This window comes from Opisthocomus hoazin, chromosome 5 (assembly GCF_030867145.1).
Source record: "Opisthocomus hoazin isolate bOpiHoa1 chromosome 5, bOpiHoa1.hap1, whole genome shotgun sequence".
NCBI lineage: Eukaryota > Metazoa > Chordata > Aves > Opisthocomiformes > Opisthocomidae > Opisthocomus > Opisthocomus hoazin.
In genome coordinates this window covers 28,761,826-28,833,914 of record NC_134418.1, presented here as the reverse complement: position 1 = coordinate 28,833,914, position 72,089 = coordinate 28,761,826, and the positions used below count along the sequence as shown (strand labels likewise).

Here is a 72,089-nt window from a genome sequence, read left to right as displayed (position 1 = left end):
TAGATTCACAGCTTTTGTATCTGTTTCCTGCCAAGTACCCGACAGAAAACATTTATTAGCAAAGTCTGGAATTCCTACACTAGTCCTTACACTACTCTACCTCTTGTGCTGTTGTTGGCCATGCTATATGAAGCCTTTTCCTTTAAAGTTATTTTTTCTGTATAAGACAGTTTTGGTTGGTCACATGGGTTTAAAACCGTGGCATCAGCAAGATGATGATACTTTATTGCAGTAGCCATATCAGTTGTAAATGCACAGTACCTAGGTTCACAGTAGCAAAGAACCAAAAGTACTTCTAGTTTCATTAAGTGTTACCACTGGGAAAATAATATCAGATGTTGCTTATTTAAGTATTCTACTGGCAATATCTGGAGTACTAGCAACTCCCAGGAGTGGATGTGCACTCTCTGCTAGTGGGACCCTGATTCACTTTCTGGGAGTTTCTATACGTTCAGCATTTTTATTAAGCTATATATCACTTTGGCTTGGCAACATGCAGAGTTAGTGAGTGCTGCGAATTATGGAGGGTGTGAATTATAAGTTCCTTCACGCCACCTCCTTATTTGCTCATCACAAAGGTTAACTTTGCTCTTGGGAGGATAGTCTGCTACCACTTCTAGTAAGAAATGAGAGAGTGAGGAGCAGAGGCATCTCTTCTATACTTATGTCAGTCTCCCACTCTGAATCAACATCTAAATAAACTTACCTTTTTTCTGCTGGTTGTAGCAGGAGTCTGAGCCCCATGAGTATACCCCTCAGAACACGCACAATTAATTCCATACTAAATGTGGAAGAATTTTTCTCACAGGCAGTGGTAAGAGACAGAGTAGGTGAGAGGGAAAGGTATCACATCACTCGAAGTGGAAGCTAGTCTCCCTAGACTCCCTTTATAGTCACCGAGGGGGGAGAGAGAGAGAGAGATATTTCTCTGGAGTGGAGATCACAGCACATGTCTAACTTACATGTTCTGAATCTCCCTTTGCAGGAGACTCTCCATCGGCAGAGCAGGAGCCTGGGGACAACTGCAGCTAGGGCAGATGGATAGTTATGCTGAGAATGCGCTCACCTGCAGCCAGTGCAGAGTAAATCACACACTGTAAATTCACACTATAGTTCATTGTTGTATTGGTTTTGCGTGGCAAGGTTTGATAGCGGGAGGCGCTACAAGGGTGCTTTCTGTGAGAAGGTGTCAGAAGCTTCACCCATGTCCGACAGAGCCAGCGCCAGGTGGCTCCACGATGAACCTGCCACAGGCCAAGGCCGAGCCCATCAGCAACAGCGGTAGCACCTCTGGGATAACATAGTTAAGAAGGTGAAAAAAAAAGCACTATACAACAGCAACAGCAGCCAGAAAGAGGATTGAAAATATGTGAGAAAAAGAGCTCTGCAGGCACCAAGGTCAGTAAAGAAGGAGGGGGAGGAGGTGCTCCAGGCACTGGAGCAGAGATTCCCCTGCAGCCCATGGAGGAGACTGTGGTGAGGCAGGCTGTGCCCCTGCAGCCCATGGAGGTCCACAGTGGAGCAGATATCCACCTGCAGCCCGTGAAGGATCCCACACCAGAACAGGTGGGTGCCCTGTGGATCCATAAAAAGAGAGGAGCCCACACTGGAGCAGATTTGCTGACAGCACTTGTCACCCTGTGGGGGACCCACACTAGAGCAGCCTATTCCTGAAGGACTGCACCCCGTGGAAGGGACGTACACTGGGGCAGTTCATGAAGAGCTGCTGCCCATGGGAAGGACTCACCCTGGAGAAGTTTGTGGAGAACTGTCTCCCATGAGAGGGACCTCACACTGAAGCTGGGGAAGAGTGTGAGCAGTCCTCCCCCTGAGGAGGAAGGAGTGGCAGACACAACATGTGATGAACTGACCGCAACCCCTGTTCCCCATCCCCCAACTTTCATACAACACTTTTCCTCCATTAATTTCAAGAAACTTACAAAACCAGATGAGCAGAGTACTGTTTTAGAGTGAGACCACAAGTGATACAAGTGCTAGTTATTCAGAAGTTTTGTCAGAGACCCAGGACAAAACCCAAATCTCTGGGTTTACAGTCAGATTTATTGTCATTGTTCAGTTGACTCATTGTAATAAGGAAAATTAACCAACATTTTTAGTGTTCACTCCTTTACAGGAAATTGCATTCCGAGTATAACTAGTGATGGAGGTATGCTGTATGTAACTCGTATCAGCCATCTGGAAACCCAGAGGAGATTCTAATGTATGCTGAATTCCTTTGCCTACATTTTTATACTACATTCCTAGTATCTGAGAGCAGTAATCCCCAGTAAAGGTTCAGGATCGGCAAGATCTTACAGACTTGTGGAAGAAAATCTTGAAAGACTAATAATAGATGACAGTTTGCACAAAAGAATCTTTTAAAGTCAACTAAATTCAAATTAGATCATGAAGTCAAAACAACATGAAGTCAAAACCGGAACATCAATTTTATATGTGCATGTGCAAAATCATGGCTTAGTTTGCTGTTGTAGTAGGCAATTTACAGCAAAGTAATATTGTCATTTCAGCATCAGGCATGCAGATAACAGAATAATGTCTTACTTTATACCCACTAAAATTTTGTTCAAGAATTCAGTAGTGTATGTAGTCACTAAAATACAGAAGCTGAAGACCTAAATGGGCAAGGAGAGAACAGTATAGCAATAAAACCTTTCTTTCCATCAGCTACTTGTCAGCGTTGTGCTGCTGTAACAATGACCAATGATGGCTTTGAAACTTTCACACACTGTTCTCATAATGTGTTACCCTAAATCACACTGTAAGAACTGAAGAACTGCAGAGAAGTTACAACCTGCAGCACCGCATATAAACTCCTGAAATAGCACATAACTCTCCACTTCTCAGCGCACTGAAATAAAGTTGTCAGGAGTGTGAACAGGGTGAATCCTTGTCCCCCATGAGACAGAGCACAGCCATTGGCTGCCACCAGGATCTATACATTTTGCTATTAGAAAGTTAATGTCACAAACAGAAAATGCTGAAGTTTTGTGCAGACTGGAAAGTTTCCTGTATCATTCTTCTTCCTTGCCTCCCTTCCCTGCCTTCATGTATGGATATGCAAATTGAATCCCAAGTCACTCAGGTTATCTACCCAGGGCAGGACAAAGGCGAAAATTGGCTGACAGCTCTGAGCATTTTCTTTTATCTGTTGTTAGCCTCCAGCACTGTACTGAAGCAGGGTTTTGTGAGAAGCTGCCACCTTCTGCCCTTGTTAGCATTCTGAGTAATAACCATGGAACTTGAGAACTGAACCCAGTGTGATTGCATGGTAAGGACAGGTCTGCTGGTGTACCTTCAAGGTCTCTTTGTCTTCCTCACGCAATGCTCCTCAATATTCCTCATGGCCTTCTGTGTAGGAAGCAGCGGCAGGTGCAGCCACATAGCTCTACATACTTCAGAATGGGCCCTGGGTATTATGTCCAAGAACCAGTCCTTTTCTCCCAGACTTTTGACCTAGATACTTCTAGCATTTTCCTACTTTAAAATCTCAGTAAATGTCAATGGCTATACAAGGCCCTTGTCACAGAAGGGTCTTGTCAATTGAAGTACATTCTTCAGGTCATAACAGGCTTTAATAAATTGGCTGCAGCTCCACGGAGGCATCGCCTTGCTTACTGTAGTCCAGTATGACCAACATGTTCCGTAAGACCTAAACAATTGGCCCCACATTAACAGCACTTTATGAGCACAATGCATTATGTGTGAGAGTAATAGTGCAAATAGCAAGATAACATCAAAACTTTGGAGACAACTGCAATCTTTAATATGCTGCTCAGGGTTTTTTACCATGTTGTGGTACATCACCAGTATCCGAATTAGACAGCTGAACTCCTCTTATCCACCAGTGCTTGGTAAAGGATAGTTAATTCCCACTTACGTTTGCTACTTTTCCACTAAGCCAAAAGAAAATCCTCACTGCTGACCCTGACATATCCCTAACCACAGTCCTGCATACTTCTGTGCTCATCTTTTTCCAAGGTAGGTACAGCTGTCAGAGTTTGGAAGCACACTAGCTCCATCTGCTGAAACTGCTTCTGCAGAGCTTTACCCAAATGTTAGATAAGACATTTATTTGCATTAGTGGGTTGATATCAAGAGATGAGTATTGAAAGCAGATAAGATTGCAATGAAAGTCCCTTTGTCAAAGCTGACTCAATAACAACATATATATTAATAATGTTGTCTCAAAACCTACTTTGTAAAAATGTATTGTCCTTTACGGTAAGATTAAAGAGATTCATTACAAAAATTAATCACTAGTCTTTATAATTATTTCCTGATTTTTCTGACCTCTATTTATTTCAACACCCCTATCATTAGTGTGCATTTTTTTAACAGATGTAGAAGATTTTCATCCCCAAAAGAACCTTTATTTTCAGAAATCTCTAAAGTTAAGAGGGTCATGTAGGGGCAGTTACGAAATGCTGAATTACGTTTTTAATTCAGAAGACTGTGTCTTTTCTATGTAAAATATATTTTATGTCAAAATGAATATTTCCTTGTTACTCATGAATCTTGCAAATCTATCGTTAAGGAAAAGTAACTGACAATGTTTTACCTCTAACCCCCACCAAAGAAAACGACCTGAAGTACCATGAAGATAGGAATTTTGCACAGAAATCACTGAAACCTGTTATTTACAGCTTCTAGCAAGAAAATTTGAAAAAAAAAGTATTAGGAAGGAAGTAAAGTGCAAGGGTCCGGACAATATGCAGTTAAATGTCTCAAACATTCGTCTAAGGTGTTAATGTGAAAGACAAAGCCTGTAAGTGTTGGATACAGGAATGTTGTGCCGATAAGCACTGAGCCTGAGCAAAGGGCCTGCTCATCCTGGCGGTCTGGTGCTAAATCAGCCAAGTGACATCTGGACCGAGGGAGAGACCCTCACAGCCTCACAGATGCTACTCTGGTAAAGCTAAGCAGACCACTTTTAATTGCCTCCATACCCAACTCACTTTTTTACAGCTAACAAGCCAATAGTCCTGCACCGGGAAGAGGTCAAACAGAGGTAACTGTGGTAGGGGGAGATCGCAGCCACCGACTCAATTCAAGACCGAAAAGACTTGCCCCCCACACCTGTAAGGAGCATGCGTGCTAGTTTACATGGAAAGCCAGGGTAACTTAGCCTATAACAGAAAATGCTGTTATCCATTGGCTGGATCAATGCTGGACCCAGGACCAGTGTATCTTTTTATTTCTTCTTCTTCCTCTTTTCCTTTCTAACTTTTCTCTTCTGTCCCCCTATGTTCTTTTCCTTCTCCTTTGAAACTATAAAAGCAAGGCTTATCATTATCACACCATAGTAGCTTGTCTATCGTAATTGTACTAACATAGTTTGCTTGTAGTAATTTTATTAATGTAGTTTGCTTGTTGTAATTGTACCATTGAAGTTTGCTTACTGTAATTGTGAGCATAATTGTGCCTCAGTAGTTTGCCTGTCATAATTGTGCCACAGTAGGTTGATTTATCATAATCGTGAATAAACATTATAAAGTGATATAGGATCTCTGGTGTCATTTCACCTTAATCCATTGGAGCGGATCAGTGAATCTGAGTCACTCTTGTTAACGGAGTGGGGTATTTAATCACTCTCATTATTGGGGTGTGATGTAAAGAAAAATACAAAGTAATCACAACAGACAAGAGAGAATTTCTTCTCAAAATACCTCAGGTTAGTACATAGCCACTAACTCATCTGACACCAACGCCAATTCAAGAGGTAGAGTACCTGAGATGGGGCAAGTATTTTTCTGACTGATAAGTCCTGACAGTTTGCAGAGATGTTAAACAATGATTGTTTCTCCACCATCAAACTTCAAAAGGCCAGACTGAAAAAGGGAATATATTAAATCCTGAAGTAAGACTTCTAAGCGCCTCTAAATCATAGCATGAATCAAATGGAAGATACCTCGCTCAGGTAGAATAAAATAGCGCTAATAACAGATTTACTTTTAAATTGTTGACAAAACAAACTTCATGCTAGTCTTTCTGTGGGATTTAAATTTAACAGAATGCCCCAAGATCTATTTCAGGTGTGGGAGAGCAGGCAGTTGTCCAGACCAGAAGGTTACTGGATGGCACAAACCAGTTCTAGTCCTTGCTATGAGTGTTCTCTACCCAAGTGTGGCTGGCTGCTGCCCCCAAGGGCAGCAAGAAAGATCAAAAGGGGTTTAGGCCTATAATAAAATAAAAAAAAACACAGGACAACCGCAAAGGCAAAGAAAACAGCACATACACAAAAACTGAATATGAAAATTTTGTACTACTTCCGAATACACTCTTAGCAACAGGCTTGTTTGATGCAGGTTCCCAAAGGTTTATCCTTGTTAAGGGTATGTGAGGTGCTTTGTTCCAGCATCATCCACTGGTGAATCTGCAGACTCACAGAGGCTATTAATATTAAACACACCTCATGTGTAACAGGTTGGCTTCTTAGCTCCGCTGTACTTGCTCAGGCTTCTAATTATCAACATCCCTGCTCAGCGTCTTTTCTGTTAGCTGTGAGGGGTTTGTCCCACAAGGGGTGATGAGGAACTGCTTCCTCTGCTTGAACTTCTCAACAAAGTGTTAAGTCTGTTTGTAGGACAAGAAAAAAACCTCTTTTTTCTTTTTTTGAAGTGTATTCTAGTGAAAGGTTTGCTATTCTGTGAAGACAAATTCTAGGAGAAACTTTTTAGAGATACTGACTTCACCATCTTTGGGAATACATGTATACTTGCCTCACGCTTGCTGTTAATCTGGTGGAAAATCTACAGCATTCAATTACACAGTTACTTAGCATATTTTACTTAGCCATTGTGCGAATTCTAATACCAGAGAAGGTGTATTTGAGCTTGTGGTGAAGCTTCTCAGTAACCTTTGGGTGTTTCCTTTCATGAGTATCTCCTATTGAAGATAGACTATGGTTCCACACAACAGGAGAGACAACTTCTGAAAACTCAATACAGGTCCTTCAGGCTGCAGTGGAGGGAAGGGTACAAAGGAACCGAAAAGGATAAAAAGAGAAGTGTCAATCAGACACCAAAAAAGAACACAGTATAGTAAGCGCTTGAAATGCTACTCCTACTAGAGATTTCTAAGGTTCACAGAAGAGCTGCAAATTCCATCCCGCCTTTCATGACTGCAAAGGTGACAACAATTCCACAACACTACTAAAAGAACCAGTTTCACCCCAGAAACGCGTTCTGAGCTTCAAGGTGTTGCAAAGGCACAATGAACTCACTTTGCCATAACCACACAGCACCACATACCAGCACCAGATGAAGCTGTGGGGTGAGAAAGCAGTTTTATTCCTGCACCACTTGTGTCCAGCAGGTCAAGGAAGGTGATTCTGCCCTCTACACTGCTCTGGAGATCTCATCTGCAGTCCTGCATCCAGCTCTGGAGCCCTCAGCACAGCAAAGACATGGACCTGTTGGAGCGGGTCCAGAGGAGGCCACAAAAATGGTCAGAGGGCTGGAACACCTCTCCTATGAGTAAAGGCTGAGAGAGTTGGGGCTGTTCAGCCTGGAGAAGAGAAGGCTCCAGGGTGACCTTATAGCAGTCTTCCAGTACCTGAAGTGGGCTTATAAGAAAGATGGGGACAAACTATTTAGCAGGGCCTGTTGTGAAAGTCAAGGGGTAGTGGTTTCAAACTAAAAGAAGGTTGACCCAGACTGGATATAAGGAAGAAATTTTTTACAGGGAGGGTGGTGAAACACTGGCACAGGTTTTCCAGCAAGGTGATAGATGTCCCATCTCTGGAAACATTCAAGCTCAGGTTGGACAGGACTTTGAGCAACCTGATCTAGTGGTAGATGTCCCTGTTCATTGCAGGGCATTGGACTAGATGACCTTTAAAGGTCCCTTCCAACCCAAACTATTCTATAATTTTATGAGAAGACACTCATGGGTTTAATAGCTCTCAGCAGCACAGCCCTTCCCCCCGGGGAATGACCTTTCTTTGCCAGACTGTGAGTGGTTACCTAATGAGTTAAATCAGCATTTAGGCTCTGTATTATCCCAGCTGAGAACTAACTGGTAGCAGCTGAATATGTGTAAACTCAAAACCTTTTCAAATAAAACCCTGGGACACAAATTTGAAACAAAGAAACAAACACCTAGAAAAACTGAAAGAAAAAAAAAAAGAGGGTGCAAGGGGATAAGAGTATTAGGTAGGCTCTGTTAAGGCAGAGGAGTAATTTATTTTGCTTTTGCTTCTGCTTGTTTTCAATAGTGTTCAACCTATATGTAGGTTACCAGGCTGTAACTGGTTTGTTTTGACTGCTTATTTAAGTAGAACAAGATTTTAGTCAGATAAAAATAAGCCTGTCCAAGCAGTGTGGTCTGGTTGTTAATTTTGTGTTTTATTTTGAGCTTTCTTGTATGTTTCTCTGTTGTGCACATTTATATCCTAGGCCTTGCCAGGCATTTGTGTAGCCTCTATGTTCTTGAAATTTTTTGCACAATCAGTAGAATTTCTGCAGTAGTAGTATCTAAAGACACAGCTTTTTAAACAAGGACAGGCAAGCTCTGGTCAGTCTGCCACTGTGTCCCCAAACTGATGAAAATTATGACAAAAAAAAAAAAAAAGTAGGAATTCTGCAGGAAAAAATATGATGACCCTTTTCCTAGAATGTTGTTAAAAACCCATAAAAAGTGTGTCTGTTTTAAGTATTACATTTCCAAGATGGAGTGAAATCCTATTTAGAAGGCTACTTGGACCAACACTGAAGTCAAGGCAGCAGTTTGGATGGGGTGGGAAAACAGTTATCTGGCAATTGAGTCTGGAAGGTGAAATAAACATGGAATCAATATAGTTTATGAGCAATCAATTTGCTGTGAATGAATAACCTAAGCCAAAGATCTGGACGAAAACAAAATTATCTCTTTCCCAAAGAGAACAAGGGTTTGTAAAAATGAGTTTAAAATTATACGAAGAACAAAAAAGTGATATGCTGGAAACATAAGCAAAAGACAGCACAGCCAGTCAGGATGTGGGAAGTGCAAACATTTGCAGAAGAAATCTGGTTTTGTTTCTTTAATGCTTTTATTCTTTGCTGTGATAGTATTTTATGCTTCTACTCCAAGCATGACAGAGTGCTTGTGTTCATTAACAATCAGACAAAGTGTTAAAAATATTTGTCCATAGTGAATACAACAGATAAGTAAAAGTATGGGAAGCGCAGCGACAAGGGCAAAAGAGCTAAATGGATTAGCAGGATGAGTGAACTACATCAGCATTTGAGTGACCATTAAAATAAAACATTTATGCAAGGTTTTAAGTCTGGAAACCAAGTGTAGGTTTCAAAGCAATACAGGACTCAGTAGCATATTCCTGATGAAAAACCAACTCCATATAAGCTCCCATATGATGCAGCGGTAAAAACAGCTGGCTGTCACATGATACTTAAATTAGCAATGTGTGTGTGAGAAAAGACACTGATTTATTTTTGGCTATGCCAAGACTGACACTAATGTTATAAGACTATACAGTTTAAGTGACTGCATGGTAAAAAGGTAGCTAGGAAAAATGTAGATGAATCACAGAATCACAGAATCACAGAATGGTCGGGGTTGGAAGGGACCTCTGTGGGTCATCTAGTCCAACCCCCCTGCCGAAGCAGGGTCACCTACAGCAAGCTGCACAGGACCTTGTCCAGGCGGGTCTTGAATATCTCCAGAGAAGGAGACTCCACAACCTCCCTGGGCAGCCTGTTCCAGTGCTCTGTCACCCTCAGAGTGAAGAAGTTCTTCCTCATCTTCAGACGGAACTTCCTGTGCTTCAGTTTGTGCCCATTGCCCCTTGTCCTGTCACTGGGCACCACTGAAAAGAGCTTGGCCCCATCCTCCTGACACCCACCCTTCAGATATTTGTAAGCATTTATTAGGTCCCCTCTCAGCCTTCTCTTCTTCAGGCTGAACAAGCCCAGTTCCCTCAACCTCTCCTCGTAGGGGAGATGTTCCAGTCCCCTCATCATCCTCGTAGCCCTCCGCTGGACTCTCTCCAGTAGCTCTTCATCTTTCTTGAACTGGGGAGCCCAGAACTGGGGAGCCCAGAACTGGACACAGCACTCTAGATGAGGCCTCTCTAGGGCAGTGTAGAGGGGAAGGAGAACCTCCCTCGTCCTGCTGGCCACACTCTTCTTGATGCACCCCAGGATCCCATTGGCTTTCTTGGCAATCAGGGCACACTGCTGGCTCATGGTTAACCTGTCGTCCACCAGGACACCCAGGTCCCTCTCCGCAGAGCTGCTCTCCAGCAGGTCCACCCCAAGCCTGTACTGGTGCATGAGGTTGTTCCTCCCCAGGTGCAGGACCCTGCATTTGCCTTTGTTCAACCTCATCAGGTTCCTCTCTGCCCAGCTTTCCAGCCTATCCAGGTCACGCTGAATGGCAGCACAGCCTTCTGGTGTATCTACCACACCTCCCAGTTTGGTGTCGTCAGTAAACTTGCTGAGGGTACATGAAAGCCACATAAGTGACATAAAGGCTGGAGAAATTGCCTTGCAGTGAGATTTTGAGAATCAAATCTGTTCAGCCTAAAAACAGGGGCTTGAAACATGGCTTGATTACTTCTTGCGAGTGCCTTCAAAGCAATAAATTATGTATTAAGTGGATATTTAATACAGTAGAGTCAGAATAAGAACGTATGGACAGAAAGTAATGCCAGACATTTCTGGCATGGCATTTTTCCAACAATGAAGATGATTAATTATTATAGGGAAATCCTAAGGGAAATCATGAATTTGTAATTGTTTCATGTCTTTGTATCAAGATTAAATGTCTTTCGTGGAGATCTCGATTTGTTAAACGCAACCTGTCTGGTGTTAACTAGGGGAAAGAAAATGATGCAAGATCCTTCAATGTCTACAAATCCTGCAGATTTATACCAGGACAAACCTGTGCAATGTCTTTAAGGCAGAGAGAACTGTTCTTTCTGCATTGTAAAAATGTTTTCTCCCCTGAAGCTATCAACCTACACGGAAGGACGCATATGGCTATATTCCTGTTTCTTTGGGGATGTTCAAGAGCACTCAGCAATGCTAAAAATTCACACATCTAGACAGTACCAATGTCAGATCTCATGTTAGAGTGAAGTACCCATTCCCATTTGTAAGCCACCAACCCTCGCTGCTTATCATAATAGACCACTTTTTGTAAGTTAGTATGTAGCAAACTTTCAGTCTGGAGTTTTAGTAAGCCTTGAACCTCCAGAGAGTATCATCAAAAATAAAATGTCTTCTTTGCTGGTTATGTGAATTTTATGGGGAGTTGGGCACTATCCCTTATAATATTCGTTTTTACTTGTATGCACTTTTTGTGGGTGCGTTTCTTCTGTTTCACAGTGGAGCCTTGCTCTAGGATTGCTGCAAAGACCAAGAACCATTCTGCTCCCTCGATATCTCTGAACTCTGCAGATGAAGAAGTTGGTGCTATTCGTATGCATTTTCAAGTCAGCCAGAGCTGCAGTGGAAACTCTTGATGTTGACTGTGTGTTGATAATCAGTCTTCAAATGCAGATCTTCACATGTTGTTACCATAGAATAAGGGTTATTAAATTCATTTCCAGTATGGATCCTGTGTTAATGGACAGCACTCTCTAAAACACTCCAGTCACTTGGAGAAGTATCTTTGCAGTACATTTGGCAATGCACAAGGCTTACGCAGAAAAGAAATGTTGATGGCTGGACTAAATATGATGTAGCTGACGATACAACTGAGAACAACCACCTTTCTTCAGACCACCATTGGCAATAAATTCAACTGCACAGCTTGTCTTAGAGAAAGGTAAGAGAAAACTAGGAGACTGTTTCTTTGACAATAACATGAAGAATCTAAATCTCCTACTGTCAGACTTGTTCTTGAATAGATGCAGTGTTCAACACATTTTTATCCATGTGGAAAAGGTAGAGTATACACACTGGCTTGCATAGGGCAGAACACCTCTGATGCCTGCCCTGAACTCTTCAAAGTATTGAAAGGATGCTGCCTATGTGGAGTTGGCTGTAGTACAGCTGATTTTGGTAGTTCTAAGGGGAATAGGGCAATCCAGCAAGGAAAGTAAGGGGAATCCAGGGAAGAATACTGCGCAGAATTGCCTAGATGACAGGTCTAAGGTCCTGAAAAGAGTGATCATGGAGCTGTACAGCTAAAGAAATTATGTGTTTTGGAAATGGCTTCATGGTAGTTGGCTCAGATATAAAGCTATGCGCTGGCCAGCAAAAGGGATGAAAAATCCGGAGTGTGTAATTTTGAAAGGGAAGCACTAAAGTACACCGGAGATGTAAGACATTGTGAAAATACAGAATACCCTCTCTTTAAAGCCTAGTTAGTATGAAGTGTTGGTGCTTTGGTTCAGTTAACTGGAAAACACAACTTTTTCTTTTTCCTTGCATGCAGAAAACAAGAAAGTCGTTGCCGCAGGGAAACCAGTGTATCCCCAGTTCTGCTTGCTGCAGGCAAAGCTTAGTTGGTTAATTGGGCTTCCAAGGATGCGAAACACACCAGTGGGAAATTACACTATGACAATCACATTGCAGGAACGCAGCCAGCCCTGCAACATCTGTCTTTTCCCAAATTTTGCCGAAGCCAATTAAATTCCCTCATAAGCAGCTGGTCCCTGTGTGACCACATACTGACTCAGTCAATACAAGCTGAGCTTTCCGTACTGGGGCAATGCAGCTTTCAGGTCCACCTCTCTTGTACAATTTGTGGGCAGCAGCCTCAGTCTTGCTCCCATAGGCTTCCTTCACCAAAATGCCATTGCCTTCAGGGTAAGGCAAACGCCACAATCAAAATATCCTCAGTCTTCCTTTGTGTTTTACTAAGTGATCCAGATATCCTAAAGTCCACAGCCAAAAATACCAGGTTCTTCCTGCGTTGCAGTTGTGGTTGTCATATTGATGCCAACATCCTCCAGTAAATGCTAGGCTGTAAGTGCCTGCGAAGCCTGATTTTTCAAAGCAGTCCCTGGCATATGAGCCCTCTTACTCCTGAGAGAAAGGGCTGCACTTGCTGCCCACCCCCAGCCCAAAATTACATTTCAGGTGCCTTTCTAAGATATCTTTGTAGATTTCTGCTGATTAAGGTCACTTGCCCTTTGGCTTACTGTCTTTTAAAAGGCATGTGAAAATCACTTGCAGAGGTGCTGCCTGTGATTTTTTGTGCTAACAGACATACTTACTGAGAGCAGAGGGCAAAATAATATGGTATTGTGGTTCTGTTGTCTTTCTCCTCTTGTGTATCAATCAATTTAGATCACACAGTAAAGAAAGTTTTATAGCACAGTAATTTTCACTAAAATCGTAGTCGTACATTGATGAGGCTGTTGACAGAAATGTAAGTGAATTATAGCCTGGCAAGGGATGAAGCTATTAAAAGTAAAATGTCCTCCAAGTCATCCCTAAGGATGGTTTTTATACCCAACAGCTTTTCTTTACTTAATGGTGTTTCAGTGGGAATTACAGGAAACCAGTACGCCTCACAGTAGGCCTTTTATCTCACATCTGATGTGCTGTGCCTAGTCAGTGCAGGGTTAGGGAATGGAGGAAGGAATGAAAAGGAACATGAGAAACAACTTTGTTTTGAACTTAGAACAGAAATGGTGTTTTCCCTCTGTATAAACCAGCCTAAAATCTTTATATACCCCAAGCTGAGTAATTACTATTAAAACATTTATCTGATATGAATTTATCGTAACTGCCAAATAAAGAATGTAGTAGCAGGATTTGTTGTTACAGGAGAAAAATATAAATTACTGTAAATTTTATTTTACTCCATATAAACACATTTTATTTTACCTTTTCATCTGCAGTTCATAATATCATCAGTGATCAACATATTTTCACGCTTTGTCTATATGACCAAAATCACTTTTCATATGGAGACAGCTCTGCCTTGGTAACTTCCTATCTGAACTCTTCAACATCTTGATAATCTGCCAACTTTTGCCAGAATGCATAAATGCCCTGTAAAGATAATGTTTCACTTTTTGGTTCTGTTTCAGAGCCAAGTCTGGAGGGAACATAATCTTTGCCTTGCTAAATCATGATCAATCTTGTTTATTGAACCCTGAGAGGTGTTGGAAGACCTCAGAAAAATGATAAGCTCATATAAAAATGATGCTATTTGTAAACATTCTTGTTATTTATTGCATTTTTCCAAATAAATATATTTCACAGAAAGCATAAGGAATGATTCAGTGTCCTAAAAAGCAGACACTCTAAATAAAAGCATGATGAATAGTTGATGATGCATATCAAAGCATAGAAGTGAAGGCTTAAACAAGCCCAAGTGATTGTTCACGGTTCAAACATTACTGTTTATACATGTGTGTGTACATATAGATGTTATACCGGCTGTATATAAATGAACTATATATATGCACATATGTGTGTATAATTAACATGCCCATGACCTACTTAAGATATTCTGATGCATGATTTCATTTCAGAATAGATTATCTGCATTTATTTACAGTTTTCCAACCAGTATGGATCCACTCCTGTGTTTCCATACCTGTTTATATCATCAAATCATCATGAGCATTTTAAAAATGCATTTTAATGTATTTTTGCTAGCTTAAATGTATTTGTGTGGGTCAGAAGAGAAAACACCACAGCAACTACCTTTTTCATTGTTCCTCTGGGCTGGAAAAGACTGGCTTCGTGAAGCAGATAGAGTCTTTGAAGAAGATGCTTTTAAGCCACAGTTTAAAGACATTAGAGCAAAATAAGTGCCTCCCTTTTGTGTTAGTTATTTGTCCCTTTGATCTCACCCTGGGGTGCCTCTCTTTCTGCAGTGTAACCGCTGGTGAATGAAGGTCCTCAGCTTCTGTTGATGCTCACCAGACATCTCCTTGTCCACCAGGCGTGTGGTTTGGATTGCCTCTGTGCAATGTATTTCCTATGAAAAAGAGCAGCCCTTTTCCACGGACAACTCATTATTCTCATGACAACATGAACGTGCTGTTCCGAAGCTGGAGGCTTTGTCCTCCACTTTTAACCTTACTCTGTCCTGAAGATGTCAGGAACTATATTGATTCTGTTTCTTATTCAGACAGAAATTGTTTCCCTCACATTACTGTGCCTTTTTCTTATGATTCAGTTTTGATCAAAGCAACACAAGCTTTCTGAGCAACAGAACAGGGAAACAGGGAATTGTGCTACCAATGGAGAAAGCAGCAGGCAAGTAAACAGATCTTTCCCTCATACACTGCAGTACACAACATTAGCTTTGAGCCCTTAAGGAGCAGGAGCAGCTCTGGGAAAAGTAGTGACACTTTCACAATCGTGATAAAAGAGAACTTCAGGCTGAGCTTGCAGAGCTGCACTGATTGGACAGAAACAACTGTGACTGCTGAAAACACTGCTGAACAGCCAGCAAGTTCAGCCAACTTCTTGGGTTTTTTTTTTGTTCCTGCGCATTACTTTATTATTAGAAAGGACGACAATATGACAGAAGTGTGTTATGACACTGTGTAATGACGTGTCCACGGTATCACCAGTCTCAGTGTGACTACAAATTTTGCGCAACACATGAATGATATGGTCATTAAGCAGCTTTCTAACCATGTTGAATCACTCCTGGTATCTTGTAAAACTGCTGACAGTAAAATACTTTCAGGACAAAAGTTCACTGATGATATATAGCATATTCCACATGGACTTCTATCTGCTACGTCAGGTTCTCATTTACAGTGGCATCAGGAAGAACATTTTCTGCTGCTGCACTCCAGGTGCTCTTTCCATCATTTGTATCAAAGTTCTGATATCATTGTTTTCTAGTATCTTGTTGGTGACGTTCCTTCTAATCCCTGCAGCTCACTGCCGACGCTACAAACAGCTTATTTCATACTTCCAGAAATTGTTGTCATCCTGATGTGAAAGTTCAGAGCACAAACCATACATAGCAGATTCTGGTTGTAATTCCACCCACACATGACTGTGTGCTTTCTCAGTGAGGAGCACCAAGCATGCAGCACTCATAAGGAATGGAGTACTCTGTCCAGTTCTGGGTTCCCCACTTCAAGAAAGATGAAGAGCTACTGGACAGAGTCCAGCGAAGGGCTACGAGGATGGTGAGGGGACTGGAGCATCTCTCCTACGAGGAGAGGCTGAGGGAGCTGGGCTTGTTCAGCCTGAAGAAGAGAAGGCTGAGAGGGGACCTAATAAATGCTTACAAATATCTGAAGGGTGGGTGTCAGGAGGATGGGGCCAAGCTCTTTTCAGTGGTGCCCAGTGACAGGACAAGGGGCAATGGGCACAAACTGAAGCACAGGAAGTTCCGTCTGAAGATGAGGAAGAACTTCTTCCCTCTGAGGGTGACGGAGCACTGGAACAGGCTGCCCAGGAAGGTTGTGGAGTCTCCTTCTCTGGAGATATTCAAGACCCGCCTGGACAAGGTCCTGTGCAGCTTGCTGTAGGTGACCCTGCTTCGGCAGGGGGGTTGGACTAGATGACGCACAGAGGTCCCTTCCAACCCCTACCATTCTGTGATTCTGTAAAGGAGGCATTAGGCTCCATCCTGCCAAAGGCAGGCTCTTTCCTGTCTTTTGCCCACTCTCACCGTGGTTCAGTATAGTGGCAGGAAAGCAAATGAAAGCACTTCAGCTCTCTTATACCCTCCCTTTGGACCAGAGTTCAAGATGGGAAGCAGCAGACATTACTTTGAAAACTTAGTTCTTTCACAATTTTTCAAGGATTTAGCAACAGACAAATTATTTATCTTCACTCCCTGATTGGTATCATCTTATGTCTGACGATGGAAAACTGACCAAATGCCCAATATATTTTAAAGCGTCCTTGACTTCCAGATCTGTAACAAATGTGTGCCAGAATTGTCAACATACCTTCCAAACTGTGACCAGCATCAGCATTTTTTTTTTTGACAGTCAGTATTTTGTTCATCTTCCACAAAGATCAGGAGTTGCTGAGATAATGGTCCCAAAGTGTGTCATGTTGCAGAGGTTACATACCTCCCTTGCCTCAAATTTCAGATTGATAGACTGGGTAACACAATAGGCCAGGGCCTCTTGTCGGTGCAGATACTGTGGCCACGTTGTGACATTAGGTGTAAGAGATATAATCAGAGAGTATTTTCTTCCAAGAAAAATATATGGATTCAGGGGCAAATGATGTTAAGAAATATTTTTGCAGCTTTGGCATCTGAGCTATACCACTGGGTCACCAGGCACCCTCACAAAGGGGATTTCTTTCACTGCATCATTAAAATTCAACTAACTCATCTAACTGATCTCTTGTGATATATGATATGCACTGAAGTCAAGAGCATAGAGCAGCTTAAATTAGAGTGATTAAACTCCTGGAGTTAGAGAGGTACATTAACAACCAGCATCTACTTTTCAGCAGGAACTTAAAATCCAAAGGAAATCAACATCTCTTTCAAAACAGGAACAGTTTCTCTGCCTGTTCAGTCCTGCTCACCATACTTCTCAGTTACAACAAGCTCCACCTTATTTACATCATTTATATAGATAGATTACTAAGCAAGATTAGAGAGAAGCAGTGACATATCTTGGCTGCTCTTTGTTCCTTAAAGTTATCTCTGCTTTCCCTAGAATTAAATAACACTCTGCCCCTCTGTTTCTAGTACCAGTTTCTTTAGGATTGCTCTAGAAGTCCTTCAACATCCTTTTATCTGTGCGACAATTTCTGTTGCGTTCAATCAGGTATACATGTCCTCTTTGCATTATTACTACAGGCAGTCTTCCATTTTCCAGCAATATTTTTCAGGATTTCATGACCTTTCCAATGAAGCAAAATAGAACCACAAATTACTACCTCCAGATGAAATAACTTTGAACATATCTAGGCAACATCTCTGTCCAGTCTCTGTCCTATCTACAGTTATTACTGTGTACAGTCTCTAATTCTTTCTGATTTTAAAGAAAACAGTGCTGCCAAAAAATCTATCCTAAAAATGCATTTATGAGTGCATTTGCTGCAGAGGCTCTCCTTCGGTAATACAAAAAGAGCTTGCAACAGAAGGTACAGTGCTAAAAATCCTAAACTTGCTAGAAGCTCCATAAAAGGCTACATGGCATAATTAAAATAACCACAGTGTTATGTATCACTATTTTGCCTGCTACAGGTCTCTCAGTCTCACTGTCTACTCAGGTTTACCTAACAGACTATTTCTGGGTTAGGGCTATTCTCCTCAGTCCTTTTGCTCCCCAGAAATAAAATTCATGCCTAAATTATGTTATATTAAGAAGAAAGGACATGGCTTTTAGTTTAGCTACTATGAATTTCTTTGTAAATGATAATGATTTCTGTCTTTATCATAAGACAGAAAAAAAAATTAAACTGAGATCATAATAATTTCACAGCAAGGACATTCACAGGTAACGGTGGAGTACAAGTCAACTCATTCTTTCTTTATTACAGGCAACCTGAGACCTCAGCGTCATCAGAGATTTATCTGACTTCTTCAGTGAAGTTACACATCAGCACTACTGAAATACCATTTTTCAGATTGATATTAGTTTCAATGTACATTTAATATGATTACTGACTGAGAATGAGAGAGTAATTTCCATTTGTTATCAGGCTGTGATAGATTTAATCAGGTTAATTTTCCTGCTGTTGAAAAAAATCAGTCCTAAAGGAAAGAAAAAAATCCCTCCTCACTTACATTAGGAGACTGTGATTCCAGTCATGCTTTGTACCAAAATTACTTTTTGCTGTTTCTAATCATTGGGACTTTAATTGCTGCATAATATAACTTTCATACAGGACACAAAAATTTTGTTTATTTAATTATCTTAGCTGGATTACTGACACAATAGGAATTGGAGACAAATCAAGGATACCTTAAAGGAACTGGCCAAGAAGCCAAGGGATAATATTTAACTTTCATCATGTACTTCAGAGGGACACTGTTCAGACTAGCAAGATGAGCACTTGCCTTACAGAATGGAAAATGTCCAGCAAACAACAAATTAGATGTGAACTCAAAAGTTCATGTAATTCCCTATCCAAGGAGTGATAAGTCTGTGTGAAGTTGTTCTCCCTCAGCTCAGACCAGAAAGGTAGCTGTTTCTTTTCGTTTTATTTCAGTAAGGGAAAACCCAGACCTCTGTGAGCAGCTCTAGGTTTTCTTGGTATAAAAGAAAGTTTCTGAAGGCTTTCCATAATCGAAAGAAAATCTGAGAAGGTAGCAGACACAGTAAAATGTAGCGAGGAGCTTTCCAGGGCTGCAGAGAGGAACGTATGAGGTTTATGTAGGATACTCTCAGGTTGTGCCTCTGAGAACACAGTGGAGGAAGAAAACAGTTTGCAAATTCGTTTTGTCCTTGAGATGAGATAAACATGGGCAGAAGAGAAGAAAAGCAATGAAGAGTCTGTCATTTGTGCAGTGCCTGAAAGGTTATAAAGCATCCAGCTAAATATACGGGAAATGTTTGAAACAGCATGATTTCAGGAAAATGGTTTATTGATTCTTTCAAACTTGCCTTGGAAGTAGCAAAAAACTAAAATCAATTGACTAATGCGAACATATGCATTTGTGGAGGGATTTTTATTTGTGGTTGTTTCAAAGGTATCAAGAGAACACACAGCTTCTGCTTGTTAAGGCAAGCACTCTTTCCTGTTCAAATTTTGCTTAGCATGGTTGTCGTGGTTTAGCCCCAGCAGGCAACAAAGAATTTCGCTAATTTAAGTGCTGAATTGCTACAATCTTTCTCTGACATAAGAATTGACACTAAGACCGTTACTAGGTGGAGTGTTATTGGAGAGCATTAGAGGTAAGTGGCTGAATATGGGATGTTGTAGGAAGGATTGTCCTACAACTTCCGTGAATGCATATGGTCCAGGATCAACCACCCTGACTGTGCTTGCTGCAAGAATACAAGTTTTCCAGTTTACCTCCTTGCTTTTTTGAAACAAAAAGAGAAGCTAATCAATTCAATTGCAGTGGAGACAGAGTTGTACCTTGATCCTGAAAAAAAATCTGTAAAACACCCTATGAAGACAAACTTGCAGTTTAAAATTCGTAACACTACTGGACACCAAAACTACCAAGTCAAAAGTAATGCTGTTTTCATGCCACATTATATTATTCCTTGTTCCTGTCTGTGTCCATAGCAGTCTATGTGCTACCTGTGTCTCTCTCACCCCTGAGAGATACCTACCTTTATCATCTCACCCTTTCCTATTCCCACTCCTTCACCTCCTTGTGCTGCTTCAACTCCTCAGAAAGCAGATACTGCTGATCTAACTGATGAATATTTAAATAAACCTGAATCAATTATTTCAATTAATTTCATATAAAGTAAATTGCTAAAACAAGTTACTTCAAAATTGTAACAATCACGGTGATCATGTTTGGGTTCAGTAACATGATGGGTAGTTAACTTTATTTTGTGAAACACAGAAGCCTTATGTAAGATCTGACGTGTTTTCCTAGTCATGGCACAGATTTTGGCCAATTCATGGAGGTACATAAGGAGTGGTAGCAGTAAGTACTACAGCATCCATACACTCACTCTGTGCCGTCCCACAAGCGGGCTGGAGAAGGCATGACTGTATGTGGGGCATAACATGATACCCTAGGTCTCCGCTGAAGTGCTGCAGTCTTTCCCCATGTCTCATGCAAGACTGAAAGTGCTAACGAAGAAAGAAAACTGGTCTTGTCTGGTAAAGTCTACAGGAAGTCACAGGTGTTGTGCTAGGAAAGGGTTCCTCCAAGTACAGCTTTCGGTTCACCTCTGAGAATTGTGCAATGAAAATACGTATGCTGCAAGGCACCATGGGGCTACCAAAGCAAATTGCTGAGGACAATGGAACAAGGTTTTGTACTATTTTCTTCAGAAACAAAAGGAAGGAAAATGGGGTTTCATTATTCCAAGTTTCGTTTTTAACTATGTGGTTTTTCACCCAATAACTGATGTCACTTGTGGAAATAGTACTTCTGTTTTTTCATAATCTCCCTTCAAATGAAATAAAACATGCTGAACAGATTGCACACATATCAAGCTCTAGAACAAAAGTGCATGAAGGTAGGAAGGTAAAATATAATTAGTTAATAATCTTAATTTGGTTGATTTCATTTAATAGAAAAACACATAAACTATTTCATCCATGAAGGTTGGTTGTTATTTTTCCTTCAGTGAGATGAAGTACCCAATGAATGCATGTGTCATCACTAAGCTCTTTCTTTTTCAATTAAGGTAATAGTGGTCCTTCATGGATAAGACATTTTCCAGTATTTGGTCAATAGAAACAGCACTTAAAAATTCTTATACCTCTGTGTGAAATGGCAGAATATTTGCAGCCAGTTTCAATTGCAGCTTACAGGAGATATAAGTGTCATGAAGAACAAATGCTCAAAACCGAAAGCGTTTTCCAAAAAACTTGTGACAATCTCTCTTAGTATGAAACATAAATATTTGCTTCTGCAGACCTGATATGATCGTTTTGAGCTATCATGTACAAAACACTCAGAATGTAATGACTGCTGAAAATACTAACAGCATTTTAATGTCGGAGAATCATATACTGGTAAAGATAAAAAAACATTTCCAAACTTGCTACCAGCATTTATTTCTAATGAACAGTGATGACATGGTGAAGCTGCTGCTCAGTGTTAGGTAGCAAATTTACAACACAAAGTTCAAATGTTCAATTTACTTCACAACATAATTGCTTTTTATACACTATCAAGTTTTAAAAGTTAGACCAGACATGTTCTAGCTATGTTTACCAATTTAATTATTTCTAGGTATTTAGTAATCTAGAGGAAGGAAAGAAGGAAAGTCAGAAATTGCTAGTTTTTCAGATATAAAGCTTTTGGGAAAACTTTGTACTTAAAAAAAGCGGGGAAGTTATTAAAAGAAATTTTTTTAGGGGGAGAAGACTTAGTGTATTTCAATTTCTACCTGGTAACATCTATATGAATCTGGGCATCTGCAAATACTGGTTTTGTCTGGAGTTTCAGATTAATTTTCTCTCCTTCAGTGCCTCTGAGACAAGCAGGGATGTTAAATCTGACTTACCATTCAGAATTGCTGTGCTGATCATTGTTGTTTATGAAATTGTTCCAGATTCACAGCCAAGAAGTCTTCTATCAGATTGTAATTATTACTGTTATTATCAATATGAAACGCCATGTTGGGAAAAAAGGGCTTTGGGGATTTAAAAAAACTCTTGAAAATAAAGCTCACTGTGAAGCTAAGCCAAGGGGGGAAAAAAAGGATATTAACTGTTTTGGCTTGATGCTGTTTCTCTGCAGGTGCACACTGGATGAAGACAGTTCATTATAGGAATTTAATAGCTCCACTCAAGGTGGCTGTCAGGAGGAATGGAGGACAAAGGCTGACACCAGCTGAGGATTTAGGGAAACAGAGTGGAATAAACTACCTCTATTAAGCAGGATGGATAAACTGAAGGAAAGAAGATGAAATGAGTGAATCTGGGATAAAATTCTACAACGAAGTTATGGTATAGTAGGTATTCTGGACCATAAGTAATAGTACAGCAAAGACAGATGGTAGGAAACCTCCAAGGTAGAATAGGATTTGTGGCTAGGCCCTGAGGCTATAAATTGTACAATAAGTAGATATAGCAAGTTGGCTGAAGGTAAGCGTAAAGTGCGGCATGACATATTTGGCATTATTGAGCATGAGATGCTCTGCAAGAAGTATAGGCTGCAATAGGAAAGACTTATTGCCATCATAGACCTGATAAAGGAGTAGAGAATAAATGCCAAAAAATATTATAGGGTTTTTGAATCATATTGCTCATGAAGTATGTCCTGGAAGATCAGATATGGTAGCTATAAAAAGAGCAGAGGGTTTATCGTTAACTTTTTCTTGATACAGGATGCAAGCATTTGGTTGAGAATTTAAGAAAAGACTGACAAATACAAGATTATTATGTCCCAGACTGGTAAAAGAGTGTGGGACACGGAAAAAGGAAGTGCAGCACCAGTCAGCTCAATGCACTCTGTGTGCTGCCAGGGGATATCATGTGAATACAACATCAAAGAGCAAGGAGCCCTGTTGTGAAACTCTGCATCCCACGGAAAGCGCATTAATAGGTCTCTCTAAAACACTGAGGAAGAGGATTACAGACTAAACTTTCTGATACCTTAGTCTGTTAATCTTGCTTTAGTTATTCTTGCTTCTTCTGAGATCCTAACTAATGGAGGCAATAATAGTGATAATAATATTCTACTTGAGTTTAAAAGTACAATTCTGTTGTTTGATGGTATTGTAGTAAATTCTGTTCTGCAATTATGATGAAAAGGAAGACTTACCAACATCAGCTATTACCATTAAGCTGTAATGAGAGGCAGCATGGTTCTCCTATAATACTAAAAGCCGTGATTGCAGTATCTCAAATATGTGAGTAATGATGATGACTTTATTTTTGTGCTCAAATTTAACAAAAAAATGACAAGTTTTTACTGAGCTCTTTAGTTTTGTAGACTGAGGTATTGATCTTCCCTCCTATTTGTCTGATTAGATCCCTGAGGCAGTATAAAGAACTCTTTGCCAGTGCAGCTCTATTGATGCATAAGGTTTAACATAAATACATCACCCACAGTTCTGGAGGTTTTTACCTGGAGTACTTTGTCTCTGCCCTACTGTGTACTATTCCCACTTGTCGTATGATGGAGAAAATTAATATGCAAATGAAGTTGGTGGGTAAGACACAGTCTGGATGGTCTTCAAAGTCTCAGGTATTGGCCCAAATCAGGACAGAGACCCATACAGAAATAGTATAAAGCTGGCACTGTGAGTTAGCTCAGAGAGTACTCAGATTTAGATGATGCTTTGTAGATTTGTCATCCTCACTCATTTGTAATTTACCTGATTTGAGATCAAGAAAGAAGTTTTCGCATATCTGACAGACAAGAATGCATACAGCAGACTTAATTCTATAAAGTAAGATAGCAATTTTTAAGCGGTAATTTGGTGAATGTTCAAATTTAAATGGTGTCTTTGATGATTTTTTTTAATTGATTATTGTCTATTTTGAACAGATCTTGATCGATAACAAAAACCACAACTTGTAGTCAACCCTTCTGACGGGTCATATAATCCTTGATTGTTTTGTGTAGTCACAAGAAGTTTTTTCTCCAGATCAAAATAGAACTCTCTGTCAGCTATCAGAGAACATTATTCTGCAGCATATGTGTTTTGTATATGTTAAAATTTCAGGTCACTATAAGATAATGATTTTTGTTGTATTTAATATCTGATTGTTGGAGTATTTTCTTTTGAATAAACCCTTGTTTTGAATAAGATGATCCATCCTTCCTTCAGTGGAAAACTATGAGGCCTCAAAGAGAGACAGGCCGTATAAGTCTTACTGTAGTGTGGCTTTTCTTGAGTGGAAAACTTACTGGATTTCATAAATCTTTTAAATCATTTGACACCAATTTTTCAAAGTAGAGCTGATATAAGCTAGAAGAAGCTCAAACTGCAAGTATTTTTCACAGCCATTTCTTTCTAATGCAGTTATTTCCTGATTCATCACCCCTAAGCACATTAATGCAAGAAGAAAGAAAAATAGGATTAAACATAAAGATTTATTCCTAATAATTTTTATTTTTCAAATTATTGGTGGATTACGATGTCCTTTACTATTATCTCTAGAATATTTAAAGTAAGATAAGAAATTCAAATTCTTCTCCATCCTAAATTATGTAGGGCATAAATTTTTCCCATTGAATGCTTTTGTGGTCAAATAATGTATCTCAGGCTAAGTGAATAGAATTAATTTCAATGTAATAATACAAAGGCGATAGCTAGGAAAAGTACCTGAAGTATTTTTCATTATGTATTTAGTCACGAAAATTGTAAAACTCAGCTCAATAAAATTCATTTCTTATTTTCATTAACAAAAAAAAAAATCTCAAGAACTTCTTGTTACTTTTTTCATGCAACGCTGAAGTCAAAAGTAGTAAGTTTTCTTCCAATACATGCTTACTTACAGCAGAATTAAATTCTCATGTTTGAAGAACTGTCAGGTTCTTTTCATTTAGAATTATGAGTTCCCAGGTGTGCCAAATTAACTAACAGAGTGAGTGAACATCTTGGACAGTTTCAAGACACACCACATTCTTATTTTAAAACAGGCACTTATACTCTACACTACATAGCATTAATTCTGTAACTGTATTTCACGGTACTTGTAAAAGGAAAACAGGCTAGATCCAATCAAACAAGTGTTTAAATCACTAGAACAAGTCTCATTGATTTGAGGACTTTGTTTGAGATCACCAAACTTTAGAATTGGATATGGAGGTCAGTAAGCTCCATGTCTGATACAGTTTTTAGATATGAATTAAAAGGCAAAACTTGTTTAAGTGGCATTGCCTGCAGAAACTCTCTTCATTCCAAATTAATATAAATTATTTCATTACAGTAGGCTGCTGACAGGTTAAGACAGTCTATCTGGTTTTATGTATCGTTAGAAATAGTACGGCAAGGAAATAACCAGAGATTGAATGGAAATCAACTCCTAGATGCACTATTTCATATTAAAAATGCCTGGATTTTTCCCACAGCAAAAGAAGACCCACTGGTGTGTTAAAAAAAGTAAGCTACTCCCCAAAAGAGTGAAACAAAAAATGTTTATTAAATAGTTTAAATAAAATTTATAATCTCTAGGATGTTAAACAGTGAGAGTAAGAATGCATTACTCTGAAACACCCCAACATTTTTTCAAAAAAAAACAAAGTAAGGAGGATGAACACTGTTTGAAGCGGTCATCCCTACTTAGAGTAACAGATTTACTTACACTCTGCTGTTATGAACAGTAAGATGCTCTACAGAGAAGACCAGTCATATGCTCAGATTCTAACCTAAGACTATGTAAAATGGAAGTACATGTAGGTTTCTCAATGTGTAATTATTTGTTGAAATTTAAAATATAATAATTTTCTTCAGAGTGACATAGCTTTTTACTCGGAAAGAAGTGCCAAATGCTTTAAGGACATTCATCCCTTTCTTAAAATTCATTAGATCAATATTAATGACAGGAAGAGAAGTGTCCTGGATTCAGCTGGGATAGAGTGAATCGTCACAAGCAGCTGGCTGGGTTGACCCAAACAGACAATCAGATGGGATATTCTATACCAGGTGATGCCATGCTCAGTATTTAAGTGGGGAGCTGGCTAAAGGAGAGGCTTTTGCTAGTCAGGAGCAAGCTGAGCATTGGGTGGTGAGAACACTGTGTGTTGTATATGCTTTTTCATCAGTATTATTGATTGTTGTTTTCTTCTCCCTTTGCCATTCTGCTAAACTGTTCTTATCCCAACCCAGGAGTTTTTGCTTTTTTTTCTTCTGATTCTCCTCCCCATCCCACCAGGGAGGGGGAAGGAGTGAGAGAGTAACTGCGTGGTTCTTTTGTTGCAAATTGAGGCAAGACCACAACAAGGAGGGTTTTAGGACAAAACTTGTAGAGGAAATCCTGCTATTGCACCCTTGAAGCCCAAACTTCAGGCAAGCACAGAGAAACAAAAGCTCAAAAGAAGGTCCTAATTGCCATCTTGTCACTGAAAATTCACATACACATCTTCTCGGAGTACTTGTTCATCTCAGATGGGTCTGAACTTGCATGAGTGAGTATGTGTAGATGTTGAACAGACATCTGATTTCTGCAGACGACTCGTACCGAGTGTGAATTCAGTCCTACTTCTGGTCTCTACTACATCAGCATTTGATTTTGTTGTAGAAAGTATTCCGCCTCACAAAGGGGAGTTGTTCCCTTTCCAAAAGTTAACCAGAAAATATTATCCATAGCAGTCCAGTATTTTCTGTCTTTGCTTAATTTTCCCCTCTGTTCTAAACACTCTTTTCATTTTAAAAAGTTAGTTCCTAAGTTTTCTCCTTTCAAAACTGTTATGAGATCACCAAAGCATGTATATTCTGCAGATTGTTGTGTACTGCAACATCATATTTGTCTAGGCAGTTAGAGTGATATATACAATCTCCAGAGCAATAGTCACAGAGTCTTTGATGCTTATACCTGAAACAACACCTTTATTTGTCACTCAGGAGGAGCCTTTGCCACTGGAGGGCCTGTGTTTATCCATGAAGTTTCAAGCGTGCGAGAGCTCAGATCGTCCTGGTGTGGGAGTCAGTTCCCTGCAGCATTTCAGTTTCTACTTTTCAGTTCTTTTTCATGGAAGTAACCAATAGCTAGAGCCCATGAAAAAAGTGAATGAAAAATTAAATTTATAGAAAAATCAGAGAATGAGTTTCGTCATATCCTAGAATCCTGGTAAAGCCAAGCCACTTGATGGCTGTAGCATGTCAGTATGGGGGTTATGTAGCCCACTGGAAAGCGTGCTCTGAGCTACGGGACTGGGAACTCCAAACCATTCTGTTTCTCAGGATCCAAAAGATTATTTTGCATAGCAGACAGCCTAAGGATTACCTTTCTCTCAGTTAAGTGCTCTCATATATATTAATATGCTGAGCCATCAGCCAGAGAACATCTGTTTGGATCCTTACCTCTGTGTACCAACAAGGGCCAGAAACAAGAGGAGTAGATGCATTTAGAAACAGAAAATTTCCTGTATAACAATACAGCTGGATTAGGCTTATTTGTCATAGCAGAGGAGCTCACTGATAACTCATTGAAAGTAAAAATGCAATACTGGTGTAAATCAGAACAGAGTTGCATCCCTTTTCTGTTCTCAGACTGGCTTGAAAGTTGTATTACTAGCTGCCCAATACAGCTCTTACACCAGAACGCATCACAACCCTGAAGTGGCTCCTGGGTTTGCCTTAGTAATGTTGTCATTCTGTCACCTTCAGTGCTTCTAGGATGACTGGAGTAGGCTGAGAAGTCAAACACAAACCCTGGCAAAGATGGTAAACCATGCAGTAAAAGCATATTCTTGGAAAAAAAAAAAAGTGAGTTTTGGTTTTCATACAGGTTACTACAATGAAAATATTGCTGGAGAGAGAAAACTGGTAATACAGTTCATGACAGAGCAAAAAAGAACTTTCCTAGTACTGAAAATATGTCATAGTTTTCTTGAAAAACATATAGTGCCTGAAGAATTCTCTGTTTGTGAGCATTATGTATCCTGTGTTTTATCATCTTCTAGTCTCCCATAAAAACCCTCTTAAAAAAAAGATTATACAAAAAGTGACCTTTTGCTTTTATCATTTCTCCTTCTAAAAAGAAAACTAAGGAGCTTTTACATCATCTTTGCTTGTAGGAGTGAAGGTCTTCTGGTAGAAGGGTAGGGCCTAGGCTAGGACAGTCTCTCTAGGTTTCTCGCGTGGCCTCTGAAGATAAACCAGGAAAGAAACTGAATTTACTGTATTTGCCTGTTTTTCTGATTGCCTGAGAGGTGGGAAAACTGGCTTCAAACCATTATTCTACATCAATGAAACTGAAAATGCTTAACATACTTTGACAAGTTATAGCAATTTGACCATGTAGTGCTTCAGTGGAAGAATGGTGATCTGGATTATCTCACTGAGCAAAATGTCTTTGGAGCTGAAGACTCTGGAATTATAGTATCAGAAATACACTGGCATTTTCTTTAATCGTAATTTCTGTCAAGGGCAAGTTTTCTTATGCCATCTTAAGTGTGGAATTCACTACTGTGAATGTGATCACCTCCTAGATCCATAGCATATGAACTACCAAAAAAAGTAAGTTTTCATGCACCAGAAATGATAACATTCTAAGCATCAGTATTCTGCTTTATGCTACATTTCATTCCCTATCATAGAGTCTGGACTGCAATACTAGCCAGAAATGGAGGTTACATGACGATATTAAATAAAAGAAGGGAACTGTATTTTCTTTCTTTTCTTCTTATCCTTGTAGTAACAAGTTAAGCACATCTGCAATTCAGAGTTTTATATCTGGGGTGCTAATCATTGTGGATGACCTCTGCAGAAAATTTAATCTCTTTCATGTTATGCAGAAGATCCAGACACTTTAGATTCAAGTGTTCAAAAAGAGAAGTTAGCCCAACTTGTCTGACTCTTCAGCTCCAGCTACCACCTCTACATATAGCAAGCAGAATGGAAGTGGAGGAAAAGTTGTTTTCTATTGATTCAGGCGAGGGAAGTAAGGTATCGGGGAACACAAATGTTATCAGACAGGACATTTTTGCAAGCCACACTTTGTGCAGCTGTAGTTAACCTGCTTCATACTGCAGCTGTGCTGTGCTCAAAACACTGAAAGGAAAGCTGAGTTTCCCATCACAGACAAATTAAGCAAGGTTGTATGGGGAAGAGGAAAGGGAAATGGGGTACCCCAGCAGAGTAAAGAGCCTCTAGTAAAGCCGACTGAACTTACCCAAATCCCAACCAGCACAGCTTTATAAGGAATGAGGCAAAGAGCAAGAAATGATATGGCTTAGCATTTGCTAAAGCAATTTGGGCAGGATGAAATGCCTGTCATGGAAGCCTTTTCTAGCCAATATCAATTTCAACAATCTGCTAAACCTCTGTATTGTTTATGCCAGTACAGCAGGAAAAGGAGGAAGATGTCCAATGTCAATGTAAGCAGAAGGTGGTGGTCCACTAAGGTACCCTGTTAAAAAGTGCTCTGTGGAGGTGCACGAATGCTAATGCACTTCCAAATTGGAATATATTGAATGTGGAGAGCGCTCGGTCCATTCGACTAACCCCTGACTAATCCTCTTGTGCTGATGTTGGGGAAACTCACCAAAAATGACAAAGGTATATAGAGTGCTAGGGTTGTCTGGGTATAGACCAGTGGCCCTCATGGAGAGAACAGATGTCCTAAAACACTCATGACAGGCTAGCCATCATACCACCACAGTTACTAAGCTGAAAAAGCAGAAATCTCATCCACAAAGTTTTTTATGCAATTTATAATGTTATTTGGTGTTCTCGCTTGATCCTGATAGGTTCTACTGTGATACGGAGGATCATAAAGCTCTGATAGTACACTGGTTATCAACAGCAACCATGTTAAATGTTTATGTAACTTTGTCTAACAACATTAATTTAGTACTGAATGCAAAGCAGTAGTAAAAGAGAAAGCTGATTCATGGGACTTTAAAGAAATGTTTCTGTTCCTCTGTTGTCACTTAGAATTCGGGCCAGAATTCAGCCATAGCAACTTTTGTTCCACTTTGGCAGTGCTAAGTGGAATGGTTTTGGGGTAGTCCACATCAGAAAATCTTTATTTCACTAATCTTTTGAACTGCAGCTACTCAATAATCTGAAGATTAAGATTCATTCTGCTGTAATCTTGAGGGCAAAACCCAGGACTCTGGGAGTAGAAACACATACTATTGCTGATGATCCCACATAGAAAAGGGAAGACTTCACATCCAAGGGGATGATAATGCAGCAAGTTTTGCAGACTACTAATGTCTTTATAAAGAATGTAGAAAAATACATTTCAGAGTTCAAGTTATGGTTAGTGACATAAATTTAAATGGCTCCAATGATCAAACCAGCAGAATTATACTATAAATGGATTTTTATTGACTGAAATGGATAAACAGATTAATTTTTAAAAAATCATATTACAGACTGGTGCAGTACCATAAAATCAGTTTGTATGTGTGGAGATGCCATTCTTAGCCTGCACAGCTCCTGCAGCGCTGTAGCCCGTTCTCATTGCAAGCGGTACATTTGAGAGCTTTGAACGAGTCCGTAAAGCAGTTCCGAAACACAGACATCTTGCTCCCGTGGCACGCTGAGCACGGCAGGAAACCAAAGCCCCCACAAGAGCGGCACTCATGAGGCTGCTGGACTCTCTGCTCAAAGAAGAAAGTGAGAAAGACAAAAATGTTATCAACCACCACAAGCTCTAGGACAATGAGGGCTCCAGGACAGCTGAGAATACACTTTCTGGTTCGCATCTTGAGATATATCCACTGCCCCATCACAAGATATACCACCATGGAAGACCGGTACGTCTGCCTTTCGCTTTGGTCAGATCCACATGCAATGGTCAGAGTGGCTCACTGCAGGTTCGTCAGTCATGTTATATCTTAGTAGCCTGTGCTTATGTTTGTCAAAATAGCCAGCTAAAGGATAGCTTGCATACATTACTCTGCTGTAGTTTAGGTCTAGATCAATTCTAGGAGGCATTGCAATTGATTGAATCTGAACTCTAGGCAGTTTATGTTGATGGTATATTTTCTGTGTTGTATATTAAGATATTATGACCCTTAGCATTTGCATGCTCATGCTGAGCATGTTGTTCCTATTACAGTTAGAGTCGATCATATCAAATAGCAATTCATAGCTTCTGACAAGTAGTGCTTGAGGAAGTAAGTGGTGTATTCAAATTTATGGATGTAGAATGCCAAAGCTTTAAGTGTAAAGAAGAAACATCATCAATATTCAACAGTTACACCTGGAGAAAATTGCTGCAAACAAGTCCTGGGCTCCCTCAATTGTCCAAATTCCTGAGTAAAACAATATTTTTACTTCATTTTGTGTTGGATTAAAGGCAATAGAGAACACAAGAAGAGATTTCAAAGACATTTTTAAGTTTCACTTATTGAAAATGTTGCTAATTTGTTTAATGATTGCCTTAAAGTTTTACATCAGAGAAAGGAAAGGTACACAACTTTGGGTACTTACCACAGCACAGTTATGTGACTTCACAGATTTATTTACAAAGTAAGAACGAAAATCCATACAATTCCTGCCAGTGTTAGACTGAGGAATTATGCACCACTAAAAAATTTGTCACAAGTTATTACCAGAGTGTACTAAAATATGTACAGATAACTTAGTCCTTCTTGTAGCATCGTCAAGGAAACTGAAGAGATTTCTGCAAAACCATTAAGAACAGGATTCATCTATTGACAACTCAGATGAACGTGCAAAAAAGGCACTTACTCTTCTTGTCCTGTAGCTCATAAACTTGCCATTCTTCTGTGCCAGGCAAACAAATCCTATTGCTATTAACTTCTCCAGGAACAATGTTTGAAAGCGTTTAATGTAAAATTACCATTCTTTTTCTCAGGACTGCCCACATCTTTCATGATGCATGATGGCTGTTTACTTCATTGGACATTACTACCAGTAATTTCAAAATTTTAAGAGAATAATATTTTTAATATTTACACTCAATGTTGCTTGTTAGGCTTGTAAATAACTACCTTTCCAGTAGTTAAGAAAACTAACAATAAAGAAATGCAAAATTGCTTGAGATCAGTTCCTTGAACAATGGCCAATTCCTTCTAGAACAGATGACAGTGTAACCACTTTCTGCATCTTCAGTAATGAAGAAACTTGACTGCCCCTTGCAACTGTAGCAAAGCCATTTTTGCAGTAAAACCCATCAGGCAATAACGTGTTTGAAGCAGTGTTTGTATTCAGTAAGCTGTTATCACAGTCTGCTCTGGTGTGGCACTGTTGGTTTTTTAGACATATTTTTTGTCCCAAGATTAAGGCAAACATTGGACAGAGCAATAAAGTTATAGGACCCCCCAAAGCGGGATCAGGGGAGGTTTCATTCCAAAGTAGTGGAAAATGTTAAGCAGGTGTATTAGTTAACCTTTCTAGTCAGTTAAGAAGAATGCTGCATGCTTTAATCATATGTATACATTTGTTTAATAGTTTCTGGTTAGCTATTCAATATGGTTCAATATGGCCAGCAGGTTCTTCTGCATTTTGTACAGAAAAACATACACTGAATCACAAGGAAAGGAAAGTTTTGCTGAGTTAAGGAACAGGACAGACAAATGCAGAAGGTACCACCCGCACTGCAACGGGACAAAGTAGTTCACGATTTACTGGATAGTGATAAATCTACCTCCTGAATAAGAGAGAGGGGAAAAAACGCTTGGGCTCAGCCTGACTAGAACTTTCGGAGGAGTTCAGGAAGGAGACTGGCTGTGAGAAGCCAACAGGCTTCACAAAAAGAGATATTTGTTTTGTGGTAAACTCAGTGATGTATGGTATACAAAGAGTTACTGAAAGCATGTTAGGAAAGCATATGCTGTACTTTGGCTAAATGCAGGGGAAGAAAAACCTTGGGACTAAATCAACTAGGTGTAGCTTGCTTCTGCTCTTTCATCAGTGTCTTTTACAAATGCCATATTCTCAGTATCTGTTTTTAATGTTGACGTTACGTACTTCTGAAGTTTGTGTTATCTTAATTTGGTTAGGAGTGATTTCAAAATAACAAGATCATTGACAGCAAGACATTCCTTTCCTGAGGACACAGCTATCCATATAATCCAGACATTATTGCACACATCTCCCTGAAGTGTTCTTTCTCGCAGGCTACCCAAAGGAAAACAGAAAATGTCTTGAGAAGCCAATAGCACAAGACCAGCAGAAAAGTGATAACCAGCAGAGATCCTAAGTTACAGCAAAGGTGTGGGAGCAGACCCACACTTGAAGTGTCCTCGGGGAGCGCAGATCAGCTGTTCATAATAAAAGGCAAACTTGCCCCAGAGAACTTGAATGGACAAGGCAAACTAAGAGCTGGAGAAAAGCATAATAACCAGTAATTTGAAATTTGTGCGAATTGGTGCAATTGGAAACTTGCAGCATTTGCCCAGATTTTATAGATGTCCAGCTTTAGTTCTAACTAGAATGCAGATGTGAAGGTTTCCAGTGCATTCACTGCAGTACACAGAGAAGTGGTGCAGCATCCACACAGGAGGCCTGACTCCTCTAGGGTACAGAGAAGGTTAAATACTGAAGATGGCATTAAAAATTATGGGAGAGGAAAAATGACTTGCCTTTCCTGCTGTGGAAAAATAAAGAGAAAATAGAGATGGTCATTTTGTTATTGCCATTCAAGTTTTCTCAGACTTAGTGGACTGTAATACTGTGATGTCATTAATTCAAAGGGAAAAACAAAAAAATGTGTTTTGAGCCATCACTTTATAACAGAAGAAAAGGAATTGATAAAAAAAAGTCTTCTCAAATACAAATATTCAATGTACATTTTTTATATTTATTTGCAGAAATACAATTACCTCAATTTTAGTTAAGAGATCCTGCAGTTCCCCAGATTCATTCATTAGCAAAATTTTCTCAGCACCCTATTAGTAAGAAGAAGAAGAAAATGGTCAGACAGTTTAGCATGAGAAAAACAGAGATGGTCAGAAGATGTGGTCTTGAAAACTTAAACAGACTGAGGACAAATTTGACTCACAACAAGTATTTTGTGATTAGGTCAACCTTAGGAAAGCTGGGAGGAGAGGAGAACCTAATCACAGTTTCGATAGAAATGCCTGAGGTTTGTTACCAGGTGTCATATCACACGGCCTTTCTATAAAAGGTGACACAGCTTGGAAATTCTGTTTGTGTTCACTTTATTTTACAGGGTATGCTTCCTGACAGAATGAAAAATGTCTCATTACCGTGTCAAAAATTACAATTATATAAATATACAACACATCGGAGAATGCAGCAAAATGAGATGCGGAAATTGTATCTCAAGTATTCTTGCAGTTGAGCATTGAATTAAGACATAATATGCCTAATGCATAACACAAGGAGAACAAGGGTAATAAAAATACGGTAACAACATTGAAGTCAGACACAATAATAATAATAATAATTTAGTCTGAGTACATTAGGGCTCTGAGGGGTTCCGTGATCTGATCCGAGGCAGTATTGAAGTGGTTTTTCTTTTTTCCCTCTGAAAGTAAATGCTAAGAGATTATTGCAGACAAAATGAAAGTGTGAAAGATGATGTAAAACTTTTTTTCCCTTTTCTTCTAATTGAAGGGCCACATTTGAATGCTTACACTTCACTTATGTAACCAAATTCACTGAAAACTAAATATTACCAAACACTTACAGACACTTTTAATCAGTGGATCACAAGAAACCAATCAAAGATGGGAAACTGAGGCACAGATGGAGGGAACTGCACAGCATTTACACTCTGCTAAGGGCAACTGGCCACATCTAGACTGAGTACTGGGTTCATGCCATTGTGCTGCCTCAGTTTGCTAGTCCCTGCATGCCCAGGCTGTTAAATTACTTCTTCAGGTTTTCTTCCGGTGTGCATCTGGAGGTGCGGTGGGATGCTGGCACATGGCTGAGATGTGGTGGGATGCTAGTACGTGGCTGAGGTGTGGTGAGATGATGGCTACATAGCTGAGGTGCGGTGGGATGATGATACATGGCTGAGGTGTGGTGGGATGCTGGCACAGGGCTGAGGTGCAGTGGGATGCTGGCACAGGGCTCAGACGTACCATTAATTTGCGCTGCCCCTGCTCAGCTGCAGGGGTTCTCAGCCCCAGCTCTTCACCAGCACCGCTCTCCCTCTTACTGGGAGGTACAGGAAAGGCTGGCTGGGGAGCACAGGGTACCCATATGGGTCAGTAATGCACGTGTCAGTGTCCAGCCATTCACAGTTCCTTGCTGGGGACTGCAGAGGATACAAGTGTGTAGCCTAAAAGCTTACTAGGGGCCACCAAAACATTGCAGAGGATTTTGGATGACACCCTACTAAGGTTAGTTTTTGTGTGGAAAGCCTTTTTGCTCTGGCTTTTTACAAAAAAAGCAGTACTTTTGACTTTCTGTTTGATGACTTTCTTTTCAGTTAAAAAGCAAAATATTAATATTTTAGTGGATGACAGTGCTACTTTTTTCATTGAATGCTACTTTTACAGTGCTACACCTTCAAAGAACTTTTTTTTTAAAAAAAGAAGTATCTACAAGGTAATTAGTTGCAGTTAATTAGTCACAGAAGATGACAGGAGACTCAGATCAGCTAGCCTTATTTGTGCTGACTCTTCTACTAAAATCTGTTATAGATCTCGGGCACAGAGTGTAGCAGCTTTCGCACATGCATTCGGAGCTCTGTGTTGCCAGCAGAGCAGCTTTTAGCAGTCTGTTGCCCCCTTTTACGCCTGCCCTCTAATCTTTCTCTGCTTTTATACAGACGGGCAATGGGAGTGATTGGCACAACAAAGCGAGGGTTTGCCAAGGTGGCCCACGGAGTATCAGCTTAGGGCCTCAAAACACTGCAGAGGCTTAAAACAAAGCTTGCGCGGCCCATCAGATGCAGAGATGTTGAGGATTTGCAGGTTTATTGATGTGATTGCAGCACTGCAAATTCCCTAAGCTAACTAGCCCCCATTTGCCTCCGTTTAGGGAAGGATCTCTTCTCTGTGGCAACAGTTGGCAAAAGCAGGTGACTTCTGCTCCGTGTTGCAGTGATGTTGTATGACAATGCTGATTGGCTTTTGCAGCAGTATAATTAAAAGTCTGACAGGTTTCCCATTACAGTTTCGTATTTTAAAGGATTTATATACCAGATGACATTCAACTAGGCAGCTGTGTTACTTGCAAAGTGGAAAGTCTCATTACTATGGTTTTAAAATTAAAAACCAGGTGTCTGAATGGCCATCAACGTTTTTAGGTGCTTCAGCCTGTCTTTTCTGATTAATAGCTGCCTCAAGTGAAATTTGAATAAAAGATATTTTGCAGAGGTTAACCTTCCCGTTGGATCTGTGAATCTTAACATGTAGAGTCTGTAATTAATTGAGTAATTAAAGCAGCTGTTAAGTCCAATAGCTGCTTTCTGACCAGAAAGCAATGTCTTTCTTTTTCTTCCTAAATTGTGCTCAGCTCACAATTACCCGCAAAGAGATGTGAAACATTAAAGAGTCTGTCCCTCCTCAGACTCACATAAGGAGTGCAAGGGACAATGGCCATAAGGTTTAGAGAAGCAGGAGGGAGAAGTGAGTTCTCAGATTTGTTAACCAGTCAAATTTCAAAGCCCCAGCCTGTGAATTCTTTACCTACTAACTTCATTAGCTCTCCACCACGGTGGAGGAGCCCAGGGGCTGCAGTCAGGTCTTTGCCCTTCTATTGGCAAGCAAATGCCACAGACTTTGCTAAATCTCTCAACAGGTTTTCAAGACTATTTTTATTCTTCAAAATATTTCCCAATTTTCCCTTGAGAACATCCAGAAATCAGCATCATATTTCAGGTACACTCCCACTAATTGCAGAACTAGGACAAATCCAAGGTCCATTAAATCTCCTACTGCCCCAGCTCTGTCCTGAAACTAAACCAGTCTGTTGCTCACCTGTCTTGGATGTAGCCCATTACCGTGTTCATGATGTAATCCTTCACCAAGGAATGCACATAGATATATGGGTCTGCAGGTGGCTGTACTGGAATACCTGCTGGTTTCTTCCACACGTGTCCTTATGTACAGAGAAAAAATAGCACGGCAATGCAACACCTCTCCTGTGGACACATTTGCTGTGCAGATGAGTTATCTCCCTGATCTCCTTAAAAACAAACTTTTGCGAAGTTTATGGGAGAGGCCTCTTGCTAAAGGCAGCAGAAAGCAATCACACACCTCACCCTTTCCACACCTGCCGTGTTTTTCCACTGTGGCTCAGTGAGGAGCAGGCTGTCTATATCTCTGTCTTTGCCCAGAGCTCATGTGCTCTTCAGTCTACAGCTCTGCACCTCTCACAACGAGGTGCCCCTTGGCAGCAGACATGCGTGGAGTGTGATTTAACGCCTGGAAATCTGCCCGTAAAATGAGAAAACTGATGCTGCACTGTAGTGCTAGCACCAGAAATATTGGATTTGATATGCAAAGAACTGAAAGATTGATATGCAAAGAGCTATCAGATTAATTAAACCCTGCTGATCGTGAAATGCTAAACTGCAAAATGGAAGAAGCAAGTGGGAAAATGCTAGGTGACTCGATGCAACAATAACATCACAATTTTACTGCCACAGAGGCATTCATCTCCACCCAATAAGTGAATGTCAGGAGAATGTGTTTGAAAAAACTTGGGGGCAATTGAGAGCTACCAGTCATATATGGCCACTGGAAAGCAGCAAAAAGGGAACTGCTATTATCTGCAGAACAAAAAATATGTTACACAGATATTTTCCAAAAGTCAATTACAGAAGTAGTCTCCTCATTCTTAGGAAAGAGTCATAACCAATGAGTCAAGTAAAATAATTTTCCTGTAAATCTAATGCCATTGTGGATCCATTGCAGCTGGGAAAACTAATCAGGAAAAGTTTCTTCAGGAAAAAAAAATATTAAATTCACATATTTGAGAAAGATTTAAATTGGGTTATATGGCAGGTGAATACTGAATTCAGTCACATATCTAAAGTGAAAAATAAGTGTATTTTAAAACTATTATGCAGTGAGATAACATGTTTATTAAAGATGATGGTATTCACCTCTTTTTACGTGCATCCCTTTTCCAGCAGAGCGGGTCTTTACATAACATAAATCTCTAATAGTCCTGAGTACCTTTGTAAAAAAGCAAATGAATGCTCCTTTTTTAATTTTTTTTTTTTCTGTGTTGCTTTCTGGTTTTTGGAAGTCATTTTTATTCTGCTTTGGTGTCCCAGCAGATGGCATAATTCCATTTCAGATGGAGACAGCCTCAGGTGAAAAGGAGGGATTAAATCAGCTGGTAAAGGGCATGCTGCAGAAAGAACCTGCAGTTTCCCGAGAGACTGATATCTAGACAGTGTGTGTCAAAAAATACAATGATTGAATCCTGAAAAAATTAGAAGATTAAAAATCCAGCTGTACTGCAGCATGCTTTTCTTGACAGGGACTAAGTCTGATTTTTCTGTTGCTTCTGCCCAAGTTACTGGTTTGTTTTGTTCCCCCTGTGCAGGCAATGATGAATTCCACAGCACTGTGAAGATTTATCCACACAGCCTGCAGTGCTCTAACCACCTTGTCCCTGCTTCTGAATGGCTTGGAGACCGTATACTGTATCAGAAGCACATATGCTGTGTTCTGCTGGTTTTGTTACATTTATCTCATTAAAAATAATCTTGTCCCCTTTATAAACTGTTGATATTTTAATTAGGGGTTCTTTTTTTTTCTTCTTATGACTCATTGAAAGGTGCCTGGCTCAATATAGATTCTCCTTTGTATTTCTTCGTGCTTTCTCCTTCAGAGAGGGATTTGCCAGGAAATAAATATTCAAAATTTTAAAAAGAGAGACAGAAGAAGAGAGCAAAAATGCTGCATGATTAATTTACTGACACATTGGGCTGCTGGATTTCTGTGTTGTATTTGCATATCAGAAGATGATTATCATAAAAGGTGTTACAGAAATGTCCACTGTTACCAATGAGACCGAATTCTGTAATTAGTTCTCAACCGCATTTTGATGAAACACAAGCCCAGCACAGGTTCCAGCCAGCTTACTGCCTTTGGAGCCTCTGATGCATTGTCTTCTTCAGGTGCCACATCCACCAGGCATTGATGTAGCTGGGGAGCGACTACTTTGTTGCCAGACCTTCTCAACATGCAGAGTGCACCCCCCCGCCCCGCCTTTATTTCTCTTCTTGAATTAATGAATTCAAATCTCTCTTACGAAGCCGTAACAAGAGACAAGGAAACAAAAGCTTCAATAAAATAGTGGGGTATTGCCACATTTACCAAACGGAGTGTGTGGACACAGGCCCCTTGCCAGTGCGAGTGACAGATTCACCCGGGGGCTCTCCCTTCCCACCGCCCTGGCAGCCGTGGTGTTCCCGTCGGCAGCCACGGTGGGCTGCCTGAGCTCACATCGAGCTTGGTTTTCCCATCCTGGCTCATCTCATCTGACACGCATTAGAGAGTGGTGCTGAACCAGCAGATCCAAAGCAGCAGTGCTCCCTAGTGTGGTGACTATCAGTGGAGGGCAGAAACCTCCTCTGTGAGCACAGGTGAGGGGCACCCACTTTGGCAGATCAAAGGGTTGCCACCGTCCTGGCCGGCCAGGATGCTCCCGTGAGCAGAGCTGGCGTCTCCTGGACTGCTCCCTGCCGACAAAGCAGATTCTCCACAAAAAATATTGTTGTCATCTGCAGTAACTTTAATCCTCTCCCGGAGCTAAAGTCTGCTCCATTTAACCACAGCATGCCTCATCAATTTAATCAAAAAAAAAAAGAAAAAGAAAAAAGAAAACACCCCCCCAGTCTGATTTTGTTCTGTTTTTTAGCAGATCAATTTTTTTTTCCTGTGTTAAACAATGTGAATGGAGCTGCCATGCTCTAATAAATGTCTGTAGACGAGAACATCAAATTCTTCCTTCATTTTTTTGCCTACAGGAGTACGTGTCAGCAGGTAGTTGGACAGCTAGCTTCCTAACTCACTTGCCTTCCTTTCTATACCTCTCCAACATATCTCATACAGTACTTAAATAATTTTAATGAGACTGTATTGCTTGTTACACTGTTGCTCCTCTGTTAAAAGACACGTTTCCCATGATCTTTTGAAAAAAAAAAGCACCAGTGACTTAACGGGCCATCCGTCATACCAAAATGACTGTAACCAGGCTTCATCTAGAGCTAAGCAAATTATTTATTCAATCCATTTCAGTATTTTAACCGATCACACACTGACTGAGATTTTCTTGGAGTTGGTCATAACTCACTACTTTTATTTTTGACATGATAATTAGGTGAGTGAATCCTAGTCTGAATCCTGTTGTATTTTAGGCTGCTTTTGAATGAAGCACTTCTGTTCCTGGCTGGCTGGAGAACTCCCCGACCTGGGTTTTTGGTAAAAGCCTCCTCTACTAGGAAGCAAAATTCGCTGTCTGCTGATATTCTGCACAGGCGATGCTGCAGTTGCTGCAGTGGCCTGGTGAGCCCTGTGCCAGCAATTGCATTTGTCAGAGTGCTCGGGGAAGCAGAGCACACAGAGCTAGGAAGGGGACGGGGAGGAAGCGGAGAAAGGGTATTCAAGTGTTTATACAGGCCCAATACCAATTATGCCCTGATTGTTTATTACATTTCATTTCGTTACTTAAATCTTTTGTGAAAATGAAAGTGTTAAGTGATACAAACACAATAACCCCGCTGTGTTTAAATATAGTTTGCCTTCACAAATCACAGTCTCGCTGTTGGTGCTAATTGCCAGTTCTTTACGGCTCAAGACAAATACCTTCTCTGAGGTCTCAAGCTGTTTTCTTTGTGCCACTTCCCAGAATCTTTTTCTTTTAAACTCTGTTTTTTTCAGTTTCTGAGAAATACATTTCGAAAGTACAGGCTGGCCATAATGAAAAGGTGATTTCCAGTATCAGCAGGGTTTTAGACCCAGAGTACCGGAGTACAGATTTGGATTATAGTTTTCCATTCGGAGTTTATGTCTTGCAACAGGACAGAATCAGGCTGGTTTTCTCCCTCTTTCACTGCCAGACTTTTCTAAAATTAAGTATTAACCAATTCTGTACCTAAAACAATGTTCAGTTGATTACAGATGTCTGATACAGACTACATCACATAAAATCCAATGCATATTTAAGGTCTGAGACCCCAAGCTGTTAGTTTCACATTCAACACAGCTATTACTAAATGCCAGGTTTATGCTTTGTGTGTTCATCTTCTGGGTGAATCCTACATACAGGTTCCCATGAGGAAAAAAAATCCATTTCTCTAGATTTTCGTGGTTTCAGCTACAAATGTAACCTATTTTTAAGAAACATGGGATAGCTTAGATTGTATTATTGCATCTTACTCCTGTCTTGATAGCCTCTCCACGGTTATATTTTGTATCTTCAGATCAAACCTATCAGCGTGGGTCTGTGCAGCACATACCACAAAGGCATCTCGGTCTTTGATTGTTCCCACCACTCGTGCAGCACATACCACAAAGGCATCTCGGTCTTTGATTGTTCCCACCACTCCACCATTGCAAGCAATTTTCTAAAATCCCTGCTTTGCATTCATCAAGATTTTCATCTGTTCTTCCAGACTGCAGAATAAAACATAGGATCATGCTTTACTTACCCCAAGATAATGGCCATCGATAAACACAACTGGGAGTGAGGGGACTTCACAGACTCTCCTGCATCTTTCATCTAGTTCTTTGCCATAATCGCTGTTCAGAGCAATGTTTTTTTCTTCGAATTTAACTCTGTGATTTTGAAAGATTTTTCTAACCAGTTCGCATCTTTCAAAAGTGGTTCTCACCACACGAAGGCTGGTGGTATAAATTACTATGCGGCCAAACTCTAGCACTGTTGATACCTGGAAAAAAAAAAACCGTTCCCATTACATTAAGTAAGGTGTTAATAGCTTCCAAATATCAACTGATTTAATTTAAAACATTGTTTAAGCAAAAAATAAATGCATCTTGAAAACACAATCCAACGTTCTACTTTTCTCAAACGTGAAGATGGAAGGGGAGAAATTAAGATCTTGCAATCACCTTAAGGTAATTTAAGCTGTTTATTAAGCAAAGTGCAACTTTTTTTTTTTTTTCAATTTTAGAGATGGCGAGTCAAGTTAAAAACTTTCAAGAAACAGATATATTTTAGAACCTGGTGGACTTCTGGATGTGAATAAATCATCACTCTTTTTGTGCTGTCTGATTCCGTTATAACAGTGAATTGTGTTTGCACACAGTCTGGTAGTACCCAGGCTAAGTCTAAACTTGCTAGCTCAGTTGTTGTTGACAGCCTCCTTTAAGCAAGGATGGGAGCCTAAGCTAAGCTTCGTAACCTCCGTGAGCCAACATTAATATAGAATACTTCAGGTCTGTCCATTCTGAACTAGATTATGACTGCAGAGGGGATAGACGTATCCCTAATTTTTAGTGTGGATCCACATCAAATTACTCTAACATCCAACCAATGATAAAAAAAGCCCAGTTTGTGAGTATTCTGTGTCCCTTTCAAAGACCACTGCAGCTAGGGGAGGCAATTCCCTTGGCTGTAAAAAGTTTCGTACTACACAATTCAGACATTACTTTTTACCCCACTTCTTCATATGTAAAAGTTTATGCTGCATCTTTTCTTTCTGGGATGAAAATAATTTGTGAATGTAAATACTACAGGGATTAGTTTGCCCAAGAGAGAGTAGTACATTTTCGAAAAGCCTGAGAATCATTGCTCTAAACAAACATATTAAGTTCCTAGATTGTTAAAAAGGTGGTAAGGCATTTCCAGGCTTTTGGAATTATCCATTATATTCAAATGATATTTAACTATTTGAGCAGTATTCCAGGAGTAAAAACACAAGTTAGAAAATAAAAAACAAGCATACCTGTAACACGCTGTAACAATCTGTGGAAGATGAAGCTTGCTGGGTGAATAGATAACTTTTTAACTATATGTCATGCAATAACTGTAAAGACACAGCTGTAAAACTGGGCAGATGCCATTGCAGGTTTTGCCAGATAAAAAAGTCATGATTTACCTTACTGTGTAAATGCAAAAAAAAAAAAAAAAAAAAAAATGGTTCTGGCAAAAAGCATATTTTGCTTAGGAAGGTGTTTACAAGGCTGGACATACAGTGAAGAGTTCTCCGGATAAACACTTGCGTTTCACAGATCACTTGTAGATCACTGGAAGTGTAATTGGAAACATATGCAATGTAAAGGTTTTCTGTCTCCCGTTCTGGGAAGGAAGCATGTTGTGATAGGTCAGTATTTATTTCTCTTTGAATGGAAGTCAGAAATTCATTTTAGGAACAAATGCTGTAAAAAGTGGGATATTTACCTCTAGCCTGTTTTCTAGGTTGAAAAACTGTTATACCACTACTGCAGCAATCACCATTCTCCAGCATATTGTTCACACATTCCAAGTGCAATGATTAGCTCGTCCCTTACTTAAAAGACAAGTACTCTACATAAACGCTGCCAGACATTTTAGTAACCACACATGGGTTGCTGGAAGGAAGAGGAGTTCATCCTCTTCAGAAGAAACCAAAAGGAGTTCTTAAAATATTCCTTAAAAAGATTATTTCACATAGTTATTGTTTCCCCCTCTTTGGAGTGAAAATACATTTTGAAGTGCAAAACTATCCAACAGGATGGAAATTCTTGTTCCTTCATAGCTCTAATCTCTAATGCTGTTTGTTCCCAGACACCAGAGGCTGGCAGCATAGATACAGACAGTCACTATCTAGCGAAGCATCAGGACAGTGGTGGCCCTGCAGCATACAAATAAGCAGATGAAGTGATGGAAAAATGGAAAGTAGTAAAGTGATCTGGAAAGGTATCAAGTGGAAGGTGCATACACAGAGTCACTTTTATGTTTATTCCTTTATTTTTTCCTACTGTGGCAGTGAAGAAATACCCTTGTTTGCCCTGCAAATAGGTACGAAGGGCATTGACTGAGTAATTCTTTAGGGACATTTTAGTAAACACCTTGTTTGCTGTGCTACAAATGCACAGAACTTGTCCTTGGCAGGACTTATTCATACCAGGAAATCCTTCCTGTCACTTGTCTTGAACCACACTGGTAATTAAAAATAGGTGTCAAGACAGAGAGATTTACAGGGGTTTTCTTCATAAGAATCTATGCTTACTCTCGTTTTGCTACTCAATCCAATGGCTACAGCCTGTAATATTTAGTGACTAGAATATGCTTTCGAAGTAAATCAGCAGAATAACGTTTGAACACTGTGCTTTTCCTTCTTAGATTGGAATTGTGGCAACAACATAATAAATGACAAGGAGTGAAAGCAAATTAATACAAACACATTTTAGAAAATGATCTTTTACAATTTTGCATAACAAACTTCAAATTAGAATCATCTTATATAACTCACAAATGCATATAAAATTTTAGCTGAAGTTAAACAGATGGTAATTCTCTGGTTAATGGACATGACAAAACTTTGTTCAGGCTGTGGAAGGTGGAGAGACGAACAGACCAAAAAATTTGGAGCAACTGACATTGACCACTTTCTCGCACTTCCCGTAACTGAGATTCTCACTGAAACCTGAAGCTTGCTGAAATAATATGGCCTGAGGTGGCAACTTTTGGTCAAATGCAGAAAACCCCATGCACACAGGCCAAGAGTGTACTTCAGAGAAAGAGTCCATGTAGAAAGACTGCCAAGGAAGGGATTTAAAGTTTCAGAGGGAAACAAATTTGCTTTACAGAATCACAGAATCACAGAATGGTAGGGGTTGGAAGGGACTTCTGTGGGTCATCTAGTCCAACCCTCCTGTCAAAGCAGGGTCACCTACAGCAGGCTGCACAGGACCTTGTCCAGGCAGGTCTTGAATATCTCCAGAGAAGGAGACTCCACAACCTCCCTGGGCAGCCTGTTCCAGTGCTCCGTCACCGTCAGAGAGAAAAAATTCTTCCTCATCTTCAGACGGAACTTCCTGTGCTTCAGTTTGTGCCCATTGCCCCTTGTCCTGTCACTGGGCACCACTGAAAAGAGTCTGGCCCCATCCTCCTGACACCCACCCTTCAGATATTTGTAACTGTATATTAGGTCCCCTCTCAGCCTTCTCTTCTTCAGGCTGAACAAGCCCAGCTCCCTCAGCCTCTCCTCATAGGAGAGATGCTCCAGTCCCCTCATTATCCTTGTAGCCCTCCGCTGGACTCTCTCCAGTAGCTCTTCATCTTTCTTGAACTGGGGAGCCCAGAACTGGACACAGTACTCTAGATGAGGCCTCACTAGGGCAGTGTAGAGGGGAAGGAGAACCTCCCTTGACCTGCTGGCCACACTCTTCTTGATGCACCCCAGGATCCCATTGGCCTTCTTGGCAGCCAGGGCACACTGCTGGCTCATGGTCAACCTGTCATCCACCAGGACACCCAGATCCCTCTCCGCAGAGCTGCTCTCCAGGAGGTCCACCCCAAGCCTGTACTGATGCATGGGGTTGTTCCTCCCCAGGTATAGGACCCTGCACTTGCATTTGTTGAACTTCTTCAGGTTCCTCTCGCCCAACTTTCCAGCCTGTCCAGGTCACACTGAATGACAGCACAGCCTGCTGGTGTATCTACCACTCCTCCCAGTTTGGTGTCATCAGCAAACTTGCTGATGGTACCTTCTAACTCTTCATCCAGGTCACTGATGAAGAAGTTAAACAAGGCTGGGCCCAGTACTGACCCCTGAGGGACACCACTAGTCACCAGTCTCCAACTAGACTCAGCGCCGCCAATGACAACCCTCTGAGTTCTGTCATTCAGCCAGTTCTCTATCCACTTCACCGACCACTCATCCAGCCCATACTTCCTCAGCTTCCCTAGGAGGATATTATGGGAAACTGTGTCAAAAGCCTTGCTGAAGTCTAGGCAGACAACATCCATGGCTCTACCCTCATCTACCCAGCCAGTCATGTCATCATAGAAAGCTATCAGATTGGTCAGGCATGATTTCCCCTTGGTGAATCCATGCTGACTACTCCTGATAACCTTCTTTTCCTCCACTTGCTTGTTGATGAGCTCCAGGATAAGCTGCTCCATCATCTTTCCCAGGATGGAGGTGAGGCTGACCGGCCTGTAGTTCCCTGGGTCCTCCTTCTTGCCCTTTTTGAAGATTGGAGTGACACTGGCCTTTCTCCAGTCCTCGGGCACCTCTCCTGTCCTCCAGGACCTCTCAAAGATGATGGAGAGTGGCTCAGCAATGACATCCGCCAGCTCCCTCAGCACTCGTGGGTGCATTCCATCGGGGCCCATGGATTTGTGGGCGTCCAGATTGCTTAAGCGATCCCTCACACAGTCCTCCTCAACCAAGGGAAAGTCATCCTCTCTGTAGGCTTCCTCTCTTACCTCTGGGGCCTGGGATTCCTGAGGGCCTGCCTTGGCACTGAAGACTGAAGCAAAGAAGGCATTCAGTAGCTCTGCCTTCTCCGCATCCTCCATCATCAGGACATCCGCCTCATTCAGCAGCGGCCCCACATTGTCCCTAGCCTTCCTTTTGCTGGTGATGTAGTTGAAGAAGCCCTTCTTGTTGTTTTTGACATCCCTTGCCAGCTTCAGTTCCAGGTGGGCTTTGGCCTTCCTTGTCGCATCCCTGCACGCTCTGACCACTTTCTTGTACTCTTCCCAAGTGGCCTGCCCCTCTTTCCACATTCCATGGACCTTTCTCTTCCACCTGATCTCCCCTAGAAGCTCCTTGTTTAATCATGTAGGTCTCCTGCCTCCTTTGCTCAATTTCTTTCTCAGGGGGATGCACCGCTCCTGAGCATGGAGGAAGTTACTTTTAAACAGAGACCAGCACTCTTGGAACCCCCTTTAGTAATGATCCTCTACATAACTTAAAGGTTTTAGTTTGACAGCACAGTGCTATCACCTCCCAAAGAGTCCAAAAATGCAGTATCATTTTTAGTGCATCAGCCTGAAGAGCTTGCGTTTTTCTTGGGAGCTCCAAGTAGGCAGCACTAGCAACAGCATGACCTGCATCATTTCCTGGCACAGACGCCACTCTCGGTGGCTTGGGAACAGTTGCCCCTTTTTTTCTCAGTCTAGAGAGAAGAAGCAATTGCTGAACCAGTTCAATCCCGTTCATGATTGAACATGAGAAAACCAAAAGGTCTTTCTTATTTTGCACCCAACTCAATCTTTTCCCAGACTTCTCTATGTGGATCACAAATGAGAAGTTAGTTACACTTTGTTGTGCAACTAGGGGAAACCTGTCACTCTACAATCCCATTGGTATCCATCTGACACGTTTACAACTCAAAGTAATCATTAACTCAGCAAGTCTTCTGCAAAGAGCATGAGGGATGTCATCCCGTGAGAGCAAATACCTCAGCTTAGCATTAAGAGAGACCACAGAAGATAGGAAGAAAGTGCAGATGAAAAAGAGAAGGCTTAATAGAGCAAGCAGATGAGCAACAAAATGGAGGGATGCAGCAGATGGAAAAAGGGCTGAAAAGACAGAAATAACCAAAACCAGATTAGCTGCCAAAAACCAAAATGTCAGAATACTGACAAAGGAAGAATAGTACAAGCTAAATGTAGAAATAAAACCATTAAAAAAATGACAAAAAAGAGATAGACAGTGAAACAAAATTAATTAAATGTTAAAACAGAGGTAAGGTCACTGAAATATGACATCCTGAACCCATTTTAAAAGAAATCCTGTTAGCCAGCTTAAGTGTGCAACAACACATATCACAGAATATGTGAATCTCCAAGTTGTCTCAATATTTTGGGGTATTTTAAAAAAAAACTTAGTGTATTACTGGAGCTGCAGAAATACGAAATATTTGGGAATCATACTTCCAAAATATGTGTTTGAGAATTTACCTTTTCTGGATAACAGCTGCCATGACAATAATAACAGACTTCTCAGTAGCTGTGAAAATATTGTATAACTGTCAGGTGTTTCCGTGGTGCTTCTGAAAGGCAGTTAAATATATACACCATAAAACTCCCATGGGCATCTCTGGGTTCAGACCTTCCCCACAGTATCTTACCCCTGGTTTCTGGATCCAGTCGCAACTGAAGTAGCAGCAAAAAGAGTCCGTGTTTCTCTACTGGTCCTGCAGCTACCCTGGCCCTGACCAGCCCCCCAGTCTGAGAAGATACCACTCACAATCCTATTTGTGAGGGGAATTCATAAAATTAATTATTGAATAGTAATACTAGACTATTCCTTCAGCATATTTTTCATGAATTGCTTTCCCAAGGCTATAGATTTTCTTTAATACCTTTTATGACATTTTTATGTCTGCCTTGTTGACTTTGAGTGGTTCTTTATCTATGGAACAAAACTCATAATGTGGAGTTTTTTTCAGCAGAGCTAAGGGCTGGCCAAATTCAGAGCAGAGGAAGTGGTCCAAGCCAATGCTTTTCTACTTGTGGTGTAAGAATCACTGGTGGACCTTTGGGCATCAAGCGATTGTTCCTAAAACAATGGTAACATTTTATTTTTGAAAACTTTTGTATATGACCATGTCTGCAAGCAAGTAAACAGACAAGCCCAGCAGTAAGAGGAATATTCATGGTATTAACCTCATTTTCATTTGGTTGCAAAAGAAAACTGTGACAGCGGCACTGTGAAAGTAGTTATGGGATTATTTTTTTTTAATCCTCTCTCTTTATAGAAGGCATAAACATGTGTCTTAACCTCACTGGTGTGAAAAGAATAGCTATTTACATCCATATCCGTACATGATTTATTTCAGTGGTGATGTCACCCACAAATTTACTCTTAGTGTTTTAAAGTACAAAGCAAAAAATGCAAAAAAAACCAAACCACGGCACCAAACCCACTCTATACTTTGCTTTATATGCATTATATGACCAACTGTATTCTAGCAAAAGCAGAATATTTTTCTGCTAGGATTAATGGGCCCGTATAGTACTTCAGCAAAAGCTAAAATGTTAATGCCAACCTTTATCACATATGAGATTTTTAAAGGTTTTCACTATGTCTGGGTATAACATTCAACTAATGTTATTCATGTGGCAGCGAATTACTTCTGTGACCTAAATCAGTGGCTGATATGCCCTTCTCTGTCTCAGAATATCATCTTTCAACATCCCAGAGTGTTCAGCTGAAATATGCACCCCTTGGCTTTGTAATTAGATACTATCAGACTGGCAGCAGTATCTGCTTGTCCACCAAGTCGGCCAAGGCAGGAATCTAGAGGACATTACAAGCCCTGCGCCAAAGATGCTTCAGTGAGTAAACGCAGTGTTCATGACCTAAAGAAAATGTTGAGCAAGGGCAAATGAGTGTGTATATATATATATATATATGTATGCATATATGTGCATACATAGATATTTTTAGGTATGCTTGCATATCTAGAAGCTTCGAATTAAGCTGCTCACTTCATAATTGATATTGTATAGCTTATACTTTGAATTAGTATCAATAATTGAATGGCAAGAATTAGGTCTAACACTAGTTTTCTGACCACAGTCTGGTTTGGACTTTTTGTTTTTATTTTCCACTCAGAAATAGAAGGGAAGAAAACAACTACAACTTTCTTGTTGAAGAAATTCTGCAGAAAAAAAAATCTGTTTAAACATTCCATTTCTGCAAGTGAAAAGCTTTTACTAACTTTTGAGTTTCAAAAGATTTTCAAAATGTATACTAAAAATACTGTAGTATTTCTGAATAGAATATTCTAAAGGAAAAAGCTATAACCAAAATATTTCAATTTTTTTCCACATGACATTTCACCAGAAGATACACATTTTCCAAAATGTATAGCTTTTAATGAAAAACCTATTTTTCGTTATGTCACTTTAGATGAAAATGTCCAGCATTCTTTGAATGAGATGGCTGGAGATTGAAGGTCTGTGTTCTAGTGAAAACTAGAACCTTTGCCATCAAAAGAACAAAATACAATGCTAACGGAGCTGTAAACCAGTCCGTTCTGTCTGTCGTTGCTGGTTGCTTGCTTCAAATCAAAGGTTTAATGGCATTTTTCAGGAAGAATTTGTTTGCTGGCCAGAAGACCTCTTCCAGGAAACAGACCTTGTTGACCGAAGTGAAATGTTTTTCTCTGGCAGGTAAGATCTATTTATGCATACAGGAGGAATTGCAAGTGGTCCCCAGCCACGACATGTGTTCTCATTACGAAATCATATGCCTTTCCACTTCACTGTTTGCAGTTCCAACCCTCCACGGGCTCTTACACAGCAAAGCACAGTGCGCACTTAAATTGAAATTTAAGCACTCTCTTAAGTGTTTTATTATGTTAAGGCTCTAGTCCTGTTTGCACTGTCTTCAGGGACCTGGCACTATATCAACAGTCAGGAAAAATCAGAACTTGAACTTTACTGAATTCAGAAAACTATGCATTTTAATAGAGCTGAGTAGAATAAAGACTAAATTTCTGCAACAGTGCAAGTCATATGCTCAAGTCAAAGCATGTACTGACCTTCTCTTAAATAGATTGCTTCAAAAACACTACACTTTTTCTTATCCAGCTTTGGTAATTACAGGGGCTATAGCTGTAGGACATGGAGTCTGTGACCCCCTGGAACACTGGAATGATAATCACCAGTTCTCTTCCTCATAACCATCAGCAAGCTGGGAAGGTCTATCAACTTCAATTTACAAGTGAGGCCATCAAGAGCTGCACTCCTAAACAAGGTAGCCAGAGATTCTGGGACAGTCCCAAGTATGGATACTAGTTTTTCTTTCACCAAGAAAGCCGTCAGGTCACTGTTTTTCACAGCGTTTCAAAAGCACTAATACTTGTGTTCCTTTTGTCTGTCTGTATTCTGGCAGTTGCCTCCCCCACAAACAGCAGCCCTAGGAATATGTCCATTTCCAAAAGCTGTATAGGAGCGCTGGCTCTGAGTGTCCCAACACAAGGCATGAAGCATCTCATTTTTTTCCCATTTTAGTTTCAACTCTGAGGAGCTGGTCACAGTTGTAGGCAAAGACTGTGACATAGCAAGAACCTGAATTCTTTCATCTTCTAACTCCCAGGTGAATGTTGTCTCTTCTACACACCCGCCACATACTGCTGACTGTAAAATAGCACAGTTTTACCTCCTTAAGTTTGTCATCCTCAAAATTGTTCATCAACTGCAGCATAAAATAGACATAGGATTTCATTATACCTAAGATGCTGGTATAGAGTATTTACACATGTCTGTAATTCATCAGTACTTTTCAGGTCATATATCAGTTTTGGGGTTGTCAGATGAAAATAACAAAAGAAATAATAATAGTTATGATATTTATATTGTTCCTTTCATCTTAAATGATGATTAATCCAAATCCATTTCATTCAAAAATTTATGGGGCCTTGATAACATTATTATCCACATTCAAGCCACTTGACTGAATAGTCAAAACAACAAAATGAGGACTTTCCACCCTTGTTTCCATCCATGTGTATGTGGATTTTGACCCTTTCTGTTCGTCAAATAATAGGGTATAACACCATACCTTTTTTTCTGCCACTGCAGGCTTTCCCACATACCTTCTGGCACAGAGTGCTGTTCAGGGGATGTCAAAGTGTTTTCATTTCAAAGCAGAAAAAATACTTACAACACCACAGCAAAGGAGTGCAGGGCATGACCCTGCCTCTCCCTGCTCTTTGCAATGCTTCAGCTATTGGCAGGTTGAGAAGGTACAAAGACTACAACTGAGCTCACCTCCCAATGTCCTTATCACTGTTCATCCAGCACACACCCCCACAACCAGGCTACAGCCTGCTCTCAGGTGACCCAAGATCAGATAAGAGAACAGGTTATCTCCCTATGGTTCATGGTTTCTTCTAGACCCTGGTGCCTCTGCCCATGCACATTTTCTAATGTCAAAGTGTGGCACTGACTCGGGGGGGGAAAAGGCAGCTCCTGTTCAACAAGGCAGAGTGATGCTGTGGAAGTCAGCCAGGTCAACATTTATTACAGTGTTCAAACTAGTTGAAAGAAGATCCATATCTGTCCATGCCTAACTGGATTTTATTTATCAAGCATTAGAAAGTCTATCAATACTTTCTTATTAGTTTGTTTATGTCATTCTGTATATGATAGGAATAAATCTTTAAAAATCAGAAGCAAAAGATAATCCCATGAGTAATTCTAACCTAGTCTGCAATTCTCCCAGGAAGAAACAACACTGTGATATAAAGCTTGTTCCTCTGTTTTGCTTGCTCACTCCTTATTTCTCTCTCTTCATAATTAGAATTCAACATCTTCAATAAAATATTCGCAGAGAAAAAAGAGAGAGAACTTCTGGGAAGACCCTTGGAAACGTTACATAGTAACTCTGTAAGAAAGAAGAAACATTTCTTTGTTGTGCAAGTACACTGCTCACAAAGACTGAAGGGGAAGAAGAAATTGCTACTGAAAATTATTCTGTCCTCAGCAATTTACTTGAGGCACTAGAAGCTGGTTGAAAAAGGAGTGTCTAACAATATGCTTTCACATCGTGCAGTTCTTTGAACTGTTCCTGTACTCAGCAGAAGAGGCCTGAAGCCAGACTGGTTGCACCTAGACTATCCTGCAACATCGCTGAAGCTACCTGATGTAGGTTAAGACATGTAATAGTGGAGCTGTTTCCGTTAACTGAGTGTTTCTGTCTTCTATACCTTACAGCGCTCATCAAATTTGTAGATCTCATCTTCCTTTTTCTTTCCGAAGAAAATGTCGTGACTTCAAAGAAATAGTAGGGTGTTTTTGATCCCTGAAATATCTTCTGCTGCATAGTCAGCACAGAAATGTATTTTCTAGCTGATAAAATGTAAGCATTTAGAGGCTCAAACCACATCTCAGGAAAGTATTATCTCTCCTATCCCTTTTTTTTGAGCATTGAATTGAATGGGTACTTAAAATCATTGCAGATCATCTCCACAGCCATCACACTAGCTTTTCAGGCTCCCAAACAACATTCCAAACACTTACAATCAAAGCTTTTCCATTTCCTTCCATGAATCCAGATAGGAGGAAGCTTTCTCCAGCATCCCATGGATAAAATCATTTTTTCTCTACAAGTGTTTATCTCCTGAATTCCCTCTGCAATATCGGTGTTCCTATTTTATTCCTCTCCAGCCTATCTCATATGTTCATAGTCACAGATCTTGCATAACTATCACCTGAAATTTCCTGCAAACTAATTACTTTATCTCAGTAACTACAATCCAACCGGTTTCATTTGCCATGATTTTGGTTTCCACTAGTTCTTCTGACTTATGGTTAGTTTCATCTTTTCAAATATCTCTACAGAATAATTTGACAAGGATGCTACATAATTTCATCCTATCAACTTTTCTCAGAGAGGTTTCTCCATTGACATTTCAGTTACCTTTATCATCTCGGAGGAGAAGGACCTTTGCTTCCCCCACCAATAACCTCTTGTGTTTAACCCGTTTACTCCCAGTATTCACTCATCATAGCTTTCTGTCTCACCTCCTGCATTGCTTGATGTAAGCTGAATTCTTTTAAAAATCATGATACGATGTATTCACTAAAGTAACGAGGTATTTGACTATTTGTAAATAATTCGCACTAAAATTCACACCCAGTCCACAGAAAACATGGTATCTATGAAGCATGGTGACATATTAGTGGTTAAACTGAAAATTCCCACTTCTGCAAGAGGAATATTATTTCTGACAGATAGGGCTTGTATTGTGACAGGCCTGAATACAGCTGTGAAGTCTACAAAAACATACAGCATTATGTTGTTACATGACTCGTGTGACCATTTAGAGGCCTTTTAATTTAGGTTGAAATTTTGGCCTGGATTTTCATTGCATATTCGACTCATTTTGGCTCCAGCATCATGTCTGATCTATGCAAAACTAAGGGGACATAGTTTTGAATTATCCCAGTGAGGGCTTATGATTGTGTTATATCAATGAGAAAGGAAAGGAAAAGAGCTGAATTTCTACTTTGCCTGTTTGCAGCTGTTTACCTGGAGACAGTTATCTGCAGGCTCTACTCACAGAACAGCATTTGATCAGTGTTTATTTCACTTGTATCTCTTTATCGCCAGCAACAGGGAGAAACAGACTGAGTAAAATTAGAATTGAGAGTCAATAAAATGGAACTTTTTCTCAAGTTTAAAAAAGGTTGTTCAATATTTACACTCATTTTCTCTGGGCGTTTCTGTTTTCTGGTTCTCCTCAAAATAAGAATAAAGTCTGGACAGAAAAGAAGAGCACGTATAGGTGAACTTGAAAGAGTTCTGACTAGTCCTTAGTGTTTGGCCACTTGCCCAAAAAGAACTTTTAAACACGTTTAGACTTGCCTATCTTTGGTTGTACATATTAAATACTTGAATAAATTACTATATTTTTTTCTTATGTAGTTATTTTCTTATTGTCAGTTCACTTTTTAAGTTATTTTGGAGGTTTCTTTTTAATAAGAGGAGGAGGATTTTTCAAATATGTTTAATTGTCTTGAGAGGGAATGTTTTGTTCTGCTACTTACTCAGACTTTGGTGGTAATTTTACTGTTTACTTGTGTACCATTTCCCATGATGTCACCCTGAATTATTAAAAAAAAACATGATACATTTGTCTTAAACAGCACCCCTAGCTGTGGGGCCCAAAACCTATTTTCTCTTGTCAAAAGCAGTTTTTTCTTTTGCTTGTTATTTATCACACGGTTCAAGATGTTGGAATATTTAGCTGTCTGTCTGGGGAGGGCCACCGGGAAACCTGAGTCATATTTGAGAATTCTCTGTAAGTAAGGATGGCTTTAGCCAGAAGTGAACTAGAGCAGGACTTGCTGAGAGCAGGCAGATAAAGATGAAGGTGTTTGATATCTCAGATCATGTGAAAAAGTTAGCAAACAGCATGGCTCCGAGTGAGCCCTGGTTTGAGCACGCTGGCCCCAGCAGTCTATAATCACTGCTGTTTCACTCAGTAGAGCATTTCATACTGCAGAGAAACAGTTGTGTTATCAGCAGCAAATGGCTGTCATGAAAATTACTATGTCTACTCTGGCCCATTTCTTTTTAACTTGGCAGCAGCTTTGGAAAACCCTGTTTGATGTTCTATGGCAGGCAGATGAAGTTTTTTTTAAAAAAAAAAAAAGAAAACAGTTGCTATCTCTTCTTTCTTTCTCTTTTCTCCTCTCTTTCACCAATCCCTCACTCATCCTTTGCAAAATATTCCCTTTGTATCCTTAGACTGCTAGAGAGACTGACAGATGCTAATAATAGCATAGTAATGCATACATACATGGATCTCTGACTCAGTCATTTTACATTTAAACATAGCCAGGTGCAGTTTACTCATGCAGTGATCCCCTTATAGTTCCCAAATGTCAGTTACAGTTTGGTTAATTAAAAGGCATTAGTGGTCTATGAAAATGAATTCTAGTCTGTTGAGGTTCTTACAAACACGATTCATCATATTTCTGACTGGAATGTCAAATGGTTAGCAGGTGAAATCCTGGTCATGATACTACATAGCTCTTCCTTCTTTGCCAGGCTATGCTCTGTGTGGTGAATAGATGTGTTTTCCTAAGACTTACCTTCAGTCTGCCAGAATATCATAGGCAACAGCACTATAGTCCATGACTTCTTTCTTACTTGCACCAGTGCTGCAGCCAGTGATTTTCCTAGTGTTAAAGTCAATCCGCAAGTAAAAGCCAGTATTCAGGAAAGTTCTTATCAGTCAGACTCAGCTCGGTTGAAAATTTGCTGCATTTTCATTGGCAGGTGTTTCAGCCTTAGGGCCAGTCTGTCTTCTGCAACAGAACTACTTCTGCTCACTCAGAAAACAACTAAAGAAGGTAGTAGTATAAATGGAATAAGGTGTCCCTCTGAACTGCAATCAGTATCAGAGAAAATTCAAAATCACGATCCATTCTTCACAATTTACCTTCTTAAGAAATAAAATCAGAGGAAAGAGTTAAATGAAGTCTGGCTTTCATTTGGGATACATCTTGGAGTTTTCATGTTTGGCAGATAACAAGCTTTCTGTCAAAAGTTATTTTATCTTTTATTGTATTCCTGTGAATGGAAGCTGGAATGAGATGCACTGACATCCTGAAACTCCCAAGGAGTGCTGAACAAAAGTGGGAAACCTTCACCCTCCCAGTATGCTTAGTTTTTATTTCCAAATATATGGCAAACCTTGTACTTTTCCTTTCCTGACGCTTTATACAATGTATATTCTACCTGAAAATGTTACTCATCTGGTCTGAGATAAAAACAGACTATTCTGTAGAAAGCTGATGTTGTCGTTTGTGCTGAACAGTTAAGGTAAAGACCAACCATTTTTCAGGTGGACACAGAGCATTCTCACATGTGGTCACAAAGCACTCTGCAACTGGTCGTGAATTTTGCACAGGTCTTTGAATGAGGCAAAGGGCAAAGCCGAGCTATGCTTAGTACAACAAAGTGCTGATGAAGTGCTGATTCAGTCCTTACTCCTCAATGAGAGAAAGCCTTATCACTCAATACAAAGAAGTTATGAAAAGGAATCTGGTGAAGTTATAGCACTACTTTGTTCTGTATTAGCACTGAGTGATGAAGGACCTTGTTTCCCTGCTACGTTAATTCACCCAACTGAAACCACAGCTCTCAGCTGTCTCATTGCTTAGCAATACCTAGAACTTTTGTACATTCATCTTCAAACCCTGAGTAGTTAATTACTAGTTATACACTAGATCTCCATTTCTTTAAATTGAAGATCTATCTTCATTGCACACATACAGTGCCTCATTCCTTTTCTTATGCAACAGAATCCAAAACCAAAGGCAGAGAGCTTGAGATTTTTATAGAGGATGCAGCTTCTAGAGAGCATACATAAAACAGCTCTGCTGTAGAATAGCCTACACTGTGGCTGCTAGCCTTCATGTACAAAAGGGGACAGATGTCTCACCCACCATTTCTGTATGAGCAGAATAGAGTACATCTCCATGGAGCAGAGTTACAGACCTTGTTGCTGAAAATATCTAAGGTGTAAGCTTTTTGTGGCTTTTTTAACCAAATAGGTAAAATGTCTGAAAATCAGAATGTAGCGGGTTGTAAGCTTTATACCAGCTCCTAAACCTGTCAGTCAAAACAGCTGCCAAGTTTGTAATTCTGTATATATCACATCTGCAGTTGGAGTAATTTTTCAGCAAGGTCAGTGTGAGCAGTTTTATGATCTAGTCTCATTCAGGATGTGGCCCAGAGATCTGTATTTTTTAAATAAAACTGAAAATGTTAGTCTTATAATCATACTTTTCATATAATAATGTGCTAGGGCTAGAATCTCTATTATGTCATAGAGTTAAATGTGTTCTGATCAAGGAATATGATTACAGATGCAGATGCTGAGATGATTAAACAAGCTATCTGCTTGTCTTCTGGAGCAACATTTCAGTGGCTCCTTTGCACAGGTATCATTTAAACCCCTGCAGCAAGAAAACTCAATAACAACATTTAGTGTGATATGTCATGTCTCCAAACAATGCTGAAACTCCATATTGATTAAATTTCTGCCAGCTGCATAACCTTCTACCGAAATGAGAATTGAGACAGAAGGAAATACAGGTCAGAAAGTTCACTACACAACTCTCCTTTGTTGACTCCCCTTGCCTTTATCTGCTGTGGCTTCAAAAGACAATTGCTAGAGTAGCTGAGGATAAAACTACCTCATTGGACGAGCTAAACAGTTCAAGGCTGCCCCCAGTCAGTGGCAGCAGAGAAAAGGATGATATTCTTCATCTGCATGCAGCTGCAAAGCTTAACCTGTAAAAGTGTCCTTCCACCTCACAGTCTCTCACATGAGGATCCACAAGAATATCATGCACCAAGTAGATAGGTTTTTACAAGGCCTGACGACCCAGCAGATACAAAAACCATAGCTGCAATGGGAAAATTTTGCAGATAGATTTAAATGAACAGAATTTCTATCCTGAACAAGTCATTTAGGAACCGCTGTCTCTCTTAAATCTTCAGATAGATTAAGTTTGGACTTGGAGGGACTGAGTAGGTGGTTACATTTTTGGGATCGTGGTGGATTTGAAGAACAACTGGACTTACCCACTGCATGTTTGAGACTCTGATTGAAAGTATCAGCTAACTTCTGGAAAGGGAAGCTCTCAAGATGCAGATTAAGACCTGTGATAGGTGGAAGGAACTCTAGTAATAATGCTTAAAGGTCTCATTTTTCACTGCTTCTATCAGTCTGTCTCTTGTGACACTCTCCACTTGAATAGCAATGAAATGCTTCACAGCTGCATGTGGGGCTGGGATGGAGAGTCCTGTGCTTTCAGATATAGTAAACCAAGAGCAGGACATGAGCAGCTGGGCAGGAAAACATCGTATTTTCTTTAAAAAGCTGAAACCTCTGTTGCAGGTTCAGAGACTGACTGCTTTCTGTCTTATAGAAGTGGCATGGGGAAACAGATTCTTCTTAAATTGTAGTATGACTGCTGTCAATTCTTAATATTTTTTAAATTTGTTAGGTAATTCGCAATCAGTAGTATTCCAAACAAGACTACCAGGAGTCAATCACAAAGAAAAATTTATTTGACTTTGCACCAGCATTGATTAGTTTGTAAATGCAGAATGTAACACCACATGTTGTTATAAACGTGTGCAAACATTGGCCAGTAAGTTTTTCCTTATTTCTTTGCGAGAAAAGAAGAGTTTGTCTGTGGTATTTCTGCAGTATAGAAGACATACTCCTCTGACATTACTGATGGATGGTGTCTAGATACAGTTCCGAAGCAAAATTGTACTAAGGTTGTTGAAATCCTTCCCACAATTCATACTAGCAATGAATGATGTTTTTTCTGTCTTCTTTCTTGCATGTGTGAAATGAATCTCTACCTCACTGACTCCAGCTGCTCATCTGTGACCATTTCTGTTGCTTTGTATGATGGAGGCTGTAAAGAGTTGTGCTGTGGCAGCCTCTCCACAATATAACTACGGTGTCAAGCAAAACCACAAAATTGCCTGTTTGGATGGGAAGCTGTATTTTTCCAACTCCTTTTCGAAGTCAACAGACTGGAGATGCTGTCCTAATTACTATTGATCTTACAAATTCTGTAAAAATTCAGTGAGATTTGAGTTTCGTGCTTTGTACTACCTAGTACTGGGTGTTGCAGCAATGAGGAAGGTTTTTGTGCATGAAAGTCATATCCTTCTTTCTCTGGCCACAAATTCAATTCTGAAGCATGTTGTATTGCACTTCGGCTACGAACTTCTGATGCTGCTGGACATTGCAGGTTAAAGCTCCAGCCAAAAAAAGCTACATCTCTTTGACCACTTCTTCCTTTCAAGCTGTTAATCACAGAATCACAGAATGTTAGGGGTTGGAAGGGACCTCTGTGGGTCATCTAGTCCAAGCCCTCTGCCGAACAGGGTCACCTACAGCAGGCTGCACAGGACCGCGTCCAGGCGGGTCTTGAATATCTCCAGAGAAGGAGATTCCACAACCTCCCTGAGCAACATGTTCCAGTGCTCCATCAACCTCAGAGGAAAGAAGTTCTTCCTCATGTTCAGATGGAACTTTCTATGCTTCAATTTGTGCCCGTTGCCCCTTGCCCTATCGCTGGGCACCACTAAAAAGTGTCTGGCCCCATCCTCCTGACACCCACCCTTCAGATATTTATAAGCATTTATAAGGTCCCCTCTCAGCCTTCTCTTCTTCAGGATAAACAAGCCCAGCTCCCTCAGCCTTTCCTCATAGAACAAATGCTCCAGTCCCCTCGTCATCCTCATAGCCCTCCACTGTACTCTCTCCAGTAGCTCCTCATCTTTCTTGAGCTGGGGAGCCCAGAACTGGATGCAGTATGTAGCTTGTGTTGGTGTAGTGTGTAATAAACTGCCAATAGTAATAGAAAAATGTCAGAACAGGCTGCTGACAGACCAGTGCAGTCTAGCAAGCGTTGTTTGCAAATAAAGCATGCCTTAATTTCTTCTCTCTTAGGGAAGGAAATAGTCCTCATTGACAACTACACACCGATTTAATTGGTAGCAGGTGACTCCTGAAACGTGGTTTTGGTCAACTGCTAAAAAGCAGTTTTCCTGGGCTGCTGTAACACTGTATCTGTACGGCATGTGTACATTTATATTTGTCTAGCTTATGTTTGAAAATACTAGTGTAAGTATTTGCAAATCCTTGTTCGGAACTGAAACAGTTCTGAGGTCTGTAAACTAAATGGAATTGTAATGTAATCAGCTTATTAGAAAGTATTTTTGCTAATGCCTTCCATGGCATGAAATGAAAAGCATTAGCATATGCCTGGACAATCATACCACTAAGGTAAAGATAATTCCTCACTCTTGTGACCTTTTTTTTTTAAACAAAGGAGCTGTGTTTCATCCTCATTATTACCATATTTTTGCAATTGCACAACTGCACAGCTGTATAATCTGGTAACAAACTGGCCCAGTGTAACAGATTACTTGCTTCCGTGTTGCTAAATTTAACTAAAACATACCTCACCTAAGACACTCAGGTGCAATGAAGACCCTTCAATATTTGGTTGGAGAGTAATTCATTTAAACAGAAAAATTAGGGGTCAGCGACCAAGAATTATGCTACTAATTAAGCATATAGGACAGTTTACATTTGTAGGCAATTTATTTCAGCTTTATGTTTTCCAAAAAATAAGTGTTTACTGTGTCCAAGGCATGCAGATACTCAGAGGCAAGAGGATACAGCAAATGAGCTACCAGGCAGCCTGTTGTACCAAGTAAAAGAAAAGAGAATAGCCCCAACTTTTCTTTGTAGTCCTAGTTTCAGAATACTGCAAAGTACCTTTTCTTCTAATTGTTCTGCTGAGTTGCTGAGTTGAGCTCCACAACTAAAAAAGGTGAAAAGTAATTGCTACTGATTAACAATTAAGCCTAGTCAGTTCATCTTTATCATCTCTGTTGTAAGAGGCCAATTCAGGGGGGAAAAAAATTATTTCCTATTCTTAGAATATGTAGAAAAAATTTCTGTGCTAGCATTCTAAGATTTTTTTTTGATAGGCTGTTTACGTAACATCACTTTTTTCCAAGTCAGTTTGAAGTAAGCTGAAGCATTTTCCATGTTAATTCAAAGGCTGAGCACCTTACGGAGCAGTTCCACAAAGGAACATTATGTAAGGGCCCCAGAGCAGTGCATGGACTGGGACCCAGTGTTCGTTGAGTATCCCAGGTCATCTGCCAGGCAGATAATTAAAAGTAAGAGGATGGCAAGAATATATGTTATTTCCTCCTGGTATTCTCTCATTTTATCACTACTTTCAGCTCAGAGAATTTCCTGAGGCCAACATGATTTAGGAATTCCACTTAGTATAACCAGGAGGCATCGACTTCCATTTGGCATTCACTTTCATTGCCCGAGAGCAAGTACACTGGTTCTTTCTTTCAAGCAGAAAGCAAATTGATTTTTAGAATTAAAAAGAAAGCATGAAACAAGGTGGCAGAACATGGTTATTTGCAATATCTCATGTCTTGGCTATCCATATTCAGTCTCCTCTCTACCTCTTGTCCCTCACAAGCAAGTCACAGGCTACGAGCTTTTCTAGGATACCTCCATGGTGAAGCAATGCCATCACTATAATGCTTAAGGGTGAGAAAGAAGTCAAGCACGACAATGAACCACAGTATTTGGGATGGCAAATTGAGACTAAGCAAGCCTGTGTTCCGCTCCTGCTCCAGCAACTTATTCATGCTGTCTTGTGACTGACTAATTCAAAGTACAACTCCCATCACTGCCTCCTGCAGACACGATTTGTAACAAAGCAGCATCTGCTTATGTACAGTTTGTGTAGGATCTGATCCACTAGGCATGCTCAGAGGACACCTACTGCGTCAAGTCCTGCAGGTGAGACAGGCAAAGGAACGCCTATTTTGTGGTTCCCATAGGACATGAGTAGGAGGCAACTGTCGTGTCTTGTCAATACTGAGATGCTGAGGCACATGGCCAAGGCAGATCATTCGTCAAATATTCATTAATAAAAGGCTTTTTCTGTCTTGGAGACAAGGTGGCACCAAAAAGAGGTTTGGAGGATCACAGTTCTGGAATTTGATGTCTAAGTTCTTCAGAAGCCTATGGGCTTTTTGAATCTATACCCAAAATCTTCATTCACTCTAGTACTGCATATGCATACTCTGCATACATATATTCGCTGTAGTATAAGAGTAGCTTCTTTGCTGTACCCTTTGTCATGTAAAAGAGAAGGCCAGGGAATGAGGCTTATTAATAAATCATTCTGCTCGGGAAAGTAACTACATGGCATAGACTTCACAGAGGGAACAATTTAATTATGCTCTCCCTCACAGCCCAGGGCAGCAGCTCTGCTTTTTGCTACAGGCTGCACAATCTGCTTGGACCACAGGTTATACCCTAGCTGGGGTAAGCCTGAGACAACTCTGTTCAGTACCAGTCAGTTGTTAGAAGCTGTTTTCTATCAGCAGAACAGACAAGATGCTAAAGAAGTGCAAAATGATCTTTTCCTCACCGCTGGTTCCATCCTGATTCTACCAGAGTTTAGTTGTACTCGAGACTCCAGTGTGTTTCACAGACCCCTGCTAGGATGCGTACCAGTTCTGTCTCTGTCTCAGACAGAGAAGAAGGCTCTGCAGGAAAGGCAGGGAAGGCTGGTGTGCACAGATTACCCTGTCAAGGTTCAAAACTGCACTGCTCATGCCACTAATGTCTGACTGCAAAATGCGTAAAAGCTATTTCTCCACTGTCTTGCATTTTATGTAGTCATTTCTACCTATGCTAAGCAGATAAAAATATTGCAACCAGTGGGGAAATATTAAATCAGTGTCATAACAGTTTTCACTTACCTGCAGATGTAGGTGTGATTCAAGAAGCAGGTCGAAGTAGATGCTTATTACATCCTCTGAAGCAGAAACACATGTAAACACAGAACAGCACTGTTTATTGTCCCAGGGCTTGCCTCTGCTTAGCCCCATACAGTGTACCTGACTCAGGAACGGTGTCTTCATTTATGGATGCTTTACAAAGATCAAGACTCATCAGAACAAGGGTCATTTTGAGGCCACACAGTGCTCTGGAAGGTTGGACAGATGTCCAATACATGCTGATCAGACTGTCAGCATAAAAGCCTAGCATTTTTTTTTCTTCAGTTATTGATTCAATCTTGAAGAAGTGATAAATGTAACCATGGGTTTGTTGCTAAGCTTCTCAATGCTGTGTGTATTGAAACATCAAGACATCCCTTACCTACATTTTTAAAAAATGAGACAGCTAAGTTTTTTGAACTCAAAGCTTGTATATCACTTTCAGAGGTTTAGATAGTTTACAGTCTAATTACTGATCATTTCAAGTCTATGTCAAATATGCATTTCAAGTCCAAGAGCAGCAAACCCTAAAATATCATGAACAGTCTAAGAATAGACTTGTCTGAGCTCGGTGCTTTACAGCTGATTTATGGGAAAACATGAGAACAATAAATACCAATATCCTAAGTACTGACCAACCCCAGGCTCCAGTTAAAAGCACACAGACCGGAATGTCTTCCTTTTTGAATCAGTGTGGCTATTCAGGCACCAGCTCTGGAAACTACCTGTTTCAACTGTCACTGAATCAGCTGAATCACTGTCCCATGCACTGTGGTCACAGATCAAAGCACTTAGGAAGGTACAAAGGAAGTGGTGAACAGGCACCGTGTTCATTCCTGGGGTGATCCAGCTGTCCTTCTAACACTGAACTTTCTGTAACAAACAGAAACCTACTTTTTATAATCATTTGATGCTCTGTGTCATTACAATTTTTCCTACTCTTCAGTGGATTTCAGTGTGAATCTATTCAATAATTAGTTTTCCAGACTTGCGAACGCTAGGAACATACACTGGAACTTCATACCTCGGAGGAGGTACCTGCAGCTCACTGGGATTTATCTCCATCCATCTAAGTGGCGTTACTACAGCAAATGCTACAGCTTTAGGTTATCAACAGGTTTCCCTAACATCGTTACTAGTAAGTACAAGCAATCCAGCACATCTTTTCCTTTTGAAAGCTATGCCCATTTGGGAGTCAAGGGGTAGTGTGTATGGATGAGAATATGAAGGGAAAGTTCAGGAAAAATTTTGCAGTCTTCCTCCAGTCCTAGCAGAGGTCTTTGAGTTCAAAGAGTCCAATGATGCTGGAGTGTCAGCACTGATCATCTGCCAAAGAAGTGAGGAAGACAACATCATGACCTCTCCAGTGAAAGTGCAGGCCTCTCTTTCTTCTCCAGAGAGTTATGGGGATTGTAGTGATGTATGCTCCAGGGGCTGAAGTGATATAAAACGTGCCATCCAAACTAAAAACTTCGCTTGTACTATTGCAACAGAAATTTTCCTGAACAGCCTTCTTTGGAAGACAGGTGGTTTTGCTGCTTTCTTTCATTTTACTTTCACTATGGTATTAGCTAGGCCTACTGGTTTGTAAGCTCTGCCTGTCCTGCTGTGTATTCACTTTTCCAGGTCACCTACAAGTAAAGAAACATGAAAGTGAACCTAACCATCCCGGAAGCTCTCCTTCTCTTAACAAACTTGCACCTGATTCTTGACTCTTTCCCACCTCTCTCTCTCTAAACAGCAGGAATCTCATTCTCTATCAGGCTGAATATTGACTTGCACTTTGCAACCTTAAACGTTACCTATACCTGAGATACCGTGCTGGAAAATATCATAAACACCACTTACATTATGTCTGCCCCTTCACCCGTATCCGCTCTGATGCAATGTTCACAAAGGCATTAATCAGGTTTGTTAACCAGGTCACAGAATCACAGAATCACAGAATAGTAGGGGTTGGAAGGGACCTCTGTGGGTCATCTAATCCAACCCTCCTGCCGAAGCAGGATCACCTACAGCAGGCTGCACAGGACCTTGTCCAGGAGGGTCTTGAATATCTCCAGAGAAGGAGACTCCACAACCTCCCTGGGCAGCCTGTTCCAGTGCTCCGTCACCCTCAGAGGGAAGAAGTTCTTCCTCATGTTCAGACGGAACTTCCTGTGCTTCAGTTTGTGCCCATTGCCCCTTGTCCTGTCACTGGGCACCACTGAAAAGAGCTTGGCCCCATCCTCCTGACACCCACCCTTCAGATATTTGTAAGCATTTATTAGGCCCCCTCACAGCCTTCTCTTCTTCAGGCTGAACAAGCCCAGTTCCCTCAACCTCTCCTCGTAGGGGAGATGCTCCAGTCCCCTCACCATCCTCGTAGCCCTCCGCTGGACTCTCTCCAGTAGCTCCTCATCTTTTTTGAAGTGGGGAGCCCAGAACTGGACACAGTACTCTAGATGAGGCCTCACTAGGGCAGTGTAGAGGGGAAGGAGAACCTCCCTTGTCCTGCTGGCCACACTCTTCTTGATGCACCCCTTTCTCAACAGACATCAGCAGGCCCTGCCTGAGAATGAGATCTGTAGCTAATTTAGCAGAAGGTGACCTTGCAGAGGAGGCTGGAAGTCCAGAGGAGTATGTAAGTATGGAAATGGAGGAAAGGAACCATGCTGAAATGGTGGAAATGAGGGGACACCTGTGTAAAACCTTTGGCTGAGCTCCATCCCATTGCACATTGGGATGGAAGCCTGGTCTGGTATCTAATGATCATTGCACTGCTCAGTAATATACCAAACAACCCAAGGATTTTTGCTCCGTGTCACCTGAAAGCCATCACAGGGATGGCCTAGTCATAAAAATTGGTCATGAAGAGGATTACATTTATTTCAAGGAAACCAGAACCTTTTCTCTGCTACTTTGTATGGGAAAATATAGGAAATATTCATATTCATTCACATTTCAACAGTATTCTGAAAAAACAAAAATTTTAGTCATGTACTGAAATAAGACCACAATTACTTTGGATACACAGAGAAGGGGCTTCTGTTCCTGATGCAACTAGCAGGTCACGTCCCCAGCTCCAGAGCTGCCAACACCTCCAGTTTTAGTGTTTCAAGCAGGAGATAACCTCACTTATACCGAGGAGGTGCCCGAACAGGGAGACCAGGAGCTCCAGATCCTCCTTGTTATTCAGGCTTTTCAGTAGTGCATGTTTCTCATGCATAAAATGTCCCTGACTGTTTGACTGCTATAGTGCCAGCCCCATAGGACTCCCAGGTCAGGTGCAGGTGACCCAGGATGTGGTTGCTCTGTCATGCTCTCTTTGTGGCAGTCCCCCGAGGGGCTGCCATGGAAACCACGATCCCCTGAAGCATCAGTAGGGCTGGTCTCTTCCCCACCTTTCTGCCCCCAAGATGCCCTGCCATGAAGCTGAGAGAATCCCCAGACATGTCCTGCTCTGTCTCACCCCATCCCCATGGCCATACCACCCCTTCTCTGAGTGGGCTCACAGCAGCTTCGCCAGCCATGCAGGGCCAACCTGATGGGAGACATTTTACTGTCACAGAGCTGTGGCAGCTCATACCCAGGGACACAGACAGCCATCAGACAGACTAATGCGAGGGACCTAGCTTCTCTTCTCAAGCAACCATGGAAACAGGAAGTTGCTGGTTGTGCTGTTGTGCTGGTGATGGAAATACTCAGTGCATGGATGTGCGAAGATGTAGCAGGGGATACACATCTGCTTGGCAGAAGATACACATTCTCAGGCTAGGCTTGTATCCTAACAACAACCACCAAAAGCACCTTTCATCTAGAAATACTTCCTGCATTACTCTCTTAAAATTCCCCAAAAGTCCAGAAGGTGTGATTTTTTTTTCAGATGAGTCTGCTGTAGGAAGTAACTGTCTAAACCAATTATGTAGAAAGACTGTAGTTAGAAAATGTGGAAAAAATATTCAAAAAAACAAATATTCCATGGAATGTTAAAGTACATGAGTGCTCTTAGCACAGGTATCTGAACAGACAACATCAAACGTCTTGAGTGCATGACATAATGAAGCCCAGTTAATGAATCCCTATTTATCCCTAGAATATCTGAGCAAAGTAGTTTATTTTAAAGGTTCTCTCCTCTACCATAGGGAGCATCTGAGGATTTAGGGTAATAGGATAGTAGAGGTGTTTGCAGATATAGTCTGAAGATTCAGAATACTGACACTGCTCAGGATTTACAATTGTCAAGAGTTAATGTGCGTACTCTGAGATTACAATTGCCTGCTTTGACACTGACTCTGAGCAGTGTATAATGAGGTCAACTACTGCTGAATCATCAAAGGGGCAGAGACGGGCTCTCCTCAGTGATAAATGTCTTCGTATACATCTGAACTGTTGTTATACATCTGCTGTTGCTTACCTAAGAGAAGCAAAACCTGGAACTGCAGATGACCTCCCATAGAATCATAGAATAATTTAGGTTGGAAAAAACCTTTAAGATCATCAAGTCCAAGCATTAAGCTAACACTGCCAAGTCCACCACTAAACCATATCCCTAAGTACCACATCTACACGTCTCTTAAATGCCGCCAGGGATGGTGACTCAACCAATAATCAAGGGGGGAACTTATGGAAGTGCCCAGATCAAGGATTTTGAGTTATAGCTTCAAATAGAGACGTATTTCTGTCTTACTGTATCTTTGAATGCAGAAGTCCTGTTGTGCTCTAAGTGGTATTACTGTGCAATTTATTGTTTAAAACATACTTACTGAAAACTGGAAATTGTCCTCCAGTCTTACCCTCAAGGTCATTACTTCATTTGTAATTGGACAGATTTCAATCATATTTCACATCAGGATCAAGCAGTTCCTAATCAGTCTCACCATGTGGCACAGAAAATTGGTTCACAGTATGACATAAAAGATATACAAATGATCATTCTTCTTCTCTAGACTTCAAACTTTATCTCTGGGGAAACTGGAACTTGTTTGTGTAGAAACCCCAAATCATGACATCTCTGTATTATTGAATATATGTCTTTGATTCAGTAGATGCTTAAGGTAAGAATACACAGTTATTTCCGGAAATCAGTCATCTAGACCTCCCTAAGTAGAAGTTGCTCAGTTCTCCATGTATTCTCTTCATCCATTTTCAAAACCTGCCTATTCTTTTGGCCTTTACTTTCCTTTTAGCAGAGAGTGCTTAAATTTAATTATGTGGTGTATGAAAAACTTTAAAGTTTGTTTTCACCTGATAATTTACTTTTTCCACTTTCTTCTGCTGTAAAATACAAGTTCCTTACCATTTTTAAACCATTAATTATTTTACAGGTTTTAATTATGGACTTCTGTGGTAGACCTGGCTATATATCATTTTCTGAAGTTGTCAGCTATACCTCCTCTCAAGATATCCTTTCTTCTTGCAAAACACCTCATAGTAATAATGCTAATTCTAGCTGTAACTCCACTAGGAATAAAAGAAACTTCACTGCAGTCAAAGTACATTGCTTTCAGTCCATAAACCTTTCCTGAAGAACATCCAGTCTAAAACTGGAGATAGAAACAGCAAGATGACAAGGCCACTAATTAAGGTACATATGTCTTCAGATGGGTCCATTAATTTAGCTGGTTCAAATTTCCCACCTTGGTGTCACTGATGCAGTGGAAGGAAGCTTTTAGGAGGGAACGAGGCTAGAGAGTTGAAATGGTTTACTCCATGCAGTGAAACAACATGGAGCAATATTTGGAATAAAGGTTGGAGAAGAATTCAGACATGCCCCAGTTACCGCTTCCTAACTCATAACTAGTTAGAGAAAATGATTTTGTTACAAATTTTATCACAGTAGGGAATCAAGGACAAACTCCTCAGTGAGTGACTTGAAAGAAAGCAAACTACTTGAGTGGTAGGTGATTTAAAGAACAAAAATGAACAGATAATTCGTCTCTGAAATATGCATCTTCCACAGGAACACTGATACTGACAAAAAAGACTGTTATAATTTCGGTGCAACATAGAGGATACGTTCATATTCAGAATCAAGAGAATGTTAATCTATAGCCATTTATAAACATGTTATGAAATTGCTTAACTTCAAAGCAAGGAAGAACTTTTAGAAGATTTAATTTCAATACACAACAACAGTTATTACTAATATCAAATTCCCCATGCTTTAAAAATGCATAAATTATTTTAAAACAATGCTCTGAAGCCAATTGTAGGTTAAATTAAGTGACCATAATAATTCTGGACTATAACAACCTTTAGAAAGGGTTTGGTTGCATACCTGTTACTCTTTTATTTGAATATTAATGATTTAAAGATTTGAATAGCACTTATAGATAAATTATATATATGAGCTAAATTTTTATTAACTTTTGCCTTGATTTTTCTGAGACCTGTACTTCTCTGCCTATGCCTGTGACATATACTGTTTCAAATACAGATATTTTGCTCCTTCTACAAAATAAATGGAAAACAGACATAAATAAAAGAGACTTCTGACTAAGATTTCATTCCTCTGAAATTTTCATGTGGGAAAACCGTCATTGCTGCCATCCTGCATCTAATTTGATCTACTTCGCAGATTAAACACAATGGAATTTACAAGTATACATATTTACCTGTAGATAACATCGTAAACTCATTAGAACTAATAGGAGTGGGAACTTGACACGTCCCTGTACAGTGGATCTGCACAGATCTCTAGTAAAGCCCCAGTTCATTCCTCTGTTACATTTGTTTCCTGGTCCATACATGGGAAGTACAACATACACATTTCTAGTCAGCAAACTTTAGGTCGATTTTGAAAGCAAAATTTCACAGTCAATTTGGAGCGCGGAGCTGGTGTATACCAGCAAGAGTACGCAAGAACAGCAAGAGGACAGCAGTGGGAATGAGGCAGAATCGAATTCAGAGTTTCAGAAACCATAAACAAGAGAGGTTTGGACAAAGGGAAAGAAAAACGTGGGGACTTAAAAAGGACAGACACGGGGCTTGCAGCCAGCAGGACCGCATCACCTACCTGAAATACTTTTGCCAAATTGTCAAAGAGGGCTTGACCAGCGCTGACTTTATGCTTGACGCCCCTGACTGTGCCGTTTTTGCTGAGGATGTTGACTCGCTTTGTACCAAACCCCCTCTCTTTAGCGGCTCTGACTAAAATGAGCAGGTCATCCTGCTCATTCTCATTTTCGTCGCACTCGGACCCTACGTGTCCGTTCTGCTGCCCATCCACTTCGCTCAGCCGGCTGGTTTGGTCAGTCTCCGAGCTACTGGTATACTCCGAGTCCAAGGAGCCGGCAGCCTCCCCATCGGCGTACACCTCCTTCAGCACCCTCCCGCTGTGCGAGGACGCAACGCGGAATCGAACCTTCCTTGACAGCCTCTCGCTGTCCGCCTTCGTCTCGCTTTTAAGCATCGCCTCTCCCATTGATATAAGCAGCTTGCATTGTTCCAGCGTGGTGCCCATTGCATTTGCCAGTCTGTCACACTTAACAACAATATCAGCGCTGTTTTCTGCTGACAGGGGTTCTCATATTAAACTACAGAGGGTTCCCAAGAAGCTACACTGCCGTTCTGCAGTTAATAATGGATGTGTTTGTGCTATGGTTACCTTTAAACTAAAACCTGTAAAACAATCTCATCTATTAAATATTAAAAAGCCACTGTGTGCTTTTTAGCACTAAGGAAGCAAGAAAGAAAGGGAGAAATTCTGTTCATTGATTAAAATAAAATTCAAACCCACACATATAAACACAATAACAGAAATTAGACAATCTTATATGAATGCAGTTTTTGTTTGCTGAGAAAGACAAAAAGGAGGAGTTTTTTTACAAGATCTACAGGGTCAAAACTGTTTATGTACATTACACCTGAGGTAAAAATTGTGAACTTCAACACTGGAGTCAATGATGGGCACATTTCTTTCACCAAAACTTTTCCTTGCCCTACCAGTCAGACCTCATTCAAAAATGTTCTTTTTATAAGCTTACAGAAATCCAGTGGGGAGCTCTGACTTGGTGTACTGTGATGCTGGCCTTTTCACAGACTGGCAGAGGAGAAGCAATTAGTCACAATTTGTTTCACAGAGTAACACAGTGTTATTAAATAAAACCAAGCCACAGCTAGTACCACATAGCAACCATAGCCTCTGTTCTGTTTTGTCAATTATTCAAGAGACTGGGCCAAGGGAATCTGAACAAAGGAACGGGAGAAAGCTAATTAACTGGGGCAACAAGGACCAAGCAAATAAAAGCAGGGTAAGGTGGATTCAACTGCAGGGGAAGCAAATTACCCTATCCCAACAAATCACAGGTAGATGCTGGTGCAGTGTTATGCACTTGGCTCTAGATGTAAAAATAACAAACCTACTCTTGAGGTTTCTGGCTACATCTACTCACTACCATGTAGTAGCACCTTAGACCCCAAAGCTCTTTCTGAGTTTGTATGATGATCTTTATTTACAGTGCTATTTCTGCATTTTCTCCATTTAAAGTAAAATGCAAAGCATTGCTTAGAGCAGCACTGAGAACTCCATCCCGTTCTCACTTTCCTGGTAAATATTTCCTACACACTCTCTACAGCTTCATTTTATCTCTAGGCTCATGAATACTGAATTTCTTCCTGAAGCCTGTAATCCCCTCCCAGACAGGTGTAGGCATGAAATGAGTCCCTAGATGCTCAGCCAACCCAGAATGGTAACGCTTGCGGTCATGAGCAGTTGCAGAGCTTCAAGCATCTGAGGAGGCTTTCTGGCCAATATTTCGGAAATGTAGACTCAAATCTTTCAGCAATTTGGTGGTAGTTATTGTGACTTTCTTTTGAACAAGAGGCATGAAAATACTCCTCTTCAGGCCAAGTAAAATGAGAATTCTTATGACTAAATTCTAAAATTACTTATTTTCCATCTATGAAAGGGAAACACAAATGATTAGTGGCATTTCATAGCATTCGTGGTTGCCACATTTCTTTCTAAAATAACGTGATTCACTGTATTATCAACTACTATTATTCACACAGAAAAAAAAATAGGTAAAAATAATGCTACAAGAGTTAAAATGCACCGCTATGGATCTTTTGGAGAAGAAAAACAGTTTCTATCAAAGTCTGTACTAATACTGAATACAGCTATAAGACACCTTGTGAAATTCATTTTTGGGAGGGTTGAATCACTCTGTAATATAGCCACTTGACCACAGGACTTTTGACAATAAATATGATTCATTATTACTGAAAACTTACTTCAAAACCTGCAGTGATGAACTCTTAAAATATTTT

The 72,089-nt window shown here is 40.4% G+C and overlaps 1 protein-coding gene across 2 annotated transcripts; it reads right to left on the bottom strand.

Annotated features, from left to right (window-relative positions):
- Nucleotides 1-30,561: 30,561 nt before the first annotated feature.
- Nucleotides 30,562-70,245, bottom strand: GRXCR1 (glutaredoxin and cysteine rich domain containing 1). Of its 2 annotated transcripts, XM_009935491.1 has the most exons (5): nucleotides 69,835-70,230; nucleotides 60,438-60,440; nucleotides 41,700-41,939; nucleotides 33,934-33,999; nucleotides 30,562-30,741 (listed from the first exon to the last, which is right to left on the bottom strand). In XM_009935491.1, the coding sequence occupies exons 1-5, from the start codon at nucleotides 70,228-70,230 to the stop codon at nucleotides 30,562-30,564; spliced, it is 885 nt and encodes a 294-aa protein (XP_009933793.1). The 2 variants fall into 2 exon arrangements, with proteins under 2 accessions (XP_009933793.1, XP_075278286.1); XM_075422171.1 differs by lacking the exon at nucleotides 60,438-60,440 and having other exon boundaries at nucleotides 69,835-70,245.
- Between the last annotated feature and the right edge of the window lie 1,844 nt (nucleotides 70,246-72,089).

What these genes read in the sequence shown, in the direction of transcription:
- GRXCR1 (XM_075422171.1), bottom strand. Translation starts at nt 70,242, where the DNA reads ATGGGAGAGGCGATGCTTAAAAGCGAGACGAAGGCGGACAGCGAGAGG. An exon ending in TCGATGGCCATTATCTTGGG is followed by an intron (nt 34,000 to 41,699) that starts GTAAGTAAAGCA and finishes TCTTACTAATAG; the next exon opens with GGTGCTGAGAAAATTTTGCT. An exon ending in ATCTCTTAACTAAAATTGAG is followed by an intron (nt 30,742 to 33,933) that starts GTAATTGTATTT and finishes TTCTTTGAGCAG; the next exon opens with AGAGTCCAGCAGCCTCATGA.